This window comes from Thermobia domestica, chromosome 8 (genome assembly GCF_964235325.1).
Source record: "Thermobia domestica chromosome 8, izTheDome1.hap1.1, whole genome shotgun sequence".
In the NCBI taxonomy this organism is placed as follows: Eukaryota; Metazoa; Arthropoda; class Insecta; order Zygentoma; family Lepismatidae; genus Thermobia; species Thermobia domestica.
The window spans coordinates 46,036,764-46,108,852 of record NC_137461.1 but is presented as its reverse complement, the minus strand read 5'-3'; the positions used below and the strand labels follow the sequence as shown (position 1 = coordinate 46,108,852).

The window sequence follows — 72,089 nt, the reverse complement described above, 5'->3', positions numbered from 1 at the left end:
TTTGGGTGGATTTTGATTAAAACTCTCTCAGTATTGACCACCGATACTTAGATATTGTGAAATCTTGTCCTATTTCACTTTTGTTTTGCTCTCGAAGGGCAAGACAAGTACTCGCAGGTTACATTGTTTGGTGTACTCCAGTTACTTCAATGTACTCCAGTTACTTCAAATGGTTTTTGCTGTTTTACATCGCCAGTTGTACTGGAGGGCGATACATAATAGACGAATTCTTTCGATGAGAAAGGCTTTATCTTCCTCCGTGAGTTGTTCAATAAAGGGAAACAATATATATATATATATATATATATATATATATATATATATATATATATATATATATATATATATATATGACGTAGCTCTCTGGCATAACGACGAGCAACAGTTGGATCTGCCAGTCTGGAGCGAACCATCGCAGCATCCACGTCAAAGGCTGCGCCGTAGTTACGGGGAGGTGTTTGTTCCTGCTGCTGGTCTTGATGAGTTTTTGTAAGATTTTTGATGTGATTTGTGAGAGCTTGCAATGACTGGACCAAGGCAACTCTTGGGTCCGGAGATTCTGTGCGTTCACCATCCTGCATCTTCTTCTTGAAAATGAATTGTGTGAGAGTAGTCTGGTAAAAGGCGTTTTGCAGAAGAAGTAGATGTGTTCACTGGAACAGGGGAAGATCCTTGCACTGGGGAAGCACTAAACAAATCACTAGATAATCACTAGAAGTACAGTATATATATATATATATATATATATATATATATATATATATATATATATATATATATATATATATATATATATATATATATATATATATATATATATATATATATGGTTTAATTGAACGTGAACAAGCTAAAAATTAATTCTGCGAACAAATGAAGAAAAATTCAGTTTGCAATGTATAACACATGTAATGACACTTAATATGAATTAGACTACACTCAAAAATAACATTGAGCTCACAGACAAACAAATTCTTATTTTTGATATTTACGGCCGTTCACGATCCTAACCTTTGGTGACTTCGTGGCATGATTAATTATTTGAGTTGTGTGTCATACTTACTACCCTCTTCGACCAGTCAGTCCATGGGTCGTTGTGCTCTTGGTGTTGAACCCCAATTAATCACAAGAATTTCACAATTTACTCGTGGATGATGCTCCCAATTCGTAAACGCTACTGCGCTTGCACTTCACAATCGCTCCATTGAATTTTTACTTATGGGTGCTTCAGGCGCCGCAAGACTACTCAACACTGGAAGGCGTGGATAAGGCATCGGAATGTATGAAAATATGATACGTCCGCTGGGCAGAATATTCAACAAAATATAACGCCAATAACAAGCTCATTTCGATACTCGAACGTACATAATTAGATTTCAAATGCATATTTAGACTTAAAAGGCTCGGTCCAGGTAGGGGAATTCACTTCCCACAAGGATACAAGGCAATTTTGAACAGCACGGACACGAAAAGGTCCGGCTGGTGAAATTATAAGCGCGCGACTGAGTCTGTTCGTCCAACTAACTTCCACATACAGCAAGGCTTTGGTGGCAGGAAAATTTCCCGAAGGGTGCAGATTCAAGGGACAGTCACAAAGAATGTAGACACCACGTAGACAGACTCCCTATTTTTTGACCATATATGGTCGTAGGATTGGAGCTAACCGCACAAACAAAAAGGTAGACATTCCAACCTTTGAGAAAACAGTTCTGAAAACTTCGTTTCATATACGAGGTTTTTTTTATAAGTTTAAAATAGCACTGTTTTCCTCCTTTTGACTAAAAGCAATAAATGAGCTTAGGAAGCCGGTGACAACACTAACAAGTGAACACATAGATAGATTTAAAAGTAAGTTATGTAACTGGTTAATTGCAACGCCCTTTTATTCTTTACAGGAGTATTCTAATTGTTCAATAGAAATGTAACGTATTTCCTAATCTCGTGTTGAGCTACTATTTAAAATGCATATTATTATTGTCATTTATTTTGTAATGTCATTTCATCATTAATCTAGTTATAGATTCTTATTTATTTATACTTCTATATCAATATTGTATCACATTGTAACGTTGTCTATTGTTATATATAGCTTAACGACAATAAAATTCATTATTATTATTATTATTATTATTATTATTATTATTATTATTATTATTATTATTATTATTATTATTATTATTATTCCTTGCGGACATCGATGTCATTACTCGCATAACATCTATATACTTTGTGTGATTCCAAGTACTAGCGCATTGCGAGTTGAATACTCATTTCATTGCAATTGTATAATGATAAACAGTTTCCTGACATTTTGTTGTAATGTGTAAGCAATATAAGTGAAACTCCAAACAAGATTCCTGACTAGAACTCACTTATATTGATAGAACAAACATATCAGTTAAACTCTGTATTCACTTGTTCGACTTAGTCGCACGACTAAAGCTAGTTTTAGACGGAAGCATTTATCGTAGCACATGTGCTGCCAAAAATCTTTTATAATATTCTATGGCATCAAAAGAATATAATGCTTTTACACGATAGCATTTTGATAAGCATCTTATGGTGACGTGGCAAACAAATCACTGAAGAAGAGCGCAATTATGGTTCCGAAACTAAAAACAGAGATTTCAGTCGCTATTTCTTCTACAGCCCTTTGTCGCATATGCTTATTTTGATGCCAAGGACTTTTAAATTTGTGCAAACAAGGATGGTCCTTATATTTTTTAATCAGCATAAGAATAGCATCCCTACTCCAACTCATTTTCCTTTACTACAATTTAATTCCCCACACAAAACAAAGAGCATGGATATTAAGCACAAAATATTTGGCTTCCTTTTAACACATCAAGGCGCTGCAATCGGACAAGGAATGCCATAGGATATGCCATGGCATGGGAAAGGCTATAGGATTTGCTACTATACAGGGTAGGATATCGATGATACGATAAATGCTCCGTCTAAAACTAGCCTAAGACTTGAGTTTCTGTAGTTGCGACTAGGCCGAATCAATAAATTGTGTTCAATTATTCAACCGAAATTGAATCTGCTTGTCGACTCGCTTTCCTCTGGTCGATTTGAAATCGACTGGTAATTCTAAAGATGTTCGAGCGGAAAGTAATTAGAATAATTGGCCTTTTTAGGGCAGAAGAATTAAGGGACGAAATTAAAACAACAGTGACAAGAGAAAAGAAAATTAACTTGTGTTAGGGAAATGTATGAATATTAAGAATCATGTATTTAGGATCATTATATACTTTGATGAAATAATTTTCATTAAAGGATCACTTGACGTGGCTTCACAGTATTAACTCTACACTTTTAAACAAAATACACGTTCCCTACATTATATAGAAATACTCTGCTTGTTGAAAATAAAATGTAACCCAGTCGTCTTTCATGTGGGCTCACTCATCGTAACCGTAGTATACAACTACTGTAGTAAACATAAAACACTGCTTACCTACATTTGAAAAATTCCCCGTCAGCGGAAATCAATATCCTATTAATCTGATTTCATTTATACTTGACTCATTTTAACCATAAAATAACCGTTTTTATGACGGTCTATTGTAAACCTGTACTATACAATGTATTCAGAAATCATTAAATAATGAAAAATGATATTTTTTTAAATTTACATCATCTCGCAAAATTGCCAAGTTCTTTATATACATACTTCAATATGGAAGATGACGATATGATAGTGAGGACCAAATTATGTTAATACGTATATAATCTTTATATATAAAATTTTCTTGCTAATTTCAGGTATTCTACAAGTGAAACCGAAAAAGAACATTTATTGCTAACGGTATAAGTGAATTTACGCCAAAATATTGATGAAAAGACGTAAATTACTTTTATTTATGTGGTGTTCACAGTGAAGCTAGCAAAAGAGCATCGCTTTGGACTGGTCTGGACATCACAATTTTCTAATTTCGGGTGAGCCTGTTCCAATTATTTTGTTGTTTATCGTATAAGTGTTTTAAATTAGTGTTCCTTTTGTTCAATGTGTAATTTTAGCATTTTATGTAACATGTCTATTAGCTTCATATCCAAATATCAACATAAACTATAGGCTACCTTTCTAGATGACGCAAGAAAAAATAATTACGCAATCTCACAAAATGGATCAAAATATTGCTAGGGAAATACAAATATTACCTGATATAGATAATCAGGAAATGTCTGCAGTTCATTCAATAACATCTGAAAATGCCAGAGGAAAAGACATTTCAAAGTATATTACTACAAATGATCAAACATTGGCTCATTCAAGTAATAACCAAAATCATGACATTAAATAGGATATGTAGAAAAAACTTATACAAATCGCATAATTCTGCACCATATGTATATGTAAAATCAAGTATAAACGATATAGGGAAAACACATCATGTTACTTAGTCGAAAATTTTATTTAGCGGACATACAAAGAATAAATGCCTTTAATGTAATTGGTAGAAACTTATTTAAACTCTCATTTAAATCAGGACCAGAAGAAAATATGCTTTTAGTGCACAATATTCTAAAACAAAACAAATGGGAAGCGTTTATTTCGAATCACATATTGTTTTCAACAGGGATAATAAAAGATGTAGATCCCGATATCATTATGGATGATCTATTAAAATATATTAAAAGTGAAGTTCCTATCACCTCAGCACGTCGAATTTATTGATTTGATCATAAGAAAAGTAGAATTCCCACCCGATCAGTTGTTCTTACTTTCGACTCCCAACAGCTCCCTAAATATATCAAAATATACTTATTATCCATACCAGTGGAAACTTACATCCCAGGTATTAGACAGTGTAAAAATGAGTGGTGGAATTTTGGGCATATTCTCCGTTTTTGTAAATTAAATATGATCAGTCACATGATAAAACAATTTTTAATAACACACCAAAGTTTGTCAACTGTGCAGCTTCACATGAAGCAGATTTGGAACAATGTGAGGAAAGGAAAAGGCAAATGCAGATTATGCAACTTATGGCTTCCGAAGATTTCTTTTAATGAAGCAACTAATAGAATAGGTAATCTATATACATATTTTTCTCAGAATCAATCCTCTATAGTCATGCTACAAAACAAAACTCCTTCACAGAAAGAATTCCCTTAATCTTAAATAGTAATAATAAGTTGATGAACACACAAACGAAGAAATCTCCTTTTAATATCAAATATAAAACTCCCCTGGAAGAAAGAAAGGGAATCGATAAGAAATCAGGCAGCTTCTCTATCCCAAATTCTTCGTGTGAGACACAATCATCACACTCTCTTAATTCACCGGATACGGTCTTCCAAAATTTCCAGAAGGATAATTTCCTTCAATGTGAACCATTATCAACCCATAAGACACGAAATAAAATTGATTCTACATGGAATACAGGAAACTATCAGTTTAAAAATCAAATAGACTTTTCGGTGAATCCAGATAGTTTTAATACAACAAAAAGATTTTGGAAAATAAGCCTATCTCTTCTTACAGAGAACAGACATCTGTTTTTTCCTTACCTGAAACATCCTCAAATATGAGTAACAGCGTAAATCTAAATGAACAATCTCTTCTTTCACAGCAGATATTTTTTAAATACACTGAAGCTTTAAAGAAACTAACGGCAACTATTTTTTCGTCACAAAAGGCAGATACTTCTCACTCGTTTTTAGAAACTATAGTAACAGAGATATATCATACTTTAACCCTTTAAAGAATATTGATCATGGAAAAAATAGGCAACTTCGTTCATTTATTGTTATTCAATGGAATAGCCAAAGTATCTATAATAAAATCTTTTTCATTCAAAAATTAATTACATTCTGTAATCCAGGAGTTATTTTCTTACAAGAAACTTTAAAAAAACAAATCTTGTGTTATCTATTAAAAATTATAATATAATAATACAAGATGGAGAAGATGGATATGGAGGTGACTTGCTTTTTGCATCAAAACTAATCTGAATTTCAAAATTGATCACATTAATATAATTTGTCCGGATCATAATATCCAACATTTAGCAGTACTAATACAAAATATGAAATTTTTAAACATATATCAGTCCATATCATCCCAAATGTTTCATTCCGGAAAAACCTTTTGAAATACGATTTTGACTTCATTCTTGGAGATATGAACACACAAAGTAAGCTGTTTGCAAGCTCTAAAGAAAATACTGCAGGAAATAATTTTATACAAGCATTAGGTACATCTCAATATCTTGTTATGAATGACGGTACTCCAACCAGAATTTCTAAAACCGGAAAGAGCGTACCAGACATAGCTATGGTTAAAAATTGTCATTATATATACTCATTGGAATGTTTATTTTGATCCAGGAAGTAGTGACCCATTAATATTCTCTACTCAAGAAATTAATATTACAACTTCTACCAAAACGAACAATACCACTGATTTTAGATCAAAATTACAAAAAGTCTCTTGTAACATAAACTGGATTGGAATCTGTATTTGAACAAACAAGCGAATACATGGATGTAACACAAAACAATGACTTAGGAAATAATATTAATCTCTTTCATAATATGATAAAAAAAACTGTATCAACATTAAAGAGAACTCCTCAAAACACTCAACAACTTACAATAAATAAAGATAAATCCAAATTCAGTTAGAAAATATGGTAGAATATAGAATATCAAAAAGCTATAAATGCATGTCAAAGATCACTTAAATTATTTTTACAAATTAATCTAAAGAGAATTTCATATGAAGGGATAATTTGGATAAGGGCATATCGACCTATTTCCGGTAAAATGAGATATACGTATTTTCTGCAAATTTGAGCATGTCCGCATGTGTCTAGGTGGTGTTTTTGTAATATCTCTGCTAAGTAAGCGGACGCCTGTCGCCAAAAATATTGTGTGAATACGTTGGTTAATTGGATAAGGGCGTTTGTTTTTCTGCTTTCCTGATAAAATCAAGAATTGCTAGTTACGCCCTTATCCAAATTTACCCCTCATATATATTCGAAATGTAAAACTATAGTTAAAAAAACCGTATTACAAAAGAAAAAGTTGGGACATTTTTGTAATAACATTTCATTTATTACTCCCATTTATTACTTTGAAAATTTTTTAATAACAAAACATGAAAAATCACAATTCAAAAATACATACAGAAGTTTGGAATACTGAACAAAAATGGATTAATGATTTTTATCACCAACTAACTCTGCCAAATGTGAATAATTCAAGAATAAATATCATGCAATATATATTTAATAGAGTCTTCTACACTCGAAACAGAGTTCTCTCAGGTGGAGCTCAACATTGTACTTCAAGTCTTCATACCAATAAAACAACCTGGAATTGATGGGATCTATTATAATCATTATAAACATCTATCAGAATATGGAAAAATAATACTTTTAGCAATATATAATATCATTTGGAAAACTGGTCATGTCCCACCTCAATAAAAACAAATACTTATTATTCCTATCTTTAAAAATAAAAGTCATTTGGCATTCCAGATAATTACAGACCTATTGCGTTACTTCCATGGCCGCTTAAATCATTTGAAAATCTGATCTTACAAAGATTACTATGGTTTTTAGAGTATCATCAAATACTACCTGAAAACATCACAAGCTTTCGTAAAGCCTCCTCAACAAGTGATGCAATTGGACTAGTTATCCTTCGTATTTATCAAGCATGTCTTGAAAGGAAATTTGACGTGGCAATTAGTATTGACTTAGGAAAAGCGTATGACTCAGTTATTTTAGATCTTGTTGAAAAGATGCACAAAATCAAGATACCTGCTAAGTTAAGTAGATTTATTCACAATTTACTTATAAATACAAGAATATCTATTAAAATAAATAAAAATTGTAGTAAATCAAGAACATCTCTTGGTCTGCTTCAAGGTAGCAATCTCAGTCCTATCCTTTACAATTTATATTTTGGATTTAATTTCATTTATTAAAAGACATTAAAATATATTCGTATGCTGATGATATCGTGGTACTTTTGGCTGCTAGTGATCTAAATCAAGGCAAAAATAAATTTGAATACATAAAAAAGTTCAATACATCAATAAACCAAAATAGTTAAATGGTCTTTCGCAAATGGGATTGAGAAAACCTGGAATAAAACCACATATTCGGTTTTTATTAGGAAAAACAATACACGATTCCAGAACTTACAATAGAAGGACGGATTCTATTTAGACACAAAACTCAACTGAAAACACCTATCTTATTAGTTACAAATTTAAATAAATTTCGAAATGTAGTTAAAAGTTTAGGCTCCAAGCGAAGGCGAATTAATACTATTTGTCTTCATAAAATTATTACACAATGGATCATAAAATTACTACACAATGGACTTCCCTCGACCCACTCTATACAATAAAGCCTGTCGAATGGCAAAAGCTTCTCTCTCATATACTGTATTGATGCGTATTTTGAAAGATTATATTTCAAAATAAATGATCTGGCGGGGATGTATATTGCTGCACCAACCGTAATATTGGGGAATTTTGAAGCGTCCGTATAAAAGAAATCTAGTATCCTCTTCGAATTCTTTCATAATAGCGTTCCAGATGTTTTGGTACACTACTTGTCTTTGATCTTCGGACGAAACCTGAAGGTAATTGTTAATGTTGTCTTAATCTGCATCAGATTGACGAGATAATCCCAAATAAAGATTTCAGTGAAGTTATTTTCTGTATATAACATCTCACGTTTTTTATATTAATGTAAGCTTGAATGAACCATGGTTTGTTCTTAGCGTATGGCGTTCTCCTGTTCTCTAGCAGTATGTCTATTTGCTGTAGTTTGTTAATGATAGATTTTCCAAAAGCATTCATGATATACTGGCAAGCTTTTTTAGAGATGAATATTTGAAGTGGATCACAAACAGTTTCTTTTAATAGGGCCATCTTTGGGCAGAATGAAGGTTCTGAAAAAATAATTTTTGCTAAAGAATATAACGTTTGTTCTAATGTTATAAAGTATGAATTGTTATTATTAAAACAGATGCTGCAGTAGGCTAATTTTGACATGAAACCTTGTTTAAGAATAGTAGTTAGCGTGACAGGATTTATTCCCCATTTGGTTGAAAGACATTTTAGTAAATTGTGAGATTTCGTCGCTTCATACAGTAAATACTGTATGGTTATTCCATTTTAGAGTCTGATCCAGGATCATGCCTAAGTATTTAATTGAATTAACTGAAGATATTTTAATATTTTGAACATGAATACTTTGTTGTGTTATATTGGTTTTCCTGGAGAAGATGGTGAATTTCGTTTTATTCCAATTTACTTCTAATCTATGCTGCAACATCCAGTTATATGTTTTATTTTATTTATGTTCTAACATCGGAAGGCTTTAACTGATGTTAGAAGTTTGAGTGCTAAGTAAAACGTCATCAGCAAATCCAATAATGTTTCAGGGAGACCATTCATTTTGTAGCAAGTCTGAAATGTAGATATTAAAAAGTATTGGGAATAGTTTGCTTCCTTGTAAAAGGCCCAGTGAAGTTTCCGTAGATGTGGAGTAAGAATTTTTCAATTTTATATACACTTTCCTGTTTATTATTGAATTATGAATTATTCGTATAATTTTTCCTGGATTGTTAAATTTGTGCATTTTTAAATCAAAATGTCGAGAACAACATTTTCATATGCTCCTTGGATGTCTAAGGAGGTGACCAAAAGAGCAGTTCTCGAATAAAATGGTTTACATATATCTGAGATAAGTACCGCCAATGCATCATAGGTCGAATAGATTTTCTGAATCCTGTAACAGAAAAGATTTGATGATGTTCTAGAAACCACATAAGACTATTTAAAAGTAAATTTTCGAAGATTTTCATTGCACAGGAAAGCAAAGTTATCGGCCGAAAGTTAGTCATGGTGGAAGGTTGTTTGGATTTTGCGATCGGGATTACAAGTATTTTTCCCATTGTAAATGTATATTACCAGAATTTCAAATGTTGTTGTAGTAGTTGAGTAGAACTTGTAGGCCAGAAGGTGAAAGATGCTTGTAATGTATAAATCCAATGCCGTCCATACCAGGAGATGTATTTCTATGTATGTTTTTAAGGACCGTTTCCAACTCTGTCATTGTAAAATCTTTCTGTAATGATGGATTAGGATTACTGAATAAATATGGCCCCATAAGTACTTTGTCATTGTTGACTGAATATGGTGTTAATTTATAATGGAAAATCTCAATCCAACGGAGATCATATGAAATTAGAAAGTTTTCGTTGATCAAATGATAATTTTTAAACTTCCAAAAATTGAAGAGTTCAATTGCCAAAGAGCCTAAGTAAAAAAGTATGTATTTTAGAAGACGATTTTCTTATGTGTGTTTCCATCATTCTATTTCTGTGAAAGGAAAGTAATCTACATAAAAGAAAATTGTAATTGCCTACTTTTCATAAGGTAACGGTGAAATTATCATCTATAGCAAGAGTTTTATAAGTGCTTTTATTCATGAGTCAGAAAATCACTTCGGAGAATATTGTTGACTAAGGACATATTGGAAAACAATGCTAGTTTTTCGCCTACAATTAATTTGATTTATGGCGTTTTGGCATGAAACCCAGTTCAATATACAGAGATGCTGAAATGGAACTTAATAGAACAAATATCTCAAAATTGACAAAAGTTGACTTAGGCTGTTTTTTGGAATCCACCCCTTCAATTCCAAACTTTATAGGGGGAGTCCGTTCTGAGTGGGAGTTACAAAAGTCTTGCCAGCACTGTCGTTGTTTTGTTAATAATAATTTTCGATTGAGCTTTCTGTTCTTGTGATAGAAGAAATCACAGGGAGATGTAGTTGAGATGAACGTCTTAAATGCAAAAATGACAGGACATTCAATATTCCACTATATAAGTTTGCTATATGAACGTTGATTGTGGTTGGTAGACCTGTGCTTGATATGTTTGGTTTTTGATGATAATGCCGAAGAAGTCAATCAGTTTGAAGAGATCCTCTTCGTTATTAAGCTGAGCCGGTTTGTCTTGTATAATATTTTTTTATAATTCGTCCAATTTATCATATTTGCAACATGTTGTAATTTGAATTTAAATGTTAAGTTGATAGTTTGAGAAGAAGATATATGGGTCAAGTTATATGTTTTGAAAATTATCGGGTAGTGGCTGCTGTTACAAGGGTGAAAATAAGTTATCCAAACGATTTCAATATAATGAACAAATTTTGATAAAGTTAAATCAGGAGCACTGAAAGAATTATTTTAGACTCTTGTCGGAGATCCATCGTTGAAGTATATATATATGGTGATTCCGATAATACTTTTAAAAATTGTCTACCCACCCAATCCGTTTTATTTGTTCCCCATATTTCATGTGATATATTGAAGAGAGTAAACATGGCAGAAAAGCAGTATTTAATTTCATTTTGGGGGGGTATGTAGATATCGATCAGCTTTACAGTTGAGACTTGAATACCGATGTGTTGAATATTATAATGATTACTAATCAAATGCAAATTAAATGTTTGATGTTTTAAGTTGTTTTTGATACAGACAGCAATTCCACCATGAAAATCATGTCTCATTTGATTTATGCAAACATACTCTTTTAATTTTAGAATTCTTGGGGTACGCCATGTTTCTTGTAATAGTAATATTTCTGGTGAATATATATTAATTAATAGTTGTACCTAATGAAGTTTCCCCTACAAACTTTGTAGGTTCCATTGCAATACTGTAAATTTTCTGGATATCTAATTGGCCATAATCTTTGTTAATGTAAAACAAAAAGAAAAGAAATAAAATTTTAAAATCAATTTTTTAATCAAAATAGGAAGGGAGTATGCACTATTATTTTTTCGAAAAACTTATTCATTGTAAGTCGAAAGCTGAAAACATATGTAAAATTGAATCTAAGTGCGATTGGTATTTGTTTTTAAGTGTAGCTGTGAAAAATGGGACTAGACACTTTTGAAGAACTTCGTTATTTTCGTTGATTAATTTGTGTATTGTCCATTTGGTTTTTATACTGTTTCCATTTGTGTATTGTCCATTTGGTACGATTCAGAGGAATTGGTGACGCAGCTTGTTGATTGAGTAGAGAATTTTCTCTTAAAAGAAAGAGTATCTTCTCTTTGATCGGGTAAAGTTTTATTTCTGTTATCCTTAGTAAAATTCGAACTTTAAAAGTTCTTTAAGGCAGTATCTTGAGGCTAATTCAAATTAAGATCGGAGTCATAGTATGTTGTATCAGGATTTCTATAGCTTTTATCGAGAGTAAATCGTACCGATTTATAGTCCGATAAATTTCTCCGCTTTTTCTCTGGAGAACATTCCAACATTTCTCTGGGTGGACTTTCCAGAGAGGTCAATGCTTTGTGTGAAAAAGCTGAAGAATAAAACGTATGTTTAACGTTTTGTGATGATATAGCTATGAGCGTATGTTTCGTTAAACCTTTATGTATGCCAAATCGGTATACTGGGTTTTCCAATTCTGGAGGGCGTTTAATGATTGAATTTGCTTCATTGAATGAAAGGTTTTTTCTAGCCATCAATTCCATTATTTGAATTTGACGCAGTTTTTCAGCACACTGTGGGAAGTCAGCTCGGTGATTTCCCCTGCAATTTATGCAATGAGCTGTGTTGTTACATAGATCTGACTGATGTGGATGTCTCATTGTATACATAAATTTATATTTACACGACAGTTTCGTTTCCTATGCCCAAATTTGTAACATCCGAGAATACATTGTCTGATAGCTGGTATATATAACTGTACGTCTCTTTTCATGTAATATAATTTGATATCAGGAGGTATTTTTTGTGCATCGAAAGTGACAATGACTGTAGTTGTAGGTTGGAGTTTCTCTCATTCTTACGATATATTTGTGGTGCAGAGGTTATTTGCATGTCACATGTTACATCTGTAAGTAAGTCGTCCATTTTAACGTCTATTTCAATGCCGTGAACAACTTCTGTAGAGTAAATAAGCTGTTGTGAGATAAATGCTTCCCACTGGTTTTCAGTTAGAATAGGGCGAGTAAGAAAATTGTTTGCTTCATCACCCTTCTAAATCGGATTTTTATTAAATTCCGGCCAATTTTATAAATAGTTTCAATGTCGTGAATTTCCGCATAGAAAATCAAGCGACTAATTGACATTAAGTTTTTTAAAATTTCTTCTGTGTGGAATTTTAAGAAAATATAATACGGAGCTAGATGATGAGGTTGAAATCTGCTCTTTGAGATCTAAGTTACGTTTGTATTGTGATTGAAGAAAGCAGTCTTAGTTTTCTCTGGACTGTATGCCACTTTCCGAACTTAACATTGTTTCCTTAATTTCCGTGTTCTTGGAAGGTGGAGTACCTTACGATTATTGTTCTCCATTTTGTTTATATCAGACGTATATGAAGAGTCCGAGAATGTGTTATCCTTTTCTTCCATTATATAAGGTTCTAATTGTTATGCACATATAATAATATTTCTTACATAAATATACAACACCACAAGTAAAACAGATTATTATGAAATTAGCAAGTGATGCAATTAGAAGAATATATAAAATGGATCTCACCCAAGACTTACTTGAAGATCGCCGGAGATTCTAGAGAAACACACTTATCCCTTAGCTCTAGGAACTTAAAAGTTTGTGAAGTGGGTTAACTATTTTCATTCTGTAGAGTTTTTAAAGTCTCGAATGTTAAATGTAACCTATATTTCACTACTGATTATGTATTGCACTTATACAATCACTCTTATGTGTATCTTCTTTTTATATAAATACCGCGGACTTCGTAGAATCTTTCACTCACGCAATGTTTTTCTCTTCAACCACTATTCCATCAAGCTATCTTTGATTGGGATATTTTTTTCTTCATTTGCACACGACCTTTTTGACGCATGTAGTTTGGAAGTTCTCTACTATATGTTGTTCTACTATTTTTAATTGTATTTCATAGATCCACAGTTGTGACATTTAAATTAATTTGATAGATAATTGCTGTTTCCCTAGAAGCAGTATTCCTGTAAGGAGCATTATTTTTGTGTTTCATATGCATTGATTTTCTCATATAATTCTAAAAGTAATGTCATTTCAGCTGTAAAAACGGACCATTTCCAGGACACTTTTCCTTTCCGCTAAAAGCTTTTTGGGATCAGGTGTTTACACTAGGTAATCCAATCGTCTTTACTGGGCAATCTGATCGAATCGATCTTAGAAAATATAATGTTTCTTTTTTAATTCAGTTGCCTATCGATTAGTCGTTTTTAATATAATATATTAAAGAATATAAACAGTAAGACAGCGGTAATGCCATTTTGATACGAAGTCAACATCCAAGGAATAGGTTCTATCTTTGATCTTATTAATCTATTGCAACCAGTAGTTATAGATGTACTACATCAAGGTTGGGGGTTGAATTCCCATAGTTTGAAACGAACTCAGTTATTATTATTCTTTACGATACTGAATGATAAAGTGAAATCAGGGGCCTATTCCACCATTGTTCAATTGAGTTTACACTTTGCGCTTTGAAATTTGCAGCAAGGTGTATGTTCCACGAAAAAATATTTCTGCAAAGTGAAAAGTGCAAAGTGCAGAGCGAAAACTTGCAAAGACTTTGCAGAAATTTCTGATTTTTGTTCTACCATCATCTTAAATGTGAAAAGTGCAAAGGAAGAGTTTGCAAAGTTGTGTCGTATTTTGCAAACAGAAGTTTCATTTTGCCTACATGATTGACTAAGAACCATCGTCATTTAAAAATGTTTCGGAAGTTATTATATTCATCAAGTGATGAATCAAGTGAGGATGAGATTCCTAAGAAAGTGTATAAGAGCACAATCAACTTCCACGGCATGAATTTATTTGTTTAAAGAATGCTTTTGTTTGACAAATGGGCAACTAGAATTCGTAGTGGAACACATTGAAGAACATTAACAAAGCTAACACTAAAACTACTCAGATGTACACTTTGCAAATACACAACGGGAAACACTGTCCAAGACCATAGCACAGGACAAATGGACCAAAACCCAGATTGAGATAATTTTATATTCCTATTTTTAATTATTTTTCGCGCACCACCCGAAATAATTGTTGAAAAATTATAATTCTTTCAGTAATTTCTTTTTTATTGTCTCCTAAAAGACTTGTGTTGGGCGACATAAAAATATTTCACTTGGCATAGAAAAAATTCAAGGGTCCACCAAAAGTAATTGTTAAAAATTTACAATTATTTTTGGATTTAAGTATTAATACGGCTTACGAATGTATGGTATAAAAAATACAGTGTAAAAAGCAAACCAACCTACGCTAGGTGCCACTAAAAAGCACGAATGCTATCTAACCTAACCGCCGTTGGTAGAAAATAACTTCTAATAGAGTCATCTGTCATATGCAGTCTGCTATTTTATGCACCTTAACTGATTTGTATATATTTTACCACATAACAATAATTGTCGCTGAGTCCCAACTCAACTCATAATTTATTAGATTTGTTGCAAGACACGATACCAACTACGGAAGTGTAAAATAAATAAATTGTTGTATAAAATGCATTAGTAAAAATTCTGTTTTTAAATTATTCTGTACTTGGTCATAATAAACTAATGTATGTATCATGAAGGCGATTGCGAAGAAATCTACTTGCAGAAGTATTTGCTTAAGAACAAACATGGCTCAAAATAATTAACATTTATGAAACCTGTACCACAGCAATAAATAGTGACAATTACCATTAACTTGTTAAATGCTGGACGTAAAAGGACTCAGTATAAATGAAATAATGGAAACACATTTACTTTAATGGCATACATGAATTAACTCAATTAATAATTACTACTTCGCAACAAGAACGTTATTCATTCATTATACATGGATTTTAACGTAAGAATTTATGTCATGTTTGTCGTTTATGAAAAGTCTAATCATACTCTAAAATAAAATTCCCATTATGCACTGTAATTTGTGACTATTTTCTGATCTACACCTTTCAATTACATTCATATCTTGAAACTTTTTATAAGTGAAAAATTTTGCAAAGACTTTGCAACTTTGCAGCTGAGAATATTAAATTGCTAAGCTCTTCATAAATAATGGTGGAATTCAAAAACTTTTCACTTTGCAAAGTTTGGAAAAGTTGCAATGTTCAATGTTGGAATAGGCTCTGGTTCTCTCGTTGTTTTTAGTTGTATTTTACTCAAATCTGGTCAGAAAATAATATTTCTCTTGGCAACTATGTTTGTGGTTTAGAAGAAGAAGAAGAAGAATGCTCAGTATTTCAAGTATTATGAATACACCAGAAAGAAACAAATTCAGTTTTAAAGTCTAAAAATTTATTTTAGGAATCGCCTACATTCTTGTACTTTAGAACGTATAGGTAATAATACGTAAAAGGAAGTCTTGAAATAAGGGCGCGTCAAAAGAGGTGACATCCAAAGTGGTAGGAGAGTACCATAAATATCTTAATGATGGCGGTACTGACTCCGGGTGCGGAGCGCTAGGTTTTGACTTGATGCTTTTGTGCTTCTGTTAAGGTTAGTCGTATTGCTTGTTTATGGAGTGCAGATTGAGAATACGTAGTCGGGTTATAGTTAAGGAGCCGTACTTCCCATTTAGGGAAGGACGAGAAACGCCATACTTTCAGGCATTATTCATTGACTATCTAGGATGTTAAAAAGTAGGTAATACACTGAGTTCTTGCCCTTGTACTTAGCGTGTTTAGGTAATGCAACAGTAAGATGTATCCTCGTGCACGGGAGATGAGAAGTAGCTGTTCTTAACTATTACCCGTAGTCGTAAAAATTATAGTGTTACGATTGAAATGATCGAATGCATATGAAAGAGGACTGCGATAAGATACCTTCCGGTGGAGTAATTCTGTAACTTAACCTATGTTTTATATTCACAAGCAGGGTTAAAAGTGAAGTGGAACACGGGGATACGTCGTTGCTTCACTTGCAAAAAAAAATCTAAGGCATTTCCCCACTTGCTAAAAAATATTGCAATGGACAATGATATGCACAGAAGGCGGCGTGACGTGCGTCCACTGATCTTTTCACACCCACTTTTATCGTTGTTTTCTAGTGTAGGGTTACTAGTTTCAAAACATAAGTACTGTAGAATGATGAAAATGAGTTTTATATAAGAGAGGCGTGTTATTCTATTTTATGGGGGTATTTTGTGATTATGAAGTATGAACTTTTCTTAGCAGGAAATACGTATTGTTAAGAGAGGAATTGATTAATTGGTTCAGATTCACCTTAGGGGTGTTGAGTATAAACACAAACCATCTTTTGCTAGATGACCAAAGTTAAATGCTGGAGAGTAGGTGTAATGTGAAAAATACGTAAAATTTATAGAAAAGAAATGGAATTGTTTTTTTTTTTTTTTTTTTTTTTTTCAGTGAAATCCACGCTAACTAAACAAGTTTAATGTGGCATTTGGAAATGTAGTAAGCATCGTGTTTTTAGTACTATTTGAGTTGAGGTATGCGGATATCAGACATGGGGATATAATGAGGAAATTAGTTCCCCGTATTGAAAGATGGCATTTTGATGTGACAGATGTGATATTTCGATTTTGAATTTTATGAGAATGTATGTTGGAAAAGAGGAGGTGCTATTGCATTTTGTGGTTACTCTAATTATGCAAAATGTGACAAAGGCATTGAAGATAAAGAAATGGAGGAACGGATGCTTATTCAAATATGAACATCATATTGATGGTCTGAAGAAAATGTAAACATCTGGAAGGTTATTTTTCGGAGTACTTACTTCGACACAAACTAATCAGTTGTACATAGTTTCCTGAAGACAGTGTCGGATATTGAAAATATCTAAGTTGCTTTCTGTGCGAATATAGTTAGAACTATAGTTATTTCCAATCGAACCAACTAACCTACGGATGCATCTCCATTCGACCCCTACATCTTCGCCCTGCCGTACCCTTAACCTAGGGGCGGCGATTAGGGGGACAGTTGCCCTCACTGTTTTGAACTGGCTCCTTAGTGTATATAGTTTCATTTGGAAATGTAAAGTTTTTGTACGTATTACTGATTCATAGAAAAAAACTGGTGTCATATATTTGCCGTGCGTGACTACCTATTGGTTATTTGTCTTCCCGTGGAGTGAAAAAAAATGGAGTATGTTTAGTACAAGGGGTCCAGAAGCACGTAAAAACACAAAATTTACAAGAGAAATGAATGATGCAAGTACTTAGACGTAAACATAACGTAACCAAATCTAACGTAAGTTAACCTGAACTAACCTAATATTAGTAGAAATACCAGTTAGCGAATTTCTATCATTATTTTGAAAATTATGAGGGACCCCTACTCTAATATAACATAAACTAAACTAACCGAATGTGAACAGAAATTACCAAGAATGTAACAGTTTTTAGAGAAAAGAGCTGGACCCCTTCTGCGAGACATAGGCCAAAATAGTTACAGGAATTGGGTTTTAATTGCAGTTCAAAAGATTAATATTGCAATTGCGTATTTCTTTAAATGTTGTAGCATACGCTTGTAGTGTTTACTGTCTTTTATTTTCTAAGAGCAATAACATACATTTAATGGCATGTGTAGAATTAAAAATATAAGTTGTTCATTAATCCCCAGTTTCAATATAACTTTCGCAAAACAAGCCTCATTATTCGTTGCTATGATTAATATTGTCCTTTCTATTTATTTGTTATTAAATAATCTGATCGCATAATTTTCCAGAAGTTCATGAGTAAGGAATCAAATCTCTTCTTACATTTTCGTTGTTTAACAGTACAAAGTGTTAGTACCTAGTTGAGTTGCTCTTTCGATTCACTTAATAAAATATGAAATGCGATATACGGTACTTTAACTGAAAAAGATAGTATCCTATTGGTTATACAACTTTATATTAAAAAAAGTACCAGAAACAACCAGGAAAAGTTACATTGATATACAACTATTCAGATCATGTCCCCCCCCCACACACACACTTTTAACATTCAATCGCCGCCACTACCTGAACCGATTAGATACAGAGGTGGATATAGTGAGATCTGTAGTGCAGGGAGCGGAATGAGCGATGCTTAGCACAGGGTCATGGTAAATCGCAGAACTGAATTCAGTTCCCGGTTCAATTTCTAGTCGGACTTTCATTTTTATTTTGGAATCAGTCTGACTTTTACTTCTTTCCACCAATCAAGTAATAGAAGCTTCCAGATTTTGGTAGATTTAAACACGATTAAATAATGCATTTAAATCAATTAATGCTGTCATAAATTATAGTATATACTTCGCTTCTCTACCTGAGGGTTAACTGCTGTATCGCCGGACCAATTTTAGAAAGTTTACCGTGTCAGTTGGAGAATTTAAGTTTGTGAGGAAAAATGAGTGAAAGTCAGGTAAGGGGAATAGTAAAAGTTAAGACAGTGGTATTATTTGTTGGTTGCTTTTGATGTAAGCGGCACTGTATGTAGAGGCGGACGGACTATTTCGCGGAGAGGTACACGTGTTTTACTATACAGATCCATGGATTGTAAAATATACAGAAAAATTTGGGCAAGTCTTTAATTTGTCCATTTCATGTCGAGAACAGAACCCAACCAACCCCTGCGGGGCTTCTAACCCGTTCCTACTACTAATAGTACTCAGGCCCGTATCCAAGGGGGTCTAGTGGGCCGGCCGTCCAAAATTTTCGCTGGCCCCCCTAAAATTTTCATGGTAGGCTTGCAAAAGAATTATAATATGGTGATGAATTATAATATAGAGAGCAACAAAAAGTGGGTAGAGAGAGCAACAGCCAACTAGCAACCTACGCACTTGCCACATTTACATTTGTGTTGCTCAGTCACTGTCAAGGTTTCATGTTTCGCGCGCGTGTTGAAAATTGGTTACGGCAGAACGCAGGCTTTGAGCTGTGGCTAGGTAAACGGCTGTCGTCTGCTTACTCCTGCAACAGAAGGGGAAGGAGGTGGCACATGACAAGGGAGAGTTGACAACAGCGAGCTGTAAGGTTCGTGCGCAACCCGCCCATATTTTTGGCGTTTGCTTTACTACTACTTATGCTATGGGTCCGTATAGTAAAACTGCACGTCTAATAACGTAATCGGCAAGTCTTTATTTCACTCGGACAGTGACTGCAACCAATTCATCTGACCCGATTTCCAGAGTAGTTTTGGAATCATTTCCCAAGAACTATTCAGTTCATCAGAGCAGTCTAGAAACCAGTTACTCGGAACAGACAACCTGTTACTCTCCCCCAGAACTCATTCCTAGACTACTCTGGAGAATAGAAACATCTTTGGGAACTACTTTAGAAACCGGTTCAGATAAATCGATTCTTAAACAACCGCAGTTCATAAATTCTTTAAAATGTGGATCAAAAATAGCCATAAATAAAACTAACATACCTAAATGAAGTGAAAACCAGTTTTTAAACTGACCTAATCCAAAGTATCCATAATCTAAACACGATATTTAATTCTCAGCTAAAAATTTCAAAAAGAAAAAATGTAAAATTTGGGCAGCTTAATTTGGAAGTATGGGGGGGGGGGGGCTGCCGCCCCCAAGCCCCCTAAAATATAGCTGGATAAAATAAACCCTATAAAAATTCATTTCGTAATTTTTAAAAAATGCACAAATGCAAGACAAATCAAGAATAAAAATATCAATTAACAAAAAATACTCACCGGTAATGATATAGAGATACAGCATACTCGTCGACCTCTATATGTAAACCAGCCTCACCTATTAAATCACCTGATTCTTTAACTAGAGTTTCTAAGCAGACTCCCGATAAAACGTTAGCCAATCGGAGGCAATTGTAGTACTTAACGTTTTTGTCGTACTAGAACACTCATGAATAATAAACTCATAATTACTGATTCCGCACACGAAAAAAAAAAAAAAAATAAAAAAATAAAATAAAAAAAAAAAAAATAAGACAAGAACACTTGCCCAATACTCAAGTTCACATTACTGAAAAATGTTCCTTTCCGTACAGACGGCGATTTATTAAAGCGAGCACAGTTTCTGTTATTACTAACTAACTAACTAACATTATGGCCAATGGAACCCGGGGGTTCAATGCCGCGTTCACAAAAGCTCTCCACTGACTTCTATCCTTAGCTAACTGTATCCAGTTTCTACTTTGTGTTCCAGTCTCTGCGAGATCCATCTTAATATTGTCCTCCCTTCTGCGCCTAGGTCTTCCTAATGGTCGTTTTCCTATGGGTCTTCCAGTCAAGACTTTGAAAGCGTTTCTACTTTCTTCTATTCTAGCTACATGACCTGCCCATCTAAGCCTCCTAGACTTGACCCTAACAATGTTGGGTAAACCGTATAAATTATGTAGTACACAGGGTTCCTGTTATTACAAACAAGAAAAGCCAATAAACGTCCATTTTGACCATACGTCGAAAATAGCTTCAAACTTCGATCACAACCATTTAACTCAATTAAACCACACAATGATGCAAAGCGATAACAATATCCGAATCTAATACAAACTTATTCAAAAAAGACAAATTCAAATTCTTTGTATCAAATTCATTAAACGGTTTTTCAGTCGCATTTGCTAACTGTTCATTAGCCATGAAAGGAAACTTGAACTACGTGCTTCCACGTATTATACAACCACACAAAACTAACAGCTGACACACACCGATTACAAGTAGATAGAATAGATCAAGTGACATCACAGTAGCAAACTACTATATGACTAGAGACAGACACCTAGTGGAAAAATATGAACTACCAACAATCTATGTTACAACCAGGGATGTCGCACCAAAGGCACAAACAGTTCCAATAAGTGAGTGAGGCAAAAACAGTTCTAGGAAGTGACTGAACCTATAAGAACCGATTGAAGTCACTATCCGAGTCAAAATCTTGCCACGTAATCTAACGTAACTGAATGTAATCCAACCAAATATAACCGAATGCAGCATATTTTAGTACTTTTATTTTCGATTTTTTTAAAAAAAAAAATTGGTCCGGCGATACAGCAGAAAGCAATTACAACGAGACACTGCTTGAAACCAGAAAAATTAAAAAAAAAAAAAAAAAAAAAAAAAAATCGGCTTCGCAATGGCGTACCCAGGATTTCATCAGGTAGGAAGGAGTCAAGCACCCAAGCCAATATCGTTTTAAGACATGTTCGATATTTGTCTATACTTTTGTTAAAATCATAAATATTTAACCTATTTATCCATAATATCTTATTGAAAGGGAGAAGAGTTATAGAACACTGTAACTCTCCACTGTGCATGTGCCACTTCTTCGTAGAAACCTAGTTTCATTAGACGTCTCAGTAGTCTGTATGGCTATTTCTTCCGTTGGTTATAGTTGACAACAGAAAGCTGTCTGACGAGGAAAACCAAGTTAGCATGCGCCGAATATAGACTTAAGAATACAATAATTGCATAGTGACAATGACGAATTAACATAATAAGATTTCCCAAGAGGTAGGATAGATATCTATCTATTTATTGTTTAAGCAAATTGTTAAATGTGTATTTTATATGTAACCTTTGGTTCTTCAATATTTACAGCATTCACTTAAAGTGCATGTTGTAAATATTGAAGAACCAAAGGTTACATATAAAATACACATTTATATTTATTTATTTATTTATTTATTTCATGTCTCTTGGGTACACGCTGCAAAATGGAACAGTAAATATAAGGAGTACATGTTAGTGTTTGAAATTTGGAAGTTGGTGCAGGACGTGTGTACCAGAATGTACTTTCATTCATCCCTACGCTTAAGTATTAAAGTAAATAAAGAAAATAATGTTATATAACTCTCATATAGCATTTAAGGTAGTAATTGTTTATTTATTGTGCTTTAGTAGTGTTTTCTATAATGTTAATTTTTTTTTTTTTTTTTTTTTTTTTTTTTTTTTTTTTTTTAAGCGTCGTCGGGATGAACTTCAAGGAAATTTATGCTGATTCTGTGACGACAGTAGCGTTGGCAGCCTATAGCGGCAATGTGGAAGCATTGAAGAGACTGATCGATAAGGGCCGATCAGTCAATCAACCCGACAACCGAGGATGGATACCTTTACATCACGCAGCCGTTTATGGTCACGTGGAGTGCGTGAAGCTTCTTCTAGCACAAGGTATGCCCTGTTATTCCTAGGTGACTATTGCAAATTTGTTGGGGAGAACACCATGTTCGTAGGATTTGTTTTGGGTTTTTAGTTCCTTTCCACTTTCTCATTTCATCACTTCTGCCAACACCAGTCACGTGCATTTGTCAGCAGTCTTGTTTAACGAACAGGACACTACTGTTCGCCCATTCGGCAGAGACCTCCAGTTGGCAGAGTGCCAAGGAGAGTCTATGTTAATGAAAGGAGAGAAGTGTAAAAGAAGAAGAGGAAGGAAGGCATTGGTTATTGGCGAGGGTGGTTTGTTTGAACAGTGTTACCAACCCGGCACCAAAACTATAGCTGATAAGATTTTATGAATAAAAAAATGAAATCTTAAATTTTACGTCCCACGGTTATGCCGGCTAGGCTAAAGGAGACTGATGATGAGAAATGAATGAAATGGTGGAATGAAGAAAGTGGGAGGAAACAGGAGAACCCAGAGAAAACCCACGAGCACGATGTTTGTTCACACAAGGTCCACACGTCGCGAGCTGGGATCGAATCAGGGACTCCAAGCAACGGAGGTGAACGCTCTACCACCGCGCCCCCATTTATGAATAATAATATGAGAATGAAATCGAAGTGGGCCTGCATCACTGAAAGCACGATAATCGGTGATTATTACCCGTAGTAGTGAAATGTGTGGTAGAATGATTTTTGTTCGAGTGCATCAATGGCGGGGGGGAGATATAATGGTTTCTAACAACTAATTCGCGCATTAAATTGCTAAAAGAGAGCCCAAGAGCCATGATAAGAAGAACTGATGCTAGTTTGTTGTTCATGTCTATGTGCTGGCAATGTCCTCTCAAGATGAAATTTCACAGTTTAACGTGGGACCGAGCCACCTGAGTCTCCACCGGGAATCGAACCTGAGACCCCTTAATTGCAAGGTAACGAGCGTAACAATTCATCCACCGGTGATAGTACTTTAATAATAGGATATAGCAGATTCCTTTAGCTACATTGTCCCACATTCCAGTGCGCAGTAGTAACAACTGAAGGCAATAAAATAAGTAAACTAAATAAATAAATAAGTAATAAAATGTTAAACAACAAAATAAAGAAATAGCATTTTAAACAAAATAAGTAAATAAAACTAAACAGCTCACCTTAGGTTAGATCCGTTCATTCATCACTGTCATCAGAATAATCACTGTCATCATCATCATCACTCGCACTTACACTAATCACTATAGGATCACATACTTCTTCAATGATTCCATCTCTCTCCCAATACGTATTTTCCAATGACACCACATGAGAGTAATGCTTTTTCCACTCTTCCACGGTAACACTGTTAATCGCCTGCTCAGTGTACTTAAGCAGAGTCATCATATCTAGATCTCCAGTTACATTTCGGTCACGGATAAACCTTTTCACATCTGCCCAAACGTACTCAATGGCATTAATGTCGCAATGGTATGGGGGTAATCTCAAAGCCATAAATCCATGCTCTTGGAGCATCATGTCGAATTTGAATATCTTCGTTGTGGGTGCGTTCTTTTCACCAGGTCTAGCAGTTCAATTTTACGCATGTCTGGGGAATGAGGAACGTTGTTTACAGAAAGCCAATCCATGATCTCTTGCTTTTTGTTAGATGATGTTGGGGGTTTGTTTAATTGTATTGAGTGATATGGCGCATTGTCAATAACGACCACAGCATGTTCAGGAAGGTTTGGAATAAGTTTTTCTCTTGTCCACTTTTCGAAGATTGTGGAATTCATCTGACCATGATAATCGCCAGATGTCGAATTGGCTTTGTACATTAAATTGGCATTCTGTATAAAACCCATTTCTTCCCCCGCGCATAAAATAATTATGCGTCGCGAGGCATTTCCGGTTTCCACAACTCCATGTTCTTCACCACTTTGCCAACATTTGCTGAAGGTTAAGTTGCTGTCTATCCACGATTCATCCAAAAATACGATCGGTCTTTTTTCGTTCCTGTAACGTCGTACTGTTCTCAAATATTGAGTTCTAGCTAACACTATATCACTCCGCTCCATTATAAACTTTCGCTTGTTCTGACACTTCTTGAAACTAAAACCGATTTCATGTAAAACTCTCCTTAAAGTTTCGCGTTGCCAACGAAAATTAATACGTGTTTGCAACACAGGAAGCAATTTGGGGATAGTAGGAACTTTTTTCTCGTTCGCATAAAATTCATGTATAACTCTCCTTATAACGTCTCTATCAAAATCGTCCAAAGCTATGTTCTCGATAGTGGCCTTTTTCTGGCGCTTTTTTGGCGATTGAAATTTCGGCACATCTTCACCTTTCGCTTCTCTACGAATTCTTTTCACAGTTGACTCTGAAACTTTCGCAATTACACTTGCACGTTTGGTAGCCTGAGAAAGGGGAATTAGAAGACGGTCTTCTAGCGCTTCTTTGTCACAAAATGTCACCACATTATGGATTAGTCTTTTCTCGGCACTACGTAAGTGTTTCTTCACGCCAGCACTGGTTGACGGTATTGGCTCCATCGTATTAAAATATACACAAAACAACGCACGTATACACACACACACAACACACAAGCGTAAGCATAAACACGAAACAGGTAAGAGAAAGAACTAGAAAAAACAGTAAACTGCACAACCACAAACGTGTGTCTACTGTAGAGAAAGACAATAGCTTATGTCCTCGCGCGAGTATTTGGCGCAATCAACCGAATATCGAAACCCCTAGAAACACAAAGCTAGGCTGCATTTAAAATGCGCGCGCTCTATTCACTGCGTGACATCATCGCCTGACTAGAATGTACTGCTGATCTGGATCCAATTTATGTAGCTTGGCAACTATGTTTAAACTTCCAGCCTTCTTTCTCTCGCCCCCAGAGTCGCTCCCAGAGGAGAAAACGAACACTTGTTGCCTGTACCTACACATACCTATTTTTTGTAGTGGACTGTTCTACTTCTGTCATGCGCAGAAGTGTCGAGAGACCTAATGTCCGCGGGTAAACAGTAGTGTGTGATGTTAAAAACTAACGTTAAATCTGGCTTTTTTCTTTTTTTAATATTTGAAAATTACTCAAATCCAATACGTAAATACAGGCTGTACTTAGCGATACTTGAGCCAAAAGTTGGGAGCACGGTGGATCAGTGGTAGAGTGAGTGATTACCTCTGGTGCTTGGGGTTCCTGGTTCGGTCCCGTTCCAAGTAAGTTTGTGGTTGACAACATCCTCTTTGTGGGTTTTCTCGAAGTTCTTCAGTTTCCTCCCACATTCTCATTCTACCATTTTTTCCATCATTCTTTTTGAGCTGAGCGAGCGAAACTCTTATACTCGGGTTAGCCGTTTGGTTGTCCGCGAACTACTCCTAGACCGTTTGGCCGATCTCAACCAAACTTAGCACGCTGATAGAGTATGTCGTGCTGAGTGACAACATAGGTCGAAATCAAAAATCCGATGTACCATCGAGGAATAATGACCGAAAAACGCTTCCTCCTAGACCGTTTGGCCGATCTCAACCAAACTTAGCACGCTGATAGAGTATGTCGTGCTGAGTGACAACATAGGTCGAAATCAAAAATCCGATGTACCATCGAGGAATAATGACCGAAAAACGCTTCCTCCTAGACCGTTTGGCTGATCTCAACCAAACTTAGCACGCTGATAGAGTATGTCGTGCTGAGTGAGAACATAGGTCGAAATCAAAAATCCGATGTACCATCGAGGAATAATCACCGAAAAACGCTTCCATAGACTTAACATGGGGAAAAAGTTTTCACGTGATTTTTTTGTCAACAATTAAAATCTGCGCGTGATTTTCGAAAATTCCGGCGAAGCCCTTTTATTTTTTTAGCGTAAAAATTTACAATTTTAATCACAATTTAAAAACAAATTAACGATTTTTTAAACTTTTTTTAGCCGGAACAAAAGGTCAAGACGAAGAATTGTGCGATTGTTATGAAAAATACTGATTGTTTTAAAAAGTCACAATAAACTGATTACGTTGCTTAAGCTCGCTCAGCTCATTTCATTGCAATCGAGTATATCCATTGCATTCCTAGTAGGTTAATTATACGTCTCCCTTAGCCTAAAGGGCATAATCGCGGTACATTAAACTGAAAGATTTCATTTCATTTTGAGCTAAAAGTCAGTTCGATAAATCTTAACTTAGACAATTTTATTTTAAACTTAATAAATTGCATAGTCCTTTTGTTGTTCTGCTTAGTGTTTTCTTCTAAAGCTTCTTCATTGGCAGATCAGAAATAAAAATACAAGCACGTATTCCAACACAGTTCGTAGTGGTGTAAAATTATTATACAGAGTGTTTCGAAACAGTACCGACAACGTTTGGGAGGTGATTCCTGACACCAAGACAAGACAAAAAGTATAGACCAACCTGGGTGCACAAATGCTTCCTTTCGGAATTATAGGCTGCCGAAATAATGAACTTTAAAGTTCCATAGCTCCAATACTATGGGACCTACAGTAATCGAGTCAAGACTTCACTTAGGAACTAGTATATGTCCTATCCAAATATCCATGTTTCAGAATCCTAGGGTACTTCCGAAACAATTTTTATAGAGGTAGTTGCTGAGTGCTTCAAATTTTATGCCTGTAACCAAACTCTATAAAAATTGTTTCGTGAGTACCGCAGCATTTTGAAACATGTATTTTTCGATAGCACACACATGTTAGTTCCTAAGTGAAGTACTACGGTAGGTCCCATAGTATTGGAGCTATGGACTTTTAAAGTTAATTTTTTTCATGTTTTCGGCAGCCTTTAACTTCGAAAAGGAGCATTTGTGCACCCAGGTTGGTCTATATCTTTTGTCTTGTCTTGGTATCAGGAATCACTTCCCAAACGTTGTCGGTGCTGTTTTGAAACACCCTGTATATATACAGGTATATACTTAGTTATTTCATAAATATTGTCAGAGATTTTGACCGCCGTTTGACTATTCTGGGTACGACTAAGTGCTGCCATCTGGGTATCGTGGGCGAAATGGGTCCCTGAGCTGCTCATTCCACGATGAGTCACGTGGCAGTGGGAACGTGTAAGGATGGAGTGAAGCGATGGATGCTCTAGCTCTGTGGTAGAGGGCTCACCTCTGGTGCTTGGGCTCTTGTTCGATTTCACCTCACACGAAGTGACTTTTGCTATCGACAAACACCGTGTGCGTGAGTTCTTTCATGAGATTTCCTCCCTATTTTATCATTCCATCTACCTTAGCCTTGGAGCATAATCGCGAAACTTTAACTTAAAAATAAAGAGGATGATTAATTTTTACTTTCATGAAGAAGAATAAAATTCATATGACATAACGTGAATAAATCTATTACGGTCTCTCAGTTAAATAATGAGACAGAATTTACTCTAGAGAAAAGAAACACGTTAGCAACGAATGATTGTATACCAAAGAAATATGTAACCGTCCACAAACTCAACATTGCATTGCAACACCCTAAGCATGATGGGAATTTGACATAGTATTGAATTAATATTGGGATACCTTTCACACGTTGTCGCCATGAAGCAGCGTGTAAACATTATATTCTGTTTGAAATTGACAAAAGTGGGACCGAGACCGTGAAATTTATATGACAGGTGTATGGGAATACGTATTTGTCTCATACTCAGAAGTTCAGATGGTATGAGCAATTGGAAAGTGGTATAGACTTGAAAATGCAGCCAGACCTAGTCGTCCAATTTCAGGGTGTAAGGAAGATCTCGTCACAAAAGTGAAAGAACATATAATAGAGGATCGTTGTGTAAAAGTAAGACTATTGTCAGATGAGTATGGTGTAAGCCAGGAAACGATTCGTCACGTTTTAGTGCAAGATTTAGGCAAGAAGAGGTTGCATCGCGGTTTGTGTGTCGTTCGTTGTTCTGACGATCAAAAACGCGATCGTTTGCATTGTGCAAGGAACATCCTTGAAACTGCTCATTGGAATTGAAATTACGTAAATTTCATTGATGCGGAGGACGTAATGATGCATTTTGGCTATGATCGAACAACGCAATGTCAAAACGTTGTATGGGAGTTCTGCCGACGTCTTGTATTAATTTAGACGCCGTGGTGCAGGGTATAAAACCCACACAAATTATTAAAAAAAAAAAAACAGAAGTCATTATAATGGAATTTTGGTGAGTGCGTTAGAAATACAAAAACGTGGTGACGATAGAGAAATCAATATTTTAATGTAATTTTGCATAAATATCACTAAATCCATTAGTACACTAAAACGTAGAATGATTTTTTTTTAAAATCACACTAGAATATAGAACATTGTAGTAACTCATACAGCAAACTCTGATTTTTATAATCCATCGATGAATCATGGTAATTACTGTTAAATGTTCCCTTCAATCACTCAAATTAATATCTTTTGCCACTTATTAAAAGTTCATTCAGACAATACTTTTGGAATTTAGTAAAAATCTTCACTATCACTAGTATTATTACATAGTCAATCAAAACAGGAATTGAAATTGCAAACTTCATACGTAGATATTATAACACAAAAATACCTCGTAAGAGTATTCAGATTAGACTCCTATTCAACTTCAACAGATTTGTCTAGTCACTTTCAAGAAAATAGTGTAAATACTTATTCAGATTATGTCGAAATATCAATTCACGAAGTTATAAACTCGCTGAAGACAAAATTCTGAACTTTCTATTAAAATTACACCATTTCCGACGATTAACCAGAGCATGTGCTCTCCGTTGTTAATTCAATTTTACAATGACCAGAAGGTGGTCAGTTAACATCGTCCAGAATAATACTACTTCCTATTTTCACCACCCATTAGAAGTGGCGCTATTTTTAAATGACTTTTTTTTTTTTTTTTAATAATCTTACAACATGCTACAACATCCCACCCTCTGGGAAAAAAATTGATATAATCAATTTTTTTTCTTTCATATTAAGAGATATTTTAATGTAAACAACACTAAGCTTCCACTCGATTCAAACTCACAAAAATTAAAATTAACAATTAAACGAAAAGAAAAAAAATCCCCCATAATAACATTCATACAACTTCCACGCTAATCATTCTAACCATTCAAGCATTGTATACACCATTAATACTAAATATATCTCTCAAAACATGCTAAACCATGCAAGTAATTAATTACAATTACAGATCTTATATCCTCCTCTGTTTAGAATTACAGTTTGCTCTTCGTTTAAGTGAATTACAGTTATTATATTTGTTCCCTTCTCCTTTAGCAATTACAGGTATTAATTTAGTTCCCTTCTCCTTTAGCAATAACAGTTATTAATTTAGTTCCCTTCTCCTTTAGCAATTACAGTTATTAATTTAGTTCCTTTCTCCTTTAGCAATTACAGGCCTGTAATTTTTATGAATGACAATTTAAGTATTATTTCTTATTTCTCCGTTCGGTTTGGTTAAACTCACATTCTCGAATAATATTCTTTTCAATATGTTATCCAATATTTTATCCATTTCCTTTTGTGCGATCCTGCTTATTGGATAAGCTTTTTCTCTTACCGGTTGGTCATCATTTAATATGATCTGATGACAAAAATTAGGCACCTCTCCTACATGTTCTTCAAATATATCTTTAAATTGATTCACTAACTCATCTACATAATGTTGTAACCCACTATCTAATTCTAGAACTTAGGGGTCAACTTTTGCCTAGTTCTTAACGAATCGCTACCCTTAAGTTTAGCTTCTGCACTTGTATTTAAAATTGAATTAGGGGACAAATGGTTAGGGGGTTGAATTTCTTCATTCCACCATTTCATTCATCTCTCATCATCACCGTCTCCTTTAGCCTAACCGGCATAATCGTGGGACGTAAAACTCAAACATTTCATTTCATTTCCATTTCAAGACAGAAACTTATTTCTCTGTGATTCGTTTTATTTACAACCTTTTCAAATGCATCTCTTATTTATAGAACTTAAATATTTTGAATTTTAGGACATTAGAACACTTAGTGAGCAATTTAGGAATATATTTTGGGATTTACCTTTTACATTGTGTGTCTCCTGCCAGAGTTCTCTCTCCTTTGTTTCTCTTATACCTACAGTTAGGTGAAAGTTAAAAAAAATGCTGGATTCTTTTGCAGAAGAAACTGATCCAAATGTAGAGACGTTTGAAGGACAAACTCCACTGCTCTTAGCTTGTAAATGGGGCTGTTCTAAAGAAGTGCTGGAGGCGCTTTTAGAAAGTGGAGCTGATCCAAACAAGGCAACTAATGTGAAGAAGACACCTTTGCATGCTGGTAAGTTCCTATTTTGTTAGATATTCCGTGTTTTCATTTCACCATGCCTCTCTAGGGAAGTTATATAAGCTATACAAGTAGCAAAATTAGAAACTTATGTACGGTTCAAAACCACGTTGAATATTTTTGTTGAGAAAGGAATCTACGTTACAGGGTCACCAGGAGAGGTTCCAATCATAAACTTTGTGGTGTGAGTTTTAAGTAGAGATGCAAGGGCTTGGAAAAAAACTCGGTTTTTTCTGCTTCGCTGTTTTGCTTGGGAAATTTTGGGCTTTTTTCAAAATTCCGCCTTAAATTGATAAAGCAGATGTTGTTCCGCTTCTCTATAACAGAAAAAGTCATTAAATTAGTGGTTGATGCCGATAATAATATAAAACCTCGAAAATAAATCATGAATTTCGAAAAAATATTTCAAACAATTTTACTTCTCAACATATTTACATTATGAATTTCAAAGGATTAACCAATGCATATAAGATTTTTTTTTAACTTCCTATATACAAAAGTAAGCAGGGTTGGGAAGAACCATGTTTTCTTTGAAAATGCCAAAATCCCGTTTTTAGGGGGGAGTTTAAACTAGGCTTTTTTGGCTTAAACCAGGTTTTTTGGGTTTATATATTTTACTTTATGTATTTATATTACATATTGACAGAAATAAGTTTGTTTCGCCTTGGTGTTATTATGCAACAACGGGGTTATGCTGGAAGAGGTCACATAAACTTAAAGAAGTCCGGTCAGTAAATTTCTTAAATTAAGGAACTCCCGCCCTAGCCATCGGGAAAATCCCGTCATCACTCTAAATGTAAAACAATAACGGAAAAATTCTGTTCTTGCTTTGCATGTAAAATTTAAAGGTCAACATATCATAATCAGTACGCTAAAACTGAGGTATTAAATTACAAATTTAGTACGTACATATCATTGAAAGTACAATCCAAGCTAATGTTGAAAGCTACGTAGGCAATCGATAAATTATGCCAATTTCTGTTAATATATTTAAGCAACCTTGGCTTCTTTATAAAACAACAGGCATTCAGGCATGCAGAAATATACAATTTGGTTTCGTTTCGTAGTTTAGGCTTAACATCCTTACGTAATACCGAGATTATCAAGGAGAAGACTTTCGCTTAAAGTTACATCCGAATCGCTACTTTGTTTACGCATGTAAGAAGGGTTGTGGTTCGACCGAGAATTGAACATGGGACACCTTGATTAAAAGGTGAAAAGGAAATAAAACTAATGCAGATTGTTTGATGTGTGGAAACGTCAACATGAAGTTCACACGATTTACATTTTTATTTTTTTTTTTATTTTTTTGGTTTAAACCAGTTGTTTATTTTAAAAAAACAGCTGGTGTAAACCAGCCAACCCTAAAAGTAAATACTTCTTTTAAAAAAATACACAAATAACTAGGAAAATTCTATGTAGTATTTTTGCTTCAAAATATTCCATACCCTCTTTTTGGAACAAAATAAAATTAAAATAAAACATAAGAGAAATACTTAGATTTATATGATACACTTAAAGGCTGCACATCTAGAGCTTTTGGTTCTGTATATTCTTGAAATTCTATAGTTTTATATAACCACCATCACGGTTTACTCAGTCGTCATGTTTTCTGAATTTTTTGAGAATAGGGATTCAACATATGAAGGGCGTGAGGCAAGAACATGGTAACCCACAATTTTACTATTTTAAGAAATTAGAGATTTTCTGCTGCACAATCCATTTTGAAAGTCGGAAAGCTGATTTATCACATAAGATTACACATGAAGGATTAAACGAAGCGATATGCGTTGCTTTCTGTCTGGTGCTGCATAACTCAGCAATTGAAAATTTGTTGGTTAGCATGTTCTTGGCTCACACCCTTCATATCATTACGGAACTCTCCCCACCCCACCACCACAAAAAAAAAAAAAAAAAAAAAAAAAAAAAGACTACGGAATATATTTAAGTTAAGATAAATACAACTGCACAACAAACATGACTGAGTGGAGCTTTTGCGCTTCTATCGGGAAGTTCGGATTCAACCCAGCATTCGACCATTCTGACAAAGCTTTTCTTCATTCCATCTGTGAAGTAGAACTACTGCGGTACTGTGAGTTGGCCGACTTCCTTTCTTATTGCTTTTAAATCGTTATTATTACTAATCATCAGCAGTGACGGCTTTGCGAAGGTTAGAGGGGCGGGCTGAAGCTTGTTCCCCAAAATTACGGAATGTCTAAAGCAAAGGAAATATCTATTAGTTATGCCTTTACTGATAAACTGTAAGCCCCCGTCAAATAAAAATTACGAATGTTTAGAAAACTAAAGATTAGTAAGAAAAACCCCTCCCAAAATACTCTTCTAAATCCGCCACTGATTCTCAGAATAAAATGATCTTCAAGGTTGTATTCGGAAGATTATCGCTAAATATATAAACGAAACGAAATATTATGCCTGTACTCATAAACTTCAAGCTCCTCCCAAATAAAATTAGGACATTTTAGGAAATGAAACAATCAGAGAAACCCCTCCCAAAGTACTTTTCTCAATCCGCTACTGATTATTTGTATAAATTAGTATTCAAGATTGTATCCGGAAAATTATTGCTAAATCGTTGCACAACTACAGTATAACAGAAATGTGGATGTACGGGTAGACGGATATGTTAAAAAACGTACACTTTGACGGATATATAGAAAAACATAAGTTTAACTTTTGCGCTAGAAGCTAGAGTACTAAGCTCTTAGAAATGAAACACGGATGACAAACTATAATGATCTAGAGAAGAAAAAAATGTCGATAACTCAAACGTTGTATAGCCTCTAAAATTGCCCTCAAATACTACATTCTTCATGTTAGCTTTAATTCGTAAAACATGTGCTCCATCCATCTTGATGGTGAATTTCAGAGCGAAATATGGCATTTAGGTCTTGGAATTCTTATCTAACTATAGAATATACTATAAGGAAGCTATTTCGATAGAAAAATCATGAAAATGAAAAAAGCCAAAATTTCCAAAAATTCTCGTTTTTTTCCAAAAAAGCCGGCTTTTTATGTGAAAAAAAACCATCGATTCAAAACAGCTGGCTTTTTTGCATCTCTAGTTTTAAGTAAAGAGTCGATTTGTGCAATAGTAAATGGTTGAACTTTATTTTATCTTAATAATACACAAAGAGGGAAAAAGTGCATTGCTGGACCGAGATTGGAATCCGGGATCGTCGGCATACCACGCCGATGCGTTAATCAGTCCGCTTCTAGAACAATCATACGCTCTCCCACTCTTCGGTGCTCTTCCAAACAGACCACGTGCCTTGTACCAGAACCTAGCTGTTGTGTTTGGACAGATCCAGTGTCTATGTTCAGAATACTGCAAACCGAAGAGCGTATGGCTGTTCTGGGAGCGAACTGGGTACCGTAATAGTTAACCCGTCGGCACGGTCCGTCGAAGATCCCCGATTCGAGTCTCGGTTCAGTCGTGCTTTTTTTTCACTCTTTGTGTATTATTAAATTCGCACTTACAGAGGATTTGGTATGTAAAAATAAGTTTAAATTGGTCGTTGCCTCCTTTCATTAATATAATTCCTTTTATGTCCATATTTTTAATATTTCTTGAAATATGAAATAACACCTAGATGAAAAAGTTAACTCTATATTAGTTTTAAGGGATTCCCCGATGACTAAGTGTATAGCAGCTTTGTTTTACGTTAGTTGAACATTGCATGTTAAGCTGTGGAATCTGATGTCGAGTCTCGGTGCTGAAAAATAACTATCGCGATTTTATTCGTATTTCATACCTAAATATTTCATTATCAACGTGATAATATGATATACATTGTTTGTCCCGAAAAAGTTGACAGGGAGTAAAACAAGTTGATTTACCTTGTGACTCCGTATCTGATCCTGGTAAGGTAAGTCACTTTTCTCATGAATATGTGATCTACAGCTTCTATCAATAGATATTCGCAACCGGCAGTTTGCTCTTAAGGGTTAGTTATTTTTCCGGATGTTTGTCCCAAAAACAACTCAGGCGATTTTTTTTTTCCAAATTTCACAAATGAATATTTCATAAATAATCTGATAATATGGTAAACTCATTTGTCCTGAAAAAAATCCAGAAAGGTTAGTTTACTCTTGGGAGGTTTTTTTTTTTTTTCGAACTATTTTCTCAAAAACTATTCAGGCACCTTTGTTCATCTTCAATAAAAATAATAATTATAAATAATATGTGCGTGTGTGTGTGTGTGTTTGACATCAGTTTTTTGCATTAATGCAGTCACCTAGAGCCACCATATTTTGTACACATACATATGGAGCAGTTTTTTTTCGATTTTTGGCTCGAGGTTTGTCGGGGGATGAACTTTTATAGATTTCGTTGGTTGCTTCTAAGAACACCTGGCCTGTACGGGGTCTATCTATGCAACCAACATTACATATTTGGTATACAGGCTTACACAACAGCAGAAGATAAATACCTGGGCAGTGGAATGGTTGTCTGGAAATTCCTTAAGGACGTTGTTCTTCCTCCCTTTTTATCCTGGTGGCTCCGCGTAGCGTAGTCGTCAACACTCTCTGCTTTGGTGCGAGCAGTTCCGGGTTCGATTCCCGATGAGGACACTCGATCGAAAAGATATAACAGCTTTTACAGGCCAGCCATCCTTAGTGAGATTTTTCCTGGGTTTTCGTCACTCACACCAGGCAAATGTCGGTATGGTACCTAACATAATGGTTCCAGGCCACAACCTTCCTTCCCATCCCTTCTTGCTCTCCAATTCCCCAGGCAGTGTGATCGCCAAGGGACGACATCCCACGTATGTGTGAAGGATGGCTATAGATTCCGAAAGCCTAGAAATCTAATTTCTAATTCTAATCCTTTTTATCCTGGTTCTAAATGAAGACCCGGCAACAACTGGTTGCTTACAGCTAGTACTTCTTGAATATTCTATTAATAACCCTATAATTATATATAAATAACTTCTCATGAAAATATCTGCAAAGGATAGTTTACTTCTTTCGTTCTCAGTTTCCTCAAATACGACTCATGTAGTTTAGCTGAGTATTACATAGGCAAATATTTCATAAATAACCCTAATAGATGGCATTAAATCGTTTCTCATGAAATAATCCAGAAGCAGTAGTTTCTTTTTGAGGGCAAATTTTCCGAATACGTAATATAATTTTGTTTGCATTTCATGAAAATAAATATTTCAATAATAACTCCAGCATAACATGAATTAGTGTAGGAAATTGGAGCAAGAAAGTTTAGTAGGGTGGCCCGTACCTTGTATTCAATGATTTCCGTGCTGATAAAATTGGTGACATGGATGTGGTTCCTATACATGGAAGGTGGCAACCTATACTTATGTCACCGATTTATGAGGGCTGTTTTGTTTCTTCCTCCTTTAAGCCTGCAGAATTAGGGAGAACCACTTGAGATGACGAGGCGAGAATAAGACAAAGCCCTTTATTTGGACATAGCCTATCCTCTACACCGATTGTCATTCTGCAGATTAAGTCATTGTGGAGTACAGGAAGGCGTCTGCCAAGTGTAAACTACGCGATGTAATTCAATTTCTTCAGGTGGAAGGGCGTAATACAGACGCAAGTCAACGTCGTATGAGTAAGTATTATGACGGGAGTATTATAAGTGATTGTTGTATACACAAGCATTGCAGAGAGTTTAAAGAAGTACTTATCGACGTTCATGACGAAACTAGCCAAGTAGAAGTCCGTGATGAACGCGTGAATCGTTATTCAAGAACGGCATAGATTATGACTTCCTAAATGACTGATCTTGGAATTTCAGGGATTTCAAAAGCCTCCTAGGAAAATTGGATTATATCGCGTAGTTCACACGTGGCGTGCTTCGATTGCGTTCGCCACTACACAGTGATTTAATTACAGAGTTTTTCTATTGGTATGGAGGATGGACGACGTCCAATAAACTACTTTGTCTTATCCCGTTTCGACGTTCCTTTGTGGTTTCTTCTGGTGGCTTAAAGGAAATTGAAAAAGAGAAAAAGAAAGTAGCCCTTGTAGCAGCAACAGAAGTCCATTTATAAAGGTATCAGAGAATACCGAAACAGTATGAATTAATATCTAATTCTGTTGATGAGAATTAAATTTTTCTTTATGTTGGTTACTGTGCTACCTTGTCTGCTTCCTTGGCCAGCCACACATTTTCACTCTTGAGATCGATACGTAATCATTCAGACCATACAGACTCTACAGTGTGATCTGAACGGCTGAGTATCAGGATATGATGAAAGATAAATAATTAAATTTAAAAACAAGATTGTTCCTTTCATTTAATATATTCCTATAATTTGGTAGGATAGACGGTGTTTGAATGTATCTTATCATAGGGCTCTATGTCAGTGCTGATGGACTTTAACAGTCAATTTTATTATTATATGTAAATTACGTTAAGCTCCCTTCATTGAAACTATTTGTAATCTCATTAAATACATTTTAGCTGTGAAGAGCGGCAGACTAGATTTTGTAGAAGTCTTGGTAGAACATGGAGCGCTGCTAAACACTAAAGACCATAACGGAACAACTCCGCTGGATTTAGCTGCTGAAGACGTGAGTATGAATGTTTTAACTCCTGATCATTCACAGCATTTATGTAAGTTTAAAGATTTTGCTTTGAATAATAACAGATAGTTTCAATCATGATTTAAAAAACGAGGTCTAACGAAATTAAAAATAGACCGCATTAGGCACATTGTGCCAATAAAGTTTTGAGACTTACCTTAAAGTGGCTTTGTAGGGCAATTGTTTTACGACATTTACTTCAGAGACTGTCCTGCCTTCTTGGTTGAGTTGATGCAAAAACGGAATTTACCAAAAAGAACATTTAAACTATATAGAATGAAAATTAGAAATTATAATGAATTTTTTTATTTGTAATTGAGAAAAGCAATGGCATTATATTTTGAAGATAATATTTAAATGTCTTCCTCTGCTTTGGTACATGGAATGAATTCTAAAGGTCCAATTTTGCACTACTTTCGCACACATATTGTGCAGTAAATACGCAATGTTCTTCTTTACTTCCCAGATTGTTTATGACTTGAGATAATCTCATAAAAAATAATCCCGGGCCAAGAGATCACATAATCTTCGGGCCAATTTACATAACGATTTCTCGACAGAAGGCGTCCGGAAAACTTTTGATGCAATAAGTCAAACATCTGGCGAAATGTGTGAAAGTTGTACCGTCTTGTTAGAAACATTGATTGTATCACGATTTGTCAGTTGATCCCGCGAAAAGTACATTATTATGTTGTTGCATCGCACATCATTGACCTTAACAGTAATGTGATTGCTATGTTCCTCCTCCCTTACTAGATCCTAATTAAGTGTATCATTTTCACCTCCGTTCGCAACCTCTGGGGTTGCCACCCTCAGGTTGAGAAACACTGTTCTACACAAATATTCGTCTTCATAGAAAGAAACGTATTTGAATGAACATTAGAGGCAAAAATCTTTCTTTGAATTTATATAAAGGAAATTTAGATAAGAGTTGGGATGTTGGTACTGAAAATAATTGTACTAAAAACATAGTAATTAAATATAGTTAATGTAAGTATATTTTTGCAAGTCATCTGCTAATTCGTCTTCGTGACTGCTGCATTGTATATCTTTTTTTGTCAGTATCTTGCAACGTTTTTCATAATTATAAGTGTAGACCTCATCTAATATGACAACCGACTTCTATTTTCACTCGCCCTATCTCCCAAGTGTCTTTCCTACAGTTTATCCAGCACTGTGATACCTGAGGAGGTTGTGTGACAGTGGACTGCGCAAGATTTAGTCCTTGGGCCATGTCACGTTGGGTGGTGGATGGAGTCTTCTGGCCCACCAGTTGATGAATCACACAGACCATCTCAAGCAACACTTTCACTGGTAACTTCAATCGGGCCCTTTTGTTGGAGAATATTTCTGCATGGACTTCATTAGTGTTTGCCATACATATCTTTAGCTGGGGTCTTTCTTATGGTTAAACGTTTTACCGATACTTTCACTATTCGGCTGTACGAAAAATGTGCCTAGAAAAGAACCATGATATAGTAATGGTTATACATTTTCGACAGCATTTCACTAGCACCAACACGACACTCCGGCACCTGCAAACTGAGACACCATATTAATAATGACACCAGCTTCGTTTCTGGCGCAGTTACACAGGTGATAGCAGCTTTGGCAATTCGGCCGTACATAAACTGATCAACCTTCTGTATTCGTGTAGGTATTTTGTATGTTGGAAAGAACGTCTCTCCGAAAAGGATCAGGGGAGATGGGAGGATAATATAGAGTTACAGTCTTAAGGAACTGGGCTGCGATGGTGAACTTTCACGTATTGCGAGCGAATAAATAGATCAAGTCGCCAAAGGTGGTCTGAGCGTTGAATCGTAATAATAATAATGGTAATAATAATCAAAAGTGAGTTAGATTGGAGAAGAATAGAATCCATTGGCGAGAGTATGCTTCCATAACTTTGAATTTCATGTTCCTCTAGTCCGAAAATTATAGCCAAAGTGAAGAAATCAAATCAGAGACGAGCTTCGAGTCCTTTTCCTTCTGTTTTTCACAGAAAAGTACTCATTCCTATCTTTCGGAATTGAGAAGGATAACCTGTTTTCATTTCTCGTTACAGGGTTATTATTATTATAGGATATTACAAGCCGTAATGCCGATTTAGTATGTATTTGCGCATACATACTTACGATTTCTAATACTTCGCAAAGAACACTTTATAATTAATCTTTCTTGTTCGAAGTATTTATAGAGAAATTAATCTGATATACTCTGCTGTTTTTTGTCACATCCAAACTAGTATGAGTTGGGAATGGACATTTTTCTTTTTTTTTCTTTATTTATTATTTTACGTTAAATAAAAATGTGAATTGCTTTCCGTTTTCTGTGAATTTATCTTCCTGTTACCTGCGATAAGTTCATTGTTTCTACCGTTGATAATTAGGCCACATTGAAACTAAAATACAATTAAAAACTACTGAAAGCGAATGAATTATAAATTGTTAATTTCTGGATGTATACTAATTTGTAAAATAAAATTTACGTAATTTTTAAACCTAAAATTTTAATCCAACCCATGTTCCATCCCAGTTAGAGTCTGACGGATACAGCAGACTAAAGTTGTGAAATATGGATCGATTTCTCTCCTTTACGAACATTTGAGGCAAAAACAGGCTTCCCACTGACCTAAAAAAGGGAATGTTACGAAATTAATTTTTGTAAGGGAAAATTAGGGAAATCATTGAAAAATTCTTTAATATCAGAGAAATAAATTAGTCGTTGTCGATAATGAAGGCAACTTTGAAATAATGTACCGTAAGAAAAAAAAACTATCAAATAAATAAAAATTTAAATAAATTGTGTCAAATTTAATAACTAACTAAAATTAAATTACACTGTTAAAGTAAAGAGTGAAATTAAACCAATGGTTGCAATTTCTTATTGTCACAATTGACAATATTTTATTAATGAAACAATTGACCTACAATGGTAGTATAGTGAATTTTTTTGTAAGAATATAAATTAGTTAACTGTAAATATTTAAGAGTATTAAGTTTATAACCAGACATAGTATATTATTTTAATTGCATAACATACGAGGGCTATCCAGAAAGTAGATTACGTTTTCGTCTGTGTCCGCTAGGGGCGGGGCTAGCGCGGCCATCTTGGGGTCAGAGCGTTGCGCAGCTCAGTCGGCATCTAGCCGTGCTAGTGAGAGGTTCGTGCTGTGCTCCGTTAAGATACTGTGACGGTTTGAAATGTCTGCGTTAATTGAAAATCCCGCGAGCTGCGAGGTGCGTGCAGTAATAAGGTTTCTGACAGCAAAAAACTGTAAACCGATAGAAATCTATCGGCAGCTGTGTGAAGTGTATGGGGACAACATTATCACTGAAGGTGGAGTGCGACAGTGGGTCATAAGATTTAAAAATGGCCGAACCAATGTTCACGACGAAGATCGAAGTGGGAGACCCAGCAAAGTGACTGCCGAACTTGTCGAAAAAGTCGATGTTAAAGTCCGTGAAAATCGAAAGTTCACAATAACGGAACTTTCTTTGAGTTTTCCACAAATTTCGCGAAGTTTGTTGCACGAAATCATCAGCGAAAAGCTTGGTTACCACAAGTTTTGTGCAAGATGGATTCCAAAAATCTTGACAGAGGACCACAAAGATCAGCGAATGGCTGCAGCGTTGCACTTTTTGGACGCCTACAATAAGGATGGTGACTCTTTACTCGATCGCATCGTTACTGGTGACGAAACATGGGTGAAACACGTGAACTGTGAAACGAAATTGCAATCAATGCAGTGGGGGCACACAGGTTCTCCCCAAAAACCCAAGAAATGCATGCAAACAATGTCGGCAAGGAAGATGATGGCGACTGTTTTTTGGGACAGAAAAGGTGTGATTTTGGTGGACTTCCTGGAAAGAGGCACTACAATAAACGCTCAAAGGTATTGCCAAACTCTGCAAAACCTCAGAAGAGCAATTCAAAACAAGCGCAGAGGAATGTTGAGCTCTAAGATCTTGTTGATTCACGACAACGCCCGGCCCCACACGGCAAATGTCACGCGTGAAGTTCTTGAATCTTTTCAGTGGGAGTTGTTTCCTCATCCGCCGTACAGTCCCGACCTGGCACCGAGCGACTTCCACCTATTCCCAGCAATGAAGAAGTGGCTGGCTATGCAGCGTTTTGATGACGACGAACAGCTGCAAGAAGAGGTAACGAAGTGGTTGAAGTCGCAGGCGGCCGAATTTTTCGACGAAGGAATTTCCAAGCTCGTACATCGCTACGATAAATGCCTTAATTTGAATGGTGACTATGTCGAAAAGTAGTATTTGTGTGTGGCTTTCATCTGTATATAATAAAATTTGTTTCCTATACTTTGTTGATTTTTTATTCCAAAACGTAATCTACTTTCTGGATAGCCCTCGTATAACTATAATTTACTTAATGCTAAGCCAATTATTATATAAATAAGCTAAATATTTAAGTATTAAAATTTTGCCTGTAACTTTCAGGGACCTCCTAATATCATGTTACATGCAAACTAGACAGTTAAATTTTTTTGTAGTTATACTGTACCTTATTGCATTTTTCGCTTGGTTTTGACCTGACAAGAGTCTTTCTTGCGGTATTTATAATTTTGTATAGACCATTCCATTGCGATGCTGGATGCAGAACCCAGAATGCAGAATGATTTTTTACTTGCAAACTTGGTAATTTTATATGGACTATTGTCCTTGTTTGTCTTAATTATTTTTTTTAATTTTACTTTGCCAAAAGCCAATATAAAAATTTACAAAATTTTAAGAAAGTTCTAATTACATTTTTTGAAAAAATATTGTTGTTACCTAATGATATAAAAATAAGTATTTTTAAACTTTAATTTACCTTGAGGTTTGCTTTCGTCTTTCTCGTAATTTTATCCGAATTGTTAATTTCTACTGACAGGCATTGTTGTTTGACTGCAGGTAATTCTTGACTATTTTGCTTCTGCTTCCAACAATTTCTTGATTACAAATACTGTCCTTGTGATTTTTAAAAATAATATTATGCACGTATCCAAAAGTTAAAATATTACAAAAAACTTTGTTCCATTTTCACCTACCAAATTGCCATTTTTATGAATAAAAATAATGATTTTTAATTCTTACTTTATGATTTCATTACAATAATAAGGAAAGAGTACAGATGCATTAAGTTATATGAAGATGTGTTGTGCCATGATTTATAGTTAGGTTCTTAACTCTGGAATCAGTTGAGCTACACTATCTATCTTGAAGCGGTTATTGTAAGCTGTGTGGCGTCTTTGTCCTTCTGAGCTGAGATACATACGGCTTTTTAACCGACTTAAAAAGAAGTTGTGCGTATTTTTAAGCATAATCCTTCGACACAGGTACACCAGTTTAATTGTTTTATTTATTTATTGTGAAAGAGTTCTTTCCCGGTGGTTCCACATAAATTTTATGAGGATCTAACAGTAGTCTTCGAAGTGAGACCATGAAACTTCTCAATGACTGACAGTGTTCATACCATAGTTTTATGATCACGCAAAATTTCGACATAGGTTTACCAATTCCGTTAGGGTGACCAGACGTACTGATTTTCGCAGTACAATACTGTTTTTCAGAGAGCTGTTGTGCGTTTTGCGAAGACGCCTAGAAAATCGAGAAATGTCCTTTTTTAAAATGTCCTGAGTTAACTTATTTCCAATAAATTAATATTTAACTCTTTATTCACAACATTTTGAATCATAGACATTCTTTTCCTGAATGATAAACAACTGTTTTTTAACACTCCTCAAAAGATTAGGGATGGAAAACAATCAACAAACCATTATTTTACAATACGTTGTTTTTACTGAGAAGGGCATGCTTAGATATCGGTAAAGTAGGAAAAGTTTCTTTTTCAACTTATGACAGTGGTGCTAACCAAGTTAAGTAGAAGTTCCCTCGTGCCGGTCTAAATTTTCTCTCGTTCCTTAAAATAATACCACGCTCCGAAAATCGATAAATTCTTTAGACCAACACGAAGTTTCACTGTACGTTCATAAAAATTAACCACTTTGACATTTACCAAAGCATTTGGAGTTGTATTAATTCCTACAATACTTTTGTTCAGTACTTTTCTTCTTAACAAAAATGAATGATTAATTTAAGGTTAACGTTAAATACAATAAGGATATGCGTATTGCCGACTCAGTAAACTATCATATACTATTATACTTGTGTCATACTTTTCGCTTGTCAGAATCTGGTCACCCTAAATTCTGTTGACTTACTTTTTGTTTGAAAGATTATTATTATCGTGCCTGAGGAAATTATTTACACAACATCAAAATATTCAGGCACGTTAACGTCAGGTACATTTTAAAATTAAGTTTCTACGTATATTGCAGTTCTTTTAATTATTTTTGGTTGTTTTTCCTTCAGAATCACGTGAGGATTGTGGAGTACCTACTAGAAAAAGGTGCAGATCTTACTACCCAAGATCAATATTGTCGAACTCCCTTGTTCAGAGCTGCTACAAGTGGCAGTTTAGAAGTTTTGTCACTGTTAATAAGTAAAGGTGGCGAAGTGGATGGAAGGTTAGTCACTGTTCCTTGACTGGATTGTAATTAAGTGGAAATTATCGAAGTTGGCCATTATTAATGCTAATTTATGCAGTTAGTCTACTTAGTAAAGTATAATAATATCCGTTTATATGCACGTGGTTCTCTCTGTCTGTCTGTCTGTCTGTCTGTCTCTCTCTCTCTCTCTCTCTCTCTCTCTCTCTCTCTATATATATATATATATATATATATATATATATATATATATTTATATATATCTTAAACCTATATCTCAAATCTGAATGGTATCGCGACCATCTTAAACAGCTTTCCATGATACAAAGATAGCCACCTTTAACAGCTTATAGGTTGATGTTATGTTGTTATTCTTTGTTGTTCTGTACAAAGCAGTTAAAATTTCTTGTTTTCTTTAGGAAGTTTTTTTCCCCTCTCCAGTATAACCTATTCCTTGAAGAATGAACGTTCTCAGTTTCACGATATATTTTTTTTTTTCTTCTCCAATTTCTTCACTTTATGTTTATAAGCTATTTTATTAAAGGACTGTATATCGAACGAAATTCTGTTTCCGCTTTGTTACTTACAATGCTTAACAAAAAATGTGAATACGTTTTCACGAAATTACTTACCGCTTTGATCCAAATCACTGGTGGATGCTTTTGAGGATATTGAAATGTTTTATAACCATGTTAAAATTCGTTGAATTCCCAATGTAGTTTAGTTACGTAATAATGCGTTAAAACAAAAATCTCAGTTGATTGTTTTAAAGCTTTAGTAGTATATTTTAGTTAGTAATGTTCTCCCCGCCTAAAAATAGGAATTTGCTGTTAAACACTGTGATTTTGTTTTACTTTGCATGTGACAGGAAGGCCAGTTAAACATATAATTACAAATAAATTTTAATAAAAATATAAACTTTTAACATTTCGCAGATTGATATACAATGAACAAGAGGAAATATGTGTTTATATAATTGGGTTTTATATAAGTTTGTGTATTGAGTATTCATAGATTCACTAACGTCATTGTTAATATTGTTGATGTGAAAAATTGAAAACTATCTAAGTATAAATCGCCGTAGTTCTGTTTATTTGTATCTGGAAAGTTGTAATTGGGAAATGTTCCCGTGATTATTGAAAGTAAGTAATGAGTGAGTGTTCTTCCCAGTTGGGACCCTGCATTTTGGTGTTGATACATCGTTGTTGGGCTGTTGAAGAGCTTCTTAAGAGATGCCAAACTCGGGTTAAAATGCCAGAATCCGGTTAGTTTATGAGCTGACCAAACATCACATGAGCCACATAAAAGCACTGCCTGCTATAGGTCTTTCTAGAGTGTAGAATCAGCAAGTAATGAGAAATGTACTTTTTACATGGGGGAAAAGAAACCTGGTATTAATTGATATCATATGCAAACAATTAATTATTGTGAAATAACTTGCTTTAAATAGTTTTTGGTTTTATTATTATTGTAATAATAATAAGAAGAATAATAACGGTATACTTAGTTTGATAGGTTAGAGAAATTTCGGAAAATTTCGAACTTAAGAAAAATGGAAGAAAACTTTATTCATCTATAGATAGCATTTCATTAATGCACATTTATCTGTAATAGAAGGAAATTTAATAATGTTTTATGCTTCAGATAATAAGATGATATGTTGCTAGCCGATGATGATAGGGTGGAATGAAGTTAAGGAAAAAAAAAAAAAAAAAACTTCTCGAAGTAAATTTATATTAAGACCTTGATTTACAGCAGAAGGTCGCCTAATATACTTCTAAAAGACATAAACGCGTCGTAGATCGTTTCTAATATGGGTTTTACTGGTTTTATGAACATAATAAATACATATATAATAGTCTTTAAATATAATTCTAGCTCTTTTCATTGAAATAGCAATAATTTCTCTGAAATTCATTAACGAAGGAGTTGTTACCATTTTTGGAAACTTTTTCGAAGTAAATCATAGTAAGAGTATCAGTAGCAGATACAGTGGAACAGCACAATAGCGAACACCGATGGCACATAATCGTTGCTGGATGATTTGGTTTATATGGGGGTACACTTCAAAACATAATCATATGTGATAATTTTCTCAAGGGCAAGTCATATCTGTATAATTCCCTTAATTCGCTTACTGACTGTATTAAATGTAATGTAAACCAACAAGAACATGCAACATTATTATTATAAATACTGGTAATGGAGACAGAACTAACCAATCATGATGGTTTATGAAGGTCTTGGAAGCTCCTGCAGTAGTTGTCTGCCGTGGAATCCTGTGGACATAGTTTCTGATCGAAGTTCGCTTGTAACTGCTGCATCATTTGAAGGAATCAATGGAGAATTTATTTTTAAGTTACAGAAAGTATTTTCTGTGCCAAATAACATATGAGCTGAGAATAATTCCTATCGTCTGTGAAGAGGTTACTGAAACGTTGGGGTTAAAAAGACTGTCCGTATCTGAGACTATTTGTAAAATGGAAGGTTCTTTCCCATAATACATACGTTTTGCCGAGTTAAAAACCTTTGTAAAACCTTACGAGAAAGAGGAAGGTCAATATTATTTTTACTTTCAATTCTACTTCAAGCGTTTTACACCAGTATGATCATTTTCTTCTTCTTCTTCTTCTTTATTATTATTATTATTATTATTATTATTATTATTATTATTATTATTATTATTATTATTATTATTATTATTACTCTAATAGATTTTCGTGTGTGAAAAATATATAAACTGTGGTCGCTTAATATTTCTGTTAATGTAAAATATCTTTTTATACGTTTGTATGTGAAATTAGATATTTTTAAATTGGTATTTATTTATTTATTTGTAACCTACTTGCTTTTAATGGGCCAAATGTATAGCTTGCTTTTGTTCTAATTCTAGAGCTAGTGATGGAGCTACACCCCTAATGTTGGCATCGCAAGAAGGACATTTTGAGTGTGTGAAGTTGTTAATTGAGAATGGGGCCGACCCGAACGCAGAATCACAAGATCATGCCATCCCCATACATTTCGCTGCAGAAGGAGGACATGCACAGTGAGTATTTTTTATTTTAAGGTATTAAGTAGGATAATGGCATGAAAAGCATTTTGTATACTCCGTATCAATTCTATCTCAGTAACTCATTATACTAAAGAAATCAAATGTAATATGTATTTATTTATTTATATACTGTATAGAAGTACAGATTGATTGCTTACTCATCGGGGTTAACGCAGGCCGATGATTTTCGAAAATAGTCATGAACAGTGATACCCAATTTAAAAGGCAGTAGAGGAGTCTCGTTCTTCGCACGGGAACAATAGTTTCATTTTGGACATAAAAGGCTGTATTTGGATTTAAACGGCATCGGAAGTGCCACTGCTCTGCTCAGCGACCCTGAAAACTATGAATTTGACTCTGATATCGGTCATTTTCGATCATTTTTAAATATTTCCTCCTCCGGCTCCCCTACGTTGTACCGTAAAAGTGAGCTGATAAAAACTATCCCAGGCCCGAACGTTATCTCGGTTGAAAATTTGATCGAGATCGGTCGGGTAACAGAATACACGCAATTAAGTGACAATAGTGACTTCTATTAGCAACTAGTGTAATGAAAAAAATGTTGCATCATAATTTTATTAAAAGGGAACACAAAGAGAATATATTTCGTAAAACAAAAGCATGAGCTTTTGTTGGACGAAACAAGTTAAAAGGAAAAGTCTACAATAAGCTTAAGATATCAAGGGGGGCACAATGGCTCAGTGGTAGAGTGCTTACCTCTGGTTTGTGGGTTTTTGATATGCAACTCCTGTAATACTTTTAGAATTTTCGAGATTAATGTTCTTGATTTTTTTTTTTTTTTAATCTGCGCTTTGTAATTGCTGTACGAAGGTAATTTTGAAATCGAACCCGGGATCTTCGGCATGCTATGCCAATGCGTTAAGCAGTACGGCACCCAGTCCACATACCAGAACAGCCACACACTCTCACTCTTGAATTCGGTGCTCTCCACTCAGACCACATGGCCTGTACCCCAGCCTGGTTGCTGTGATTGGAAATCCAGTGTCCATATATTGAGAACACCTTTTGACGGTTGTAATTTTATACAGTAGAATAATTGAAGGAGGAAACAACCGATCTAAATTTATTTTTACACACAAATCTTACTTCATACGCAACAGCAAGAATGTAACTGGTTATGACAATATACTTGAATCGAGACCTGACTATTAACAAAAAAAAAAAAAAAAAAAAAAAAAAAAAAAAAAAAATTGAACCTATTGGTTACCAAGTCTATTCTGCAAGGTAAGGTCGTTGGTACCTGGCCGAGTTTTAGAAAAATGTAGACTTCATGCAGTCACTTTCGAAACTTCGGATCTCAACCTAACTGACCTAGATACATGAAACAAGAAGCATACCCAGAATAGAACAAAGGAAACGAAAATTTATGAGTTTATTGCAGATTCAGAAAATTATTGCATGAAAGGGAGGCGGGGTGAGAAGGAAAATGGTCCTCAAGTATGGTTCTTATGTTGTTGTGGTCCGTAATCTATGTATCTGTAAAAATGAAAATGACTGTGTTTGTGACTTAACTCTTGAACTGCCTTTTTCAGAAGAGCATTAAAGCAATGATAAATTATTAGAGACTACAAAGTGTATTTCATGAAACATATGCGTTTGAATGTTTAACCTAGCTATGGGTTAAGTGTGGGTGCTTCTGTTTAAGATTTCTTGTTCATTATTTTTGAACTTTTGTGTTTATTTTTACCGTGCTGATAAACGTAAGTAGTTTTTTTCCAAGGAGACATGACTCACCCGTGTGTCCCTGTCCCTTATTGACTCCCATGAATTGATCCATTCACTTTAGAATTATTGACCATAATCATCTCTGTCCGTCAAGCAAAGACATTCAACAATTCAATCTGTCACTTCTTCGTAGCCCCGTCATTACAGTTTGCTTGACTTCATCGAAATACGAAGTTTTCTAATGTTGGCCGTTAGCAGTGCTGTTGTTTGCCTCGTTTTTACTAAAATTCATAAAAACTTCAATAAACCAGGTGTGATTTTTGAATTCTTGCTTTTCAATATATTATTCTAATTTGTTTTTTTTAGAATTCTGAAGTATCTACTGGATAAAATGGATAAAGAAGTTCTTAACAAGTATTATTCATCGAAACCTCTAAAGTCTACGTGCCATAGTTTGGTGGGATTAACATTTAATGGCAAAAGGTAATTCTATTTTTCTCAATATGTAGTACTAGTACTATAAACTAACTTACATTAAGGCAATACGTCATATCATGATCATAGTATTCGACATTAAAGTACTTTTGATGTGCATTACACCATTCGTGTCAGTTACATTATGACTGTTGTATATGGCTCCAAAGTTTGGATCTTTGCTATACCCTTGCGTCCTTAGAGTGTAACATTGAATAGTAAATTGTGATACTGTTTAATAACCTGACGTAGTGCCACTGTTCATTTGCTGGTAGTGCAGATTATCAAATGATTTCCCTCCTGTAGATGTTTGCACCGCATAAAATTTCACGATTTTTTACGTACTAGTTTAAAGATTACTAGTGTAAATTTACACAACACAAGGATATTTGAAGATAAATTGTCCACTCTGTATACAGAATCCGCCGGAAAAATGTATACACTTTTTGTCATCCTATATCAGGATACTGGCATTGTCAAAAATTTAAGTATGTTGTAGTATGATTTTTCGCCTAACAGATGCGGGCATTGTCAGTTGTTTTCATTGAAAATTATGTTGTAATACGGCTTTCCGCTCAACAGATGTCGGCATTGTCAGCATGATTAATAAGATAAAGAAAATGACAGGAGCACTCTTGACGTTCGAGCAGCGTTAAGTACGTTTTGAAGTGTTTTAACAGGTTCTTTCCCCGTTCGCCAGATCTTACCCCCATGGACTACTTCTTGTGGGAAACTGTGAAAGGTGAAGTGTATCGAAGTAAGCCGCGCACGGTCGAGAACCTTCACCAGAAGATTACAGAGGCATGTGTAATCAGTCTCCATTGATGCATTGACCGCTGTAGCTGCAGCAACCGCTCATCGTTCTGTTAGGTGTTTGACCGCCAATGGCCAACATTTTGAACATCTAATGTAAACATATGCTTACTTGAAGGTTTGTAACACATATTTGAACAATAATTAAATAAGAAATGTAATATTTAGTTTTTTTTCTTAAACAGTGTATACATTTTTCTGTCGGACTCTGTATATTGCACTCTGTTCATTGAACTATTCCTATACATAGCGTGGGCGATGGCTAAATGCATTAATCACCTTGGAAGATACAATCGCCATGGTGCATAGCACGCGCTTGTACTATTATTAGAAAATAGCACAGAAAAGATTTTTCATATCGTGTATCTCTTACCATAGAACTACGTTGAGCTTATCACTTTCTTGTCTCGGGGGGCCGCGGTGGCTCAGTGGTAGAGCGTTCACCTCTGGTGCATGGGGTTCCGGGTTCAAACCCTGCTCCCGCCAAGTGAACTTTGTGGTGGACAAACACCGTGGGTTTTCTCGGGGTTCTCCCGTTTCCTCCCACTTTCTTCATTCCACTATTTCATTCATTTCTCATAATCACCGTCTTCTTTAGCCTAACCGGCATAACCGTGGGACGTAAAACTCAAAGATTTCATTTCATTTCACTTTCTTGTCTCGGATTTAACCCTTTATTGGGCAGTGTTGCTCTCAAGCAACATCGCATTCTATTGTGTTATCCGCACGAATTATAAGTTCGGGGATCATTTAATTGGCATTATTGCTTTCATACAATATTCATATACATGATTTGCGGGTCGCTTCTTTAGATACTTCTAACCATTGTCAACTGGGGACAGTCAAATCTAATATTGTAGAAGCTTTATCTCCTACGTTCCGCGAAAGTTCTCTTTTATTTTTTTATTTGTGGTTTCTTGCTCTTCAGGAAAATATTTCAACGAAACTGTTGGTAATTACAGAGAGTATTCTTATGATATTTTACCAAAATAGGGCAATACTGCTCAGTAGCAACACATAAGAGCTATTTTATACCAATGTTGCTTTGAAATAAACACCCTGTATTTTGTAACCAAAGTACAAAAATACTTTGAAAATTACGAAATTATGGTCAGGAAGACATGGTTCAACCATAAAAGCAAACTAAATATTTTGCTATCAATGCTTTCTCATTAAAGGGTTAAACTCCAGACGATAGGATTGTCTTACTCGAAATACACTGTTCTGTAAAAATAGGAGAAATTTAACAAGATTTATTTATTTATTTACCTTTTTTAAAATTTCTTTTAAATGGAAGCAGTGAATTTAAATCAATAAATAAGTATCGTATTTGATGAGATAATGTTATAAGAAGTGGTAAAAAAAAGCTTTATTAAGAGCAGACATAAATTATTTCAACAATTGCTGATACCAGATATATAGAACATAATGAAGAATACATCCTCTTGTATTAATCATGAGGGAGCTCGCGATGGTTTATGTAAAAGAATATTCCATGTTGGTGGAATACGGCATATATTTTCCTGGGCTTCCCATTCTAGTCCTGGATTCAAACACCGTGTGCGTGGGTTTTCTCGGGGTTCTCCCGTTTCCTCCCACTTTCTTCATTACACCATTTCATTCATCACTCATCATCACCGTCTCCTTTAGCCTAACCGGCATATCTGTGGGACTTAAAACTCAAAGCTTTCTTTTTTCTAGTCCTGGATTTAGAATCAGTTTAAAATAGGGGAGCGGATTGAGCTGCTCCTCCCTCATGATTAAGGAAATATGTTCCACAATAGCCTTCATAAAAGAAAAAAAAAACTGGATTTTGATAGAATATGGTTATATCTTTTACGAGTACTTTCAACAATCACTAATGTTTAAATTTAAAATCAGTGAGTGATGATGGAGAAGATTGACTCACTCCTCCCGAGTTGAAAAATGTACCTCGAAAATTTCGTAAATATTCTGCGATTTGTGTGAAACAGTAAAATTCGTAAAGGATAAAGTGATGAAAAATCTTTAATTAAAGAGTGAAAAAAAAAAAAAAAAAAAACGCTTCTACGTACAATGCATAACATAAGTAGCTTCATTGACTTGAGAACACTTGATTTGTGCATGATCAACATTCTTCTAATAATTAAAAACTTTTCAGTAGAGAATGAAACAAAATGTTTAAAAAAAAATGTGCACATAACGTGTGGTCCAAAAAAAAAAAAAAAAAAAAAAAAAAACAGAGACAAAGTTTAATGGGTGGCAACACTAGTATGTATATGGAACAGGGTGGTGGGCGTAGCCACGCCTACGTGTACAGTGATATCTTGACAAGTAAACAGGAAAGACTCAGAAGGAAACAGACACGTGCAGAGCCATGACTGCGTCGGAACAAGAGGAAAGGCGGAAAAAAGTTGAATTGTTCCTTGAACTGCACCCTGATGTTCCAGTTGCGGAAGTGGTGAAGAAGTTCCTAGGGCTTGGATATGCCAGGTCGTGGGTTTATAAAACAATAGGAAGAGTCAAGAGTGGACAAGGGTCAAAAAGGAATGCGGGAAGTGGACGCCCAAGGATTATTTTGTATAAAAACCAAAGGCGATCCCTTGCACGCAGAATGTCATCAAGGCCTGGTATATCGTACAGGTGGATGAGACGGAAGTATGGTCATCACCATGCAACGATGAAAAAGTAGTGCAGAGCATGGGGTACATACAAAGGATGCAGCGAAATGCCCCCAAAGTCAACGAGGGCCAAGCAAAGAGACAACGACAAAGGCTCGCCACTCTTTTCGAAGGAACCAGAGAACGTCCATTTGCACTTGATGTCATCGTCGATGATGAGAGTTACTATCCGTTCAAATGCAACAGGCCGTTGAAGTACTTCACGAAGAACGGAAAGGATACAAATCCGGACATCAAATATAACAGGAAGGCAAACTGTGGCCCAAAACTGATGGCATGGCTCGCTGCTGGACCCAAAGGGGCTTCGGAGCAATTTTTCATGACTTCTGGGGGTGGCATCAACGCGAATACATACATAACGAAGTGTATCGAGGCCCGACTGGTACCATACATACAGGAACATTACCCAAATAATGAACATTACCAATACATTACCAGGAACATTACCAATACGTGTTTTGGCCTGATTTGGCATCAGCTCATTATGCGAAGGCAACTGTCGCAAAACTTGACGAGTTGGGAATTCGGTACGTTCACAAAGAAGACAACCCCCCAAGTGTCCCTATTGAGGATTTCTGGGCAACTCACAAGGCTTTGGTCTACGCCAATGGATGGGAAGCAAACTCCAAGGAAACCCTGATCAAGAAGTGGAAGAAAACCTTCTCCGAACTTCCTTCCCAGTATTGGCAAAACTCTTTCTCAGGCATACATAGGAAGGTGCGCTCAGCTGCTAAACATGGACCGGATAGTGCAATCCATTGGTGTCTATGTCTGCAGTACATGTCCAGCATTTACATGCTTTCACTGATACATTATTGTAAGTGTATAATAAAGAGTTACTTGCTGAAACCTTTGTCTCTGTTTTTTTTTTTTTTTTTTTTTTTTTTTTGACCACACGTTATTATCCTTTGATTGTTGATTCATTGTTTTTAGCAAAATTTCAACATCCACCTCATGAAATTAATTGATTCTTACGAATACTGTAGTATGTGATGGCAATTAGCTCTCCTTTACCCTCATCTTGGTAGGTTTTACTGTGTATATTGTGATATCTAGTAGATACGAGGGTGATTCAGAAAGTAATGCCTCCAAAGTGATATCTAAGACAGCACCGATACAGATATTAATGGAAAGCTTGCAATGTTAGCTATAAATGGTGGCATCATTTTTCAACATTGTTCCCATTATGGCAACATACTTGCGCCAACGCGAAACGGGGTTTCTCATGCCGTCGGCGAAGAATTGTGGTATCTCTTGGCGACACCATTGCTGCTTCCACCTCCGCGTCCCAACTGTATCGTTGGTCCTTAAGGTGATCCTTTAAGTTTGGGGAAGAGCCGAATTCGTAGGGCGTAAGATCCGGACTGTAGGCAGGATGAGGCAGAATGTCAACAACACTTTGCCAGCAGATGGGACAAATTTCTTTTGTTTGTTTGTTGGAAGAGAGGACGTGTGGCGGTACTCCATTGACTGACGTTTTGTTTTGGGTCGTAATGGTGTATTCACGACTCATTGCTGGCGATGAATGTTCCTGGGTGCACAACCTTCCGCAGCCTGATGCTTCAAGCGGAAGTCACCACTTGATGCCATGGATTGCTCCATTACTCTGGAACGAAACGAGATAGGAAGGTGAAAGAGTGAATTCCACAGCTTAGAGATCAGTACATTAATGATAAACAGTTCAGAATGTTTGCAGTACTATTGGCCAAGTAGTGGGTTTGAAGGCATTACTTTCTGAATCACTCTGTTGTATGCTCGAGATACCATCTAAACGCGTTCTTTATATTACAGCCATGAGTGTCTGAAGTTACTTTTCGATGCAGAGCTTGGAATAGGCGTATATGAAGCACCAATCTGTGAACAGACACAAATAGTTATAAATCTCCATACCCCATCTGCTTCCAAAGAATATTGTTACGAAGCATTGAGCTATACAACAAAATCCGTTATAGGATATCTTTTCATGGAAGGTGGTCCAAGTGAAGTAGCGGAGTTCTTTGACATGTTGGTTGACAAAGGTAACTTGACTTGCAATCTATTGAATAAATAAGTGTATTAGTACATCCTATTTTCTGTATTAACCCTAGAAATCCAAAGGGGAAGGGGGAGAGTTCCTCAAACCCACAAGATAGCATTTGTTATGAAAAAATATTCTAACAAAACGTTTTCAAGCAATTGTTCTTTTGTAGTTATTTGCATGGTTGGGAAAATTAATGAAAAATTCAACTAATTAAGATTAAAAATTAAGGTAATGAAAAACAATTGATTAAATTAAAAATTGTGTGTAATGGAAAAATTAATCAGTTATTATGAAAAGTTATTATTTTCAACCAAAACTGATAATTAATAACGTTAAAATATCACAAAATTGAGGAAAAAAGTAGCAGTGACTCACATCGTCCTAACAATGACACACAGTTCTAATAGACACAGAGAACTAATAGGGACTCATATTCCTAAAAGTGACTCACATAGTCCTAACAGTGACTCTGTCCTAAGAGCAACACATAGTTCTAAGAGAGACATATAGTCGTAACAGTAATTCACATAGTTCTAACAGTGACACAATCCTGACAGAGACACACATAGTCCTAACAGTGATGCACATATTGCATGTTTAACGAAACCAACTAAAGAAGTGAGGTTTAAATTTTTGTGATTGAGCCATTGAAGTGTCTTTTTCTCTTTATTTTTTATGTATTACATACCAATTTTATGTAATATGACATATATTCTTCTTTGTTCAATTTAGGTATTACATAAATGCCCCTGCGGACGCATGCGTTCCGTCTCTGACTGCTTATTCACTATGCAGAACTCATGGCATAGTAGGTCACCCATTCGCGGTCGAACACTACGTGTGTTCCACGCTCTGCAAGGCTTCAACAGCTGCAGTTATGTGTGAGACGTTGTGAAATGTAACGTCGTCGAGAATTGACGGCATCCGAACAGGGGATGGTAGTGGGTGCCCGACGTATGGGACATACAATTTCGGAGATGATGTAGGAATTCGGCTTCCCAGGTGCAACCGTGTCCAGGGTGTACCAGGAATGGATGGATGAAGGCTTCACAGGCCATAACAGAAATCATAATAGGCGTCCCGCCACCCTCAGTGACCAAAGCTGGCGATACCTGGGACGATTGGTCAACAAAGACAGGAGAGCAGCAGTGCAACAAATGATGGACCTATTCAACACTAACCACGCTAGTCTCCCAGTGGGTAATCCGTCGGAACATACATACTATCGGGTATGGAACCCGTCAACCTACACGGTTATAACTGATAATCCCTGGTCATCGGACACTCCGGCGTGCATTTGCCACCAATCACCACAGATAGACACTGCAGCAGTGGCGTAAAGTCATTTGGTTCGACGAATCACGGCATCAACTGAATCATGCCGATGGAAGGCACCGTTTGTGGTGCACACTGCATGAAACAATGCATACTAAGAGGGCGTGACCCAGAACGGTGGGGTGTCAGTCACAGTATGGGACGCGCTTGTCTGGCATGGATTGGACCCCCAAGTTGTTCTGGAAGACACGTTGACTGGTCCACGGTGTCGTCAGCTGCTCGGAAATCCATCTTCACCCGTTTGCGGCCCTTCAGCACCCTAACGGCATTGCGCTTTCGACAAAACAATGCTCCGTCACATCGCTCCATTGTCGTCCGTGGAAAGGTTCGAAGAGCAACGAGGAACTGGCCTCCCCGGATCCCCGATATGAATGTCATCGAGCATATCTGAGATCCTGTTTCTCACAGACTTACGCATTGGATTCTCGACCCACGAACAGGTCGCAATTGGCTCCCGCTCTGCAGTCTGTGTGGGGTCAACTGCCTCCGAAAGTGTACCAGGGACTTGCTGCAGCCTCATTTCCACGCCGTATCCTGCGCTCCACAAGGTCAGAAGGGACCCGACCAGACATGACGTGGATATTCAATGAGTTTTGCTAAGTCAGTGTATTACATACGAAGTTTATGTAATATGACATAATATTGTTCATTGTTTATCTTAGGTATGTACGTAAATGCTCCTGTGGACGCATGCCTTCCTCCTCTGACTGCTTGTGTGTATAGACTGAAAGGAGATCTTCTAACAAGATGTGCGAAGATTTTAATTGATAAAGGCGCTGATGTGGATTACCGTTCTCGAAGGTAAGTTATTTGTGTGTGGTGTGTTTGTGTGTTGGTCCAGATAAGCTATGAATATGAGGAAGTGACTTTTAATATCATAATCCCAATATGTAACCAAATGAGGAGCATATCAACTATTAAAGATCTAAAATTAAAATCGATATCCATCTGCATAGTATTGCACCACTTTTGTTTTCTGCTTACAACAGTCCACAATTATGTAACACACCATCGTATTATAATTTACTTACCGTAAATGTTTAATTTGTTTCGAGAAACAAACCGTATTTTGTTATTTAGACAAATCCATCGATCTACGCAAATCAACCGATCAACGATATTTTAAAATTTCGTTTATTTATTTGTATATTTATTTATTTATTGAAGTTTAACATCCCTTTTCAGTACCAAGGCAGTGGCCCATGGTAATGTAGTCGCTAACATTCTCATCTTTGGTGCGAGCGGCCCCGGGTTCGATTCCCAATGGCAACATCCGGTCGAAAAAGTGTAAAAGCTTTTTCAGACCAGCCATCCTGATTGAGATTTTCCTCATTCACATCAGATAAATGCCGGGATGGTACCTAACATATAGGTCCCAGGCCGCTTTCTTCTTTCCCTTTCCTTGGATTGTGTGATCACCGAAGGACGTCATCCCTCATACAAGATGGGCTAACATGGCCATAAGTGCCAGAAGTCCAGAAATCTAATTCTAATCCTAAGATCCTCCAGCACCAAGGCTATATGTGGCTGTAGTTTAAGGTGGAATCTGAACCATCGTAATGCATTCAAATTTTTAGTGCTTTCTCACTGGAATTGAACCCAGCATCACGTGCATCAAAGGTATATATTCCAGCTCCTAGATCAGCGAAAGAAATATATATTAAATCTCTTTACAGAAAGTTAAATACTGAGGATTGGGCATTCTTAGCTGAATATATTCCTTTTATATTTTATATCTAGCAGAAAATCATGCAAAGAAATAGCGAGGACAACTTGAATGAAATATCTAGTATTTCTTCTCTAAGGGACTTTTTAGTTCTTCTAAAGTGCGAGGGGCACCATGACTCAGGGGTAGAGCGCTTACCTCTGGTGTGTGAGGTCCTTGGTTCGATCCCCGGCCAATTAAGTTTGTGGTGGACAACATCGTATCTGTGGATTTTCTTGGAGTACTGTCGTTTCCTTCCACTTTCTCATCCCACTAATTTTTCTATCATTATTCACTTGCTTTAATCATCGTCTCCCTTAGCAGAAAGGGCATAATCATGGGACGTTAAAGTGATTTTTTTTATTTTTCCCCACAATTCTTTTAATTTTATTGAATAACTTAAATACAATAAATAATTGAAATTGAGAAAAATGCTATGCTATGAAATGCTAATAGTGCTATTATATCAACTGAAAACTGTTTACAGAACTTTTCTTATAGCAGGAAATCTAGGTGCGCAGTTTACGACGTCATTTGCCAAGCACTCAAATTTCTTTATTAATTGAAAGTCTTGAAAACTTATTTTTAAATAAAAAATAAACAATTTTCAGATTGAATTTTTATTATACGAGTATTTCAATACATAGAATGACTTACTAGACACATTAAACACAAACTAGGCGTATAAACCACACCCTTCCTTTCCGTCCAGATGTGTTTATATACCACACTCGTTCTCAACAGAATAAACGACTGTGTTTATACGCCACATTCATTTGTAAAGGGATAACCTTTAAAAGTCGTTTTTATATTGGGCAATTTACAAAAAGTAAAATGTAATGGGGAGCGTAGTAAAGATCCTTAATCTTTCCTTTCTCTGGGTGAACAACAGGGACGTCAGTTAACTCTTCAGTAACCATCTAAGCAAACGTTGGAAACTTACACCTAATTGAGGAAGATATGATTTGAGGACTTGCCTCTTATTTTATTTTTTATTTTATTTTTTAATATTTATTTTTGCAAACAAGTCAGTACATCTTGGAGTGTGTGTGGAATCAATATTAGAAAAGAACTGTTCTAGTGAAATACACAAACCGTCTGGCATATTTTTCTTAAATAAATGGTATGGCTAATCTTTTAGTGCCAATGTGCTTCTCGCAGCGAAATCATTTTGAGCTTCCCACTCCTGCTCTCATCTTCTGTCCCTCTAGGTACGAAAAGCGATTAATACGCTAAACTCTCGTATATACAGGGTAAACCTGGAAGATGTGCACAAACTCCGGTAGGTGATCCGTGATATCAAAAGAAGACAAAAAGTCCTCTTGCATATTGTCGAATTTCGCCTCATATACAAGTGACAGTGGTGCCAACTTGAAATCGACAATCGAATCCTGACAATTGGAACGGAACAGAAAGATGAGCACAAACTATCTCTGTCTGCGCAACTGCCTGATGTACCATTTTGCTGATGTTCATAGCCACATTTAAGTAGTTTTGATGTCACGAATCACTTCCCGCAGTTTATGTATATATTTCTGTTCCGTTGTCAGAATTCGATTTTTGTCGATTCCAAGTTGGCATCACTGTCACTCGTACACGATGCGGAATTCGACAACATACAAGAGGACTTTTGTATTCTTTTGATGTTACGAATCACCTCCCGGAGTTTGTGCACATCTTTCAGGTTCACCCTGTATATGTAGGCCTATAACGAACACCAAATAAAATCTAGATCATATGTTGGTCAACAAATATTCCTATACTAACGTGTAACGATAAAGTATCAAGAACTAAATGTTTCTTTTACTTAGATGACAATATCATCGTCATAAATCAGGCATTCAAAATAGGGTACTGGCTGTATAAAGATAATTTATATGGACTGCTTAAAACCATGCTTCCGATGTATGGTGAATTTCAGAGAAAAATGTTGTTAATCCACACCAGGACATGCACACAGATTTTTTACACAGTGCTTGCTTCAGAAGTACAGTGATATCCAGGGTAGCTAGAGACCGTTTTGAATGATTGTAATTCAGTAAATTAATGGAAAAATTCACGATTTCTCATTGTTTCATTTATTCATAAATTCTCTCATCGTTCGCTTCAATCCATTTTAATGATGGATTTGATGCTTCCCCTTTTTTCTAGCAGTACAAGAAGTAACAGTATGTGCAATGCTTATGCATATATATAAATATTGTACTTACATGATTTAAACATACATAAACTAAAAACACTAAACTTTTCAACCCTCAAGCGACTCGTCGTCGGATTGAAAGAAGGGAGTAAAAAGAATACTAGGAAGAAAAGTCTGGTCATATGTCAGTGTCAGCCAGTTTTGAAATAACTGAGTGTCCTCATTTGCAAGAGAAGATGATTTATTATCCATATATGCATTAGACAGCTACCATACCATCGGGATATATATAGGTTAAGAGAAGCATATACATTTGGATTTGTTAATTTTAATTATAATTAAAATGATGAAAATCACAGTCTTTTTTATTTTTATTTTATATGAATAGCTTTGTAAGGGCCAAACTGGCATCACATGTAAACTTGATAGCTTTTAGTAGAAATATTATTGACACACAACACTGAAAATATAACCCTGAGGCAGTCCAAAAAATATGTACGCCCAGCCAGATACTTGTTTGTTTGTTTTCAGCGTCGGCTCCATTTATTGTTATTTTTGTTTTTGTAGCCGGGAACTCTGTCCTTTAGTTCAAGTAGCTGCTCAATTTCCTCATGATGCTGAATCAGCATCAAAATTGAACTCCACAGAAGCTCCAACTATTCAGGTACTGAGCACTGTTCTTACAACATAATGCCAGCCTGGTAATCAAGCGATAAAGTTATGGAAGGTCATTGCTTTTTGATCTTACGAGGGAGGATCAGAAACTAAGGTTACAAGGCCGGTATGTCTGGAGTTTTGTCTGTTATAGAGGAATGAGAAGTGTGCGGTAATTGTAATACATGCTGTTGGCAACTGCGCAGTTTCAGCCTCCCACCACATACGGCGGTAGTTGTATATAAACACAAGGTGTCTCGTTTGGAAAATGAGGGGGCGGTGGCTCAGTGGTAGATCGTTCACCTCCGGTGCTTGGGGTCCCTGTTTCGATCCCAGCTCGCGCCGTGTGGACTTTGTAGTGGACAAACACCGTGTTCGTGGGTTTTCTCGGGATTCTCCCGTTTCCTCCCACTTTCTTCATTCCACCATTTTCATTCATTTCTCATCTTCACCGTCTCCTTTAGCCTAACCGGCATAAGAGTGGGACGTAGAACTCACAAAGATTTCATTTCATTTTCGTTTGGAAAATGGTCTTGCGAGGAAGTCCGCTCAGTTACTCAATTTCTGTAGGCTGTGGCGCGGTGGCTCAGTGGTAGAGCGTTCACCTCCGGTGCTTGGGGTCCCTGGTTCGATCCCAGCTCAAGCCATGTGGACTTTGTGGTGGACAAACACCGTGCTCGTGGGTTTTCTCGGGGTTCTCCCGTTTCCTCCCACTTTCTTAATTCCACCATTTCACTCATCTGTCATCATCACCGTCTCCTTTAGCCTAACCTGCATAATCATGGGACGTAAAACTTAAAAATTTCATTTTCTTTTTTCAATTTCTGTAGGCGAAACACACAACCACTGATCTATACTGTGAGATCTGGACACGAATGCGCGAAGCAATCAGGAGGAAACGGGCAAGACTTTTCACCGAGGGCGTCATCTTCCTCCACTACAATGCGCACCCGCATACAGCCGAGAAGACCAGCACGCTGTTGAAGCAGTTTCGCTGGCACATTATGGATTATTCTCCCTGCAGCCCTCGCTTCAATTGAGGAAGTGAAACACTTCTTAACAACGTGAGTGAACACGCAAGAACAGGATTCTTTACCAGCAGAGAAGCGTCAACCTCATCTCAATATGTGATAAGTGCTTCGACCGATATGGAGACGTCGAAAAATAACCAAATGTATGTACTATCTGTTAGCTATTATGAGAGGTTGTATGACAGTATATACACATTTCGCTGCAGGCATTGTAACCTTACTTTTTGATCACTCCTCGTATAATTTGATGTAGTGTCTAATGTAAAATTTCAAGAAAATGCATTATGTAAACGTTATTGATCAGTAATGATTTCATGTATTTTGTTTTTCCCTTAGATGGAATTTATTTCCTGGACCTGATGTATTTTTAGTGGCGTGCATCAAGAATCCAGATATATTGGAACTTCTTCTTTCCCATACTAAGCATTCTCATACGGACATCATCAAGTGGTATTGTAGATTTATCTACTCTTGTTTTACAAGTACTGATGCTAATCTCCAATCATACCTGAAAGTTCAGTTGGGCAAGTCAATAAGAATTCTTCTGCAGTATGGTGCATATAGAGTTCGCCGTGATATCGAACGACTGGAGAAAGCTCTCAACAGTCAGTCTGATAGCTGGGAAAATATTTATCAGTTGTTAGGTACGATTGCATGTTCCACGTTGTTTTATTAATAATAATGTTAAAGTAGATATACGTATTGTTAGAATTAGTTGTGTGCCCCACCGCGTAGCGTAGTCGCTGGCGCGCTCGCCTTTAATTTGACCAGTTTCGGGTTCTATTCCCGGGACACTCAATGATAAAAATGTAGAAGCTTTTTCAGGCCTGAATGAGGTTTTCCTGGGTTTTCATTAACACCAGCCAAATGCCGAGATGATATCTTACATAATGGTTCCAGGCCACTCCCTTCGTTTCTTCCTTCCAAATTCCCCGGGCAGTGTGATCACCTAGGAATATCATCCTTCATACGTGACGGGCTAACATGGTCGTGGATGCCGAAAGCCCAGAAATATAAGTCCTATTCCAGTAAAAATAGTTGTCCGATGATTTAGTGCCTTGTCCAGATTATCAGTGATTTAGTGCCTAAAAATTGTGTCCTTAGTAATAGTTTATTTAATCTATATTAGCGTCAATTACCAGCTTCGCTGGGTTAAAATGAGAAAAATTGTAATATGTTCCTAGGGTGTCTATCGGTCACGAAAGTCACGAAATCAGAAAACGGTCATCAAAGTCAAGAAAAAGTCACGAAATTTAGCTTTTGGGTCACGATTTTTTTTTATCTGTACAAATATAAGTACAGAGTGGAAAATTTTGTTCTATAAAACGTAAAAATTCACCATCAAAAATGTCTATGGTCGATTTTAGACGCTACCAAATCGTAAGCAAAGCATGCTACTATCGCTTAAAAATTCGCCCTATTCGCACCCAAATTCGCACTTGAGAATGTTACGAAATTTTATGGTTTAGTAAAGAAAAGATCGCGAAATTTCATTTTGTAATTTTATTAAACACTCTGGACACTAATATCAGTCATTTTCAATAATTTTTATATATCTCCCCCCTCCCCCTCCCCTAAGTTCTACCGTCAAAGTGAATTGATGAAAAAATTTCCAGGCCAGAACCTATGTTGAAAATTTGATTTGAGATCGGTCGGTTAATTCGAGAGTTGTGAAATCACAAACTTAGTCACTTTCATTTTTATTTATAAAGATTACGATTGGCTGTTTATAATACTTTAGTAAACTACAAAAACATACATCTCCAAAAGTAGCGTGTGGAAATCTTGGTGAGTTTGACAGCTGTAACTTCGATCTAATGCACAGGAATGAAATTATGCGCTCTTGTACTACCGATACAGTTCTACAATACTATTAATGTTTAACGAAAACAAACATGACCAAAACTGAGACATATACTAATCGATAGATCGTTGAGCTGAACGAAATGATAAACATGTATGTATAGAAGGCGCGCCCAGACGATAGCCAGTCGGGAGACAGAATTTAGCACAAAGAAGCCGTCATATAGTTTGTGGTCCCTTTGGAAGAAAGAAAAAACTAAACGTTGCCATATGCCTCCCTCTCTTTCTCTTCCATCCATGTCTCTAACAGTGTGTGTGGGAGAGGTTGTGTCAAAGAAAAAAGATCATTGGCAAAGATATGACAACAATTTGGGTTCAGTTTGTTGCCTGTCAGTTACTTTTCAACGGAGAGAAAAACCAAACAGGACAGTATGAAAAGAAACTTCACACGGGGGCGGCATCCCTTTGTGAGCAAGTGGCTGTCTTTAGACTGAGGCTGCTATAAAAGCTTGTATGTAGTTTTCTAGAAAATGGAGAAAAAACAATCACTTTATAAATCTAAAAATTGACGTAGTACAAGAACCATGCCACTTATTGAGATGAATCTGATAATGACATATATACTAATTAAGCTCTTCATTATGACGCTAGCAAGACAGAACATCGTATGGTTAATGAGAGGTAGCCTAAACTTGTTATAAACTGTTACATTTTAATATCTAAATAACTAAAATATTGTCGAAATATAAGACTTACAACAGTCAGCAGATCATGTCGATCTTAATAATGGTAACATGCTTGAAAGTCAATTCTAATGTGTAGCTTTCGAGAAAATCGAAAAAAAAAAAAAAAAAAAAAAAAAATAGTGGCACTAAAAGGTATGTCTTTCGTTCTCAATAATACTGTAGTTGATAGTTTTTATTTCGCTGAAAGAAACTGTTATACCCTGTAGTGTTAATTCAATATACTGTAGTTGTAGCAAATACTTGGTTAAGTAACTTATTGCTGTTTGTCTATTAATAACAGTGACAGACATAGCTACTCGTTACACATATACAGTACTCTCCCAGTTGTCCGAGCCTTCGGGTTATCCGAGGTGATTAATACTTATAAAAATGTATTTTTATTTTTAGCTTGAACGTAATAGGACTAAAAAAAAGTACCTGTAATTAAATTTAAATTTAGTCTTTGTAAAGTTAAGTATTGTTCATGAACAATTTCATTTTACTGTATCATTCTTATAACTGTTTCTTTCTTATAAAGAATTGTTTTTTTTTTATAATCATTTTCCTATAAACTTAACACTAGATATATTGATAATAAAGGTGTTGTAATTTGATTTACTTCTTTAAAAAGGGGTACTTATAAAATAACCTCAAAATGCATATCACTTCCCTATTATCCAAGGTAGCCTCGGTCCCGATGACCTCGGATAATCGGGGGTATGCTGTACTTGTAAAGGGAATGCTGAAGAAAGAAAAGAAAGAAATAAACCTTCTGCTCCACTGACTTTGTGTCAGATGTGTCTTATAACCTTACGTCTATGACATACTTAAACAAGTAGAGGTGTCAGCCTATCAATATACGTCTAAAAGTGCACGATAAAAATTTCATGAATTTACAGATTACTTAGGCAGAGTAGAAATTTGTTTGATATGGATTCAGCGTGATAAAGACAGGCTCCATCTTTTACATTATCCCTTTATTTCAGTCGGGAGTTAAGAATTTGTTTGTGTGTTGGAGGGCGCGGTGGCTCAGTGATAGAGCGTTCACCTCCGGTGCTTGGGGTCCCTAGTTCGATCCCAGCTCACACCGTGTGGACTTTGTGGTGGACAAACGTGGGTTTTCTCGGGGTTCTCCCGTTTCCTCCCACTTTCTTAATTCTATCATTTTACTCATCTCTCATTATCACTGTCTCCTTTAGCCTAACCGGCATAACCGTGGGACGTTAAACTTAAAAGATTTCATTTCATTTTGTTTCAGTGTTCACAAAATTTGAGTCTGCCGTGGTTTCACAACTGTAAAGCGAAACTCACTTGTTGTATTTATGATATGAGTAGATCGATTTAAATAAATTTCAAGATTGCAATAATAGTACGCGTTATGCATTTAAATGGTAATATCATCAATAAATAGAAGTACCTACTAATTTCTCCCACTTCTTTAAATTTTGACGTCGCATTCAGAGTGCATAGAATTACATATTCATAATGAGTACCGATACCATTCCCCCTCCCTCCCAAAAAGCGCTGGGCTTGTATAATATGAAAGTGGAATATGTAAATTCTTCATTATAAAAGTACTGCATGTGTGAGTTACTCCGTTTATTTTGTAGAGACGCTGCGGTTGTTCATATCGTGTTATTAGTAGAAGGGAGTGTTGGAATAGGATACATAAGTGGTTTTCTGTATTACTTTATAGTATTGTCAGAACATGAGAGTCAGAATACATAATCCATTTTTTGTTTTATTTTGTTATCGTACAGGATTATTGGTGATTTGAAAGAAATAATGGAAACGTCGGAAAAATGGCCACATCAAATTCGGTCCGGTACTAGAAAAACTATATGTAAAGTTTTGAAATTCTGTAGAGGAGAAAAAAAAAACTACATTGTAATGTTAATGATATTTTAAATATTTTGGGTTTAAAGCCATTTTTCTTACATGATAATTAATTTAGCAGCATATGGATGTTTGATTCCAAGTTAAATTTAGGTAGCTTTATGTATTTCAATGCAAAACAAAGTAAAATTATGTACGCGACTGTTCTCATACCAATTTGATTATGTTTATCTTATCCTTGTATACATTCAAGAAATTTTACGTAAACGCGGTACTTCTGACAACACTGCCATATGTTTGACGTCGCTGATAAATAACGGAATTAGTTCGCAATCTTGTCTTCATCTTAAATATATCAAACTTGCAATACTGAGTGGTCATAGAAATTATATATATATCAAAAATTAAGATATATATATATATATATATATATATATATATATATATATATATATATATATATATATATATATATATATATATATATCTTAATTTTTAATGAGTTAGAGTTATATTGAAGTAATTGGTCACTGGTTGAAAGTGAGCTATTGATATGACATAGTAGAAAAATAAATCCTCCAACTCTCACCGGAAGCATAAAATTTGATGTTAAATCAATTTTTTCTTATTACTAAATTAATGTTAAAAAAAAAGAGCAACTGTTTGTTTATCAGGTCGTCTAAAAAGTATTGAGTCTCTTGTGCACCAGATGGCGTTAGTGCCCCAAACCTCAGGGTATATGAATCGTAGCGGATCAGGCGTAACGTTCTTTGACAGCTGAAGCTAGTAGATATGCAAAGAATGCTGGAATTCTTATAATCAACCACATTACACCGTAAAGATGAGTAAACTTTCCGCAAAACTATATTTTACAATTTTATTTTAATAAAGGCGTAAATGCTGCCCATAGCCGTGAATAAATTTGTGCTGTTTTTGAGCAAGATACGTTATCAAAAGCAACACCCAAGAGATAGTTCAGTCTATTTCGTTCTGGGAATTTCAATGTCCAAAATGCTTTTTACAGTAGACGACTAATCACATCAAAACTGGATGATATTCTGGCAGAATTCTAGCAGACAGACATGTAAACAGTTATGAAATAGCAAATAACTTAAAATCCATCATCAAACTGAGTTAAACCATTTAGAGCAAGGTACTCACAGAAAGAAGCTCGACGTTAGGTGCCATATGATCTGATTTAAAAACATTTATTCAGTCGAATTTCTGTCTTATTAATCTCAACTAAAATGTAACGCACTCGAGCCGTTTGTAAAGCAGTTGGAGTTATGAAATGTAAATAACCTACGACCACAAAAGAAGATCGTGGTCGAAGTGAGGAAAAGCTCCACAGTTTTAGGCAGAGCCTACACTCACGCCCAGGAAGATTATGCCGGTCATTGGATGGGATTGGAAGGTCATCGTACATCACGAGCTTCTGCTACCTAGCAGAACGTAGACTCGTATCTGTATTGTCGACATTAGCGCGAGTACAGGGTGGGAGGTTTTAATGCATCAGTCGTATAGCCCGAACCTGGCACCGCCCGACTATAATTTGTTTTGGTCTCTACAGAAATCCCTGAACGGTGTTGAGTTAATTTCAAAAAAAAGAAAAAAAAGGTATGTGGAACCACGTGTCATATTTTTTGAACCAAAAACCACATCAGTTCTATAGAAACGAGATTATGGAGTTGCCGAAGAAATGATAGAAGATCATCAAACAAAATGGTGTATATGTAGTTTCATTTTTTTTTTTTCAAATCACAGTAAATGTAGTCTCAATTTTGACCTCCAAAGGTTCAATTCATTTTAGACAACCTGATATAATGCAAGATAGATATCGGGTAACCACAGATTGACTAGGTTCATAGAGCGAATTAGCAGGCTGCTTCAATCCACCTAAGCATTTTCAAAAGAGTTCATGAGGATATTACTCAGATAGACGAGAAAAACTGTGAATGATTTAAGTTCTAGCAATCAGAGAAAAGTTAAACTGTAAAGCAAAACTCGTGATAAACTATGTAACTCTCTTATTTATTTATTTATTTATTTTCTCTTTCAACAGGTCAACCTTGCACTTTACAGCAGTTGTGTAGGCTTAACGTGAGAACCAACATTGAAGAAAAGCTTGAAGAAACGAGATCTTTTAAGTCGTGTGTGGAGGATCTAAGCTTGCCATCTACTGTTGAACAATTTCTATTGTACAAAATCAAGTAATTAACTGAGAAAAGATAAATGTAAATAATTCATTTAGAAATATATTTGTAAGTTTTGTACATTTGGCTGAGTTCATTGTCTCCCTTTTCTTTTCTTTTCTTTTTCGATATAATATAAATGCAATAAAGAAAATAAAATATCAAAGAGTACGAAAATATATAAAGTACGGTGGTTCAGTGTTTGATTCATTTTGATTCGGACTACTCTGTACGATTTTGGTATAATTGCATAGTGTAATATATCTATCTATTGTTTCAAAAGGAAATACACTAGTCTCCGATTTTCCAAGCTAATGTAGACCTGACTAATCTCAGATAATACATGCTTTCTGCAACATGAAGGAGAGTGCTGTACATACAGCAGTAAAGACGTGAGGTGTAGTACAGTTTTTTTTCCCTCACGGATTTCATTTAGGTATAGAATTTCTAACTGAATTTCGATTTTCATGCGGTTTGTGGCAAATGATCAAGAAAGGATGTGAGATTTATGGAACTATACATACTGGGTTAAATTCATCCGGGGTAATATTGGCCACGATTCAAGAAAAACAGCAAATATTCGCTAGTGTACCTTACAATTGGAATTAGGTTTTGGATTTTTGAAGTAAATTGCAGAAAATTAAGTGTTAGTGAGAATACAAATTAAGTGTTATTGGTAACACCCATAAATCACATGTTGAATAGCTACAACCGGTTTCTTGCGACAAATAACGGAAAGATTTCTTGGGCGACCTAAGGAGTCGATAACCTGCATCTCCACAATACCCGCGTGCGGGGTCCGATGCTTCCTTGTTTCACTCCGAAGCGATCTTGTTTCTTCCAATTTATTCTCTAGCGACCATATTATGTTGCTGTCTGGGATAGAACGTGAGACAAATTTGCTTCTAACTGCCCTCTGGGTAGAACAACAGACTCCGTTCTCCAAAAAGTTTTAACGATAAACCCATGTTGCTCCAAAGAGTACACTATTCCCATTGTATTCTGATCATACTCACCAGTAACATATAATTGTACAGCACAATTTCCAATAGAATGGCCCAGTTTCCTGTTTCGTATTGACCTTGGCGAGGCTTGAGCTTATGGTTGTCCAGGTTGGCGTTTAACTTCCTCTTTCAGCATTGAAGCTATATGAAACGGAAAGAGACTTACTGAGCAAACACCAATCAATAATTGTAATGAACCAAGTAAAGTATAAAATAATAAATAAATAGCTGTTTAATATAGAACCCAACTACAACTACTCGAGTTTGTATTCACAGCACAGTTAAGGTGTTTGCATTTACCTATTGTTTGATGCACTTAAGTAGAATCCAAACAACATACAGAATAATAATCTCACAAACCCATGATTTCCATAGTATAGTTAAACTAACTTAACTATTGAAGTTCCGGTTCCTATTGAAGATATTGTGTCCCTATTAAATAACCTTCGGTTCTGTCTGGGATTTTTATTAGTAAATAAATAATAATAATGAAAAATCACAGGTAATATAATATCAAAGTCCTTGAATCTTAATTATTTGTATCTGATCTCTGAAACCCGTAATTCGGCGGATTTACCAAATTTTCAATCTTTTACCTTGGGTTAACCGATTTAGAAGTAGATAATGTTTGCTTTGTTGATGAAAGTTTATCATCGCTTGCAACAGTGAGGATATGTAAAAGGCTAATGTGGGATCCCAACCACATTAGCTCCCACTAGAAATCGAACCCGAGCCTCCTGCGCCGAAGGCGCGTACGCTCACCATATAGCCATGAGGGAGTTTACTAGAAGTAGTTAGTATCAGTAGAAAAGTAACACCCTTATTCCTTCTTCAAACCTATTGAGCGATTGGTTGATTTATATTTCTATTCTATATTGAATGAGTCGTGAGATTATATAGAGCGAGACCTTACAATTTAAGGTTGGATCTGAAGCACTATGGTTCGTTTGATGCTCTTCCACCGCGAACAGAGCTTAGCGTACGCCTTTGGTGCTGGGACTCGGGTTCGATTCCCGACGGAAGCTCATGTGGTTCCCACCGTAAGCTGCAGATCCCGTCTCCTATAGCCTTACTTCTGAAAGGGACGCTGAACTCCAATCCAACCACTGGGAATTGAACTCAGCACCTCGTTGAACAAAGATATGTGGATTAGCCATTTTCTTTATTATTTTATATTTTTAAACAAAACAAAAACACCAAACGTACAAATCGAGTGATGAAAGGAGAGAAGGAAGTGTGACTCATGAAAAAAAAAAAAAAAAAATATTCGATATTCCAACAGACTTACGCGTTTCATTACCCATACATATCGAAAAAGTGATTTTTCGACGTCTGTCCGTCTATTCGTCCTGATATATGTACATTTATTTACGTAGTCATATTTATTTATTTATTTTATTTTATTTATTTATTGTCCTTCAACGGAGAATAAATCTCCAATTACAGAAGGTATATAATATAGATAGTTCATAGAATATTTATATTATTATACATAACAGTAAATATAAGAATACTGATAAAATTCCTGTAGATATCTGTCAACGACAATAATAACTATCGTAAGAGTATAAAACCATTAAAGGAGAACAGTATTACAAATAAAGAAACCGTTAAAAGTCAAAATAATTGCTTTACACATATGTATGCAAACACATGTATTCACATTCTAACAGAATATATATATTTAACTTCGCATACAGAGACAGAGGTAATGCTAAATCGAGATCTTCGTTTAGTACTGATATGCTGTTAAACCTATTGCACATTCTGTATAATGATGAGCCTTTATACATTTCAGTTCTTGGAACATCTACAGTCAACAGATGTCGGTTACGTAGATAGCCTGGTTTAGCATTGAGTCCAACTTTTTGTAAGAAATTACTATTGTCAACATATGAATTCATAATTTTATAGAGAAGTAATTGTTGAAAAAACGTCTGTTACTGAAATTAGCATAGTTAAATTTATCCAGAAGGGTTTTATACGATATTTTGTTTCTTTCAGCGGAAGCTCCCATTGTTTTAAAATAGAGATACCTTAAGAATTTCTTTTAAATACTTTCTATTTTCTTCTGAAGAGATTTATAATATGGAGCCCAAACAACGCATGTATATTCTATTTTGGTCCAAATCGAGATATACAACATAGCTACAACATGATTTAAATTTCTGGTGCTCCGTATAATAAAACCAAGCTGTCTATAGGCGTTAAAAACCATTTCACTGACATGGTTATCAAATGATGAATTACGTATAATTTTACTCCTAAATCTTTACATGTGGTAATGTCTTCATTTTTTCACCATTAAGATTATATGAATAACAAATAATGCACTTTTTCACTCTTGACATTATCATAAATGCATTTTTTTTAAATATTGAGGTTAAGCTTATTTTCTACACTCCATTTATATACTAAATCAAGATTATCTTGTAGTTCTATTGTATCTGTAATACATCTTACTTCTTTATATAATTTTACATCGTCTGCATACATAAGGTATTTGGAACGTTGTATTGAGAACTGTAAGTCATTGGAAATGACAAGCTAATTTTGTAAC

General features: G+C 35.6%; 1 protein-coding gene across 3 annotated transcripts; it reads left to right on the top strand.

The window, feature by feature from the left end:
- The first annotated feature begins 16,188 nt into the window (after positions 1-16,188).
- LOC145692867 (uncharacterized) lies at positions 16,189-68,606 on the top strand. 3 transcript variants are annotated; one of them, XM_081768395.1, is made up of 11 exons: positions 16,189-16,342; positions 22,862-23,067; positions 31,154-31,309; positions 37,767-37,876; positions 44,266-44,420; positions 47,293-47,445; positions 49,504-49,620; positions 54,876-55,102; positions 57,102-57,240; positions 62,306-62,613; positions 68,396-68,606. In XM_081768395.1, the coding sequence occupies exons 2-11, from the start codon at positions 22,872-22,874 to the stop codon at positions 68,545-68,547; spliced, it is 1,713 nt and encodes a 570-aa protein (XP_081624521.1). In that variant the 5' UTR covers positions 16,189-16,342; positions 22,862-22,871; the 3' UTR covers positions 68,548-68,606. The 3 variants fall into 3 exon arrangements, with proteins under 3 accessions (XP_081624521.1, XP_081624520.1, XP_081624522.1); XM_081768394.1 differs by having other exon boundaries at positions 16,205-16,499; XM_081768396.1 differs by lacking the exon at positions 16,189-16,342 and adding an exon at positions 16,620-16,642.
- The last annotated feature ends 3,483 nt before the right edge of the window (positions 68,607-72,089 follow it).

Bases quoted from the DNA above. Each gene is read 5' to 3' on its own strand.
- LOC145692867 (XM_081768395.1), top strand. From the start codon at position 22,872: ATGAACTTCAAGGAAATTTATGCTGATTCTGTGACGACAGTAGCGTTG. The intron at 37,877-44,265 runs GTGAGTATGAAT...TTTTTCCTTCAG, and splicing joins TGGATTTAGCTGCTGAAGAC to AATCACGTGAGGATTGTGGA. The intron at 47,446-49,503 runs GTGAGTATTTTT...TGTTTTTTTTAG, and splicing joins GCAGAAGGAGGACATGCACA to AATTCTGAAGTATCTACTGG.